We start from the raw sequence: 71875 nt of genomic DNA on the forward strand, positions 1-71875 counted from the left end.
TAAGCCAGCCAGGAAGGGCACGGGTCCAATAAGCATGTGGAGGAGCTCAACCTCCTCATAATCCTGTCCACTTCCTTTGGAGTCACAGGATCAAACTCCTCCCAGATGACGTCAAGACTGCCCGTGTCCTGTTCCTCAGACTCTGCCCAGTTGGAGTCCAGGCCGGTTCGAATCCGAGCGATTTTATCCAACAGATATTGACCAAATTCCTTGGCTCGACCCTGTAAGGGCTCCTCCCTCACCTCTTGGTTCAGAAGGGAGCGGGTCACTCTAAACAGGGCAGCCGGGCGATTATCTGCGGACGCGATGAGGGCGGAAAAGTAATTGGCTCTCGCCGCCCTTATCGCTGCGAGATAAGACCTGGTGTGGATTCTTAGTCGCAACCGGTCGGATTCGGATCGACTGGATCTCCAACGGCTCTCTAGGCCCTGTCTCCGACGCTTCATCTCCCGGAGCTCCGTGGTAAACCATGGGGCTCGATGGGATCTGTGCCGGGTCAAGGGCCGCAAGGGTACAACTCGGTCAAGTGCCTCCGTGGCTGCCCTTTCCCAGGCTTCCACTAAGGCATCCGCCGAGTTGTGAGCAGGGAGTGCAGGTGGGTTCCCAAGCGCTGCCTGGAACCTATCAGGGTCCATTAGGCGCCTGGAGCGGTACCATCTGGTTGGCTCCGCACACCCACGGCGGGGGGTGGCAAAGTGGAAGTCCAGTCGTAGGAGGTGATGATCGGTCCATGACAGGGGCATAACGGTTGCAATTTTCGTGGCAAGGTTTTTTGGATTGTTGGTGTTTTTTTAACCTTCTTCCTGGGATTGTGAGTAACTGGCCAAGGTCACTCAGCAGGCTTTGTGCCAAAAGCAGGACTAGAACTGAAGGTTTCCTGGTATCTAGTCTGATGCCTTAACAACTACCCCAAATAGCCTCCCTAGACTTGTGGCAGCTGAAATCTGGATTAACCCCAAACAGCTGGATTTTGCTTCAGTTGGATTATGACTGGCCTTGAATGTCCTAGACCTAGTGACTAGTCAAATGCTGAACTATGGAGGAAACACATTTTTTCTTTGTCAACATTCCTTGAGTGCCCAGAATAAAGAAAATGTGATTATATGTCTGGCTCATGTGAAGAAAATGGAGAAAGATTGACTCACAAAGCATACATGAAAGAAAAGAGAATGGGTTGGCGGGAAAGTAGAACTGGGAAATTTTGTTGATGGTGATTTTGATGAAATCCTCAAAAACAACACGGTGAGAAGTTTGAAGAAAAAGGCGCAGTGAGGGCTCATATGGTAGCAGAGAAGTATGGAGATGTATAGTAGATGGTATTGATAGAAACCTGATTCTTTTTTACCTAATTCCTCTTCCTTATTACTAACTCTTTCTGCAGTTTGCACGTTGCTTAACCTGGAAGGGACCAGCATGACAGATGTGTTTATATGTATTACATGGTCCTAGAAATTAATTTTCTTGTAACATTATGGTTCCTCCTCCCTTCTTAAATTGACCTCCCAATTCCTTGGCACTGACCTAGTCACCCTTCTGTCTTTAATAAGTTGAGGGAGGAGTTTTGCTTTTTGTTTTGCTTTCTGCTCTTTATTCCCTTTCAACTATACATCTGCAAAGAAGGTCAAAATAGTTGGTCACAATGATGTAATTAAAGCCTTGGTATGTGCATGTTAGAGGGACGCGGTGGCTCAGTGGGTTAGGACGCTGAGCTTGTCGATCAGAAGGGCGGCAGTTTGGCGGGTCGAATCCCGAGTGCCGCATAACAGAGTGAGCGCCTGTTACTCGTCCCAGCTTCTGCCAACCTAGCAGTTCGAAAGCACGTAAAAATGCAAGTAGAAAAATAAGGACCACTACGATGGGAAGGTAACAGCGTTCCGTGCGCCTTTGGCGTCTAGTCATGCCGGCCACATGACCACAGAGACATCCTCGGACAAGCGCTGGCTCTTCGGCTTTGAAACGGAGATGAGCACCGGCCCCTAGAGTCGGAAACGACTTGCATGCATGTGCGGGGGAACCTTTACCTTTATGTGCAAGTTAATGCATAATCAAAGAGAGCAGGACTTTGATTCTGTAGTCATGTTAGTCATCCTGCCTCTTAGACTCTCTTTCCTTGCAGAGACTCCTGCTACAGTAAGGAGACTGATAGTCCTCCAATACACAAAATAATTTGTGCCTCACTTCTGATGCAACTTTCACCGCTGTTTGGAAAAAAATCATCTGAAGTGTATGCATTTGATAGCTGAAATCACTTTAGCTTGGAATGATTGGCTAAATTAAAAGAGCATAATAATTAAGAATTATGTTAAGAATAATTAACAAATATATCAACAGCTTCCTTACTTTTCAGTTGCCTCTGCATGTGAACTATGCAAAATTACTTTAAAATTGAGAGTAAGGAGTGTTTGATAGATTTTGCCCCATTTTCAACAACTCTTCTTTTGAATGGTGAACATTAGGGCGATGCTTGGAAAAAACACTCAAATCAAGTATTTACAGTTCAATTTTATGCAAGGTAACCATGGAGCATCTGCCCTAACATTCACAAATTGCTTTGACATTTGAATGCAAAAGCAATTTGTCATCTCTACTAAAGACCTATCTGGATTTTAAAAAGCAAAAGAAAACACTAAGCCAGGTTTGTATATACATGTTGATTACTTCACTGCTCATCCACACTTACAAATGTTCATGAGATACCACAAGAGAGAAAATTCATACTACCATATATTAAGATAATATGGTTTTGCAATCATTTGCAAATCAAGACAGAGAAATCAAATGGGGATGTGTCTCAGGTGAACTAATGTCTAATTTAGGATAAATATCTTTCTGGCAAATAAATTGCATTGGTTTTTCAGTTACTAATTAAAAGTTTTTTTTTTCAAGAAGTAGAATAGGATTCAACAATAACAAAAATGGACAATAAAATTAATAAGCATCAAAGGTAAATCAAAGTACCTGGCTGGAGGATATGTGGGACTGTCATTGTGACATGCAGAACCACATAAATATTATTCCTTGTCTGAGTGGCCTTGTGAATGAAGCCTAGCAGAGGCTTGTAGTGAACTATGCTAACTTGTACAATTGTCTTCTTTGCAGAGGTTTGCCATACTGAGATGTTCCAATTGATTAGAGATGGTCATTATTACAGGATATAAAATGAATTTTGGTTTGGATTGTTTTAGAATTCATTAAGAAGTTTTTTTTTCCTGTTTCAGAGGTTTATTTATTGGGGCAAGAATTTCCTGTGAGCCAGTAAAGCATTTTGAGTTTGTAGTCCCAACAACTGAAAGGCTTGGTATGTTGAAAAAACTAAACACACACATAGCAACTCTTCTTTATGGGTTACTGATTCTGGAAACAAAGCAGAAACGATGAAAAATAATGTAATCCAAGCAAATGGTTATTGGGTAAGCCTTCATCCTTGTTATGTGGGAGGCAAATGCTGTGGGAATGCCAACTTAGTCTAGTGGTTAAGCCACCTGGCTAGAAAACAGGAGACTGTGAATTCTAGTTCTGCCTTAGCCATGAAAGCCGGTTGGGTGACTCTGAGCCAGTTGCTATCTCTCAACTGCTAAGCTTGTAAGTCACCCTGAGAAGGGCGGGATGTAAATGGAATTAAAATTTAAAAAAATACTCAACTCACCTTACAAGGTTGTTGTTGTTGTGTAGAAAATAGGAGGAGGAAGGTATATTGGATATACCTTGAGTTATTTCTAAAAATAATAAAGGTGCTGTATGAGTGCTAGGATGGTCTTAGCTACAACTTTCTGATAAGCTGCCAAGCAGGCATAGTATATCAGTTATGGCATGCTGCAGTTCTAAAATTTATTTTACTTATTTGCTTATAGCCTGCTTTATTGTTCTTACAAATAACTCAGAATGGCAAACATAACACACCTTCCTTCTATTTTTCCTTTAACAACCTTGTGAGGTGAGTTGAGCTGAGAGAGAGTGATTGGCCCAGCTGGCTTTTATGGCTAAAAGCTGATTCAGAGTTGTCCACAATTGCTACTAGTCATTGCCACATACCTATGCTACAAAAGGGTTGATGGTTGATCAGACTTCCTGTTCTGTGCTTTGCTGTTTGAGGCCCCTAACCATAATGTTAAAATTCACAGATGTATAAAAGGAATGCCTATGCCACCCTCCCCAAACAACAGATGCATATGTTCCCCTCAAGTGCAGTGCCGGAGAAGTCGGCTTGAGCCTTAAGGTAGGACTAGAACTCTCTGTTTCCTGCTTTCTAGCCTAGTGCCTTAAGCACTAGACCTAAATGAACAGATGAATTGTCAAAGAGCAGCATTTTTTGAATCGCCTGATTTTGAGAGGCAATTTTCTATTGATGCATAACTGCATTTTAAAGAGCAGTTGCTTAAATTCTTCGCAGATCTTCTGAAATAATGGATTCCCTGAGAATCTTCTTGTTCTGTGTGAAGGAATCAGGATTTGAATACAGTGGTCTTCCTGAGCATGTAGCTTCGTGCAGTATGGTATCAGACGGCGGAACCAGAGCAGATTGGTTGTTGGATGAATAGAGTACAAGAAAATGGCAATAGATTTAGGGAACCAACTCAGTTTAGAACTTTACTAGCAGCAGTGAAGCGTCTAATTGTGCTCTCATTTGACCATAGAGATACAGTAGGTCTGATGGAACTTTTGTGTGAACTCAGGATCCTATTACAGAAATTAAGCCACCTTTCAACAAATGTGATACAAAATCAATGTGTACACTAAGTGTAGGGAAGGTTACATAATGCCTATGGGGTGTTTTCCAATCCAACATGCATGAAGTATTGATACTTATGCTTTTTACTTTCTTACTGGGGGAGGGGGAAGTGCTTTAAAGATAGATATTGACTCCTAACAGTTTGTCATATTTTCTTGAATTTCAAACATTTGTTTGAATATTTTATCCAGTTTTCTAGATCTGAAAGTCCCTGAAGAAAAGTTCTTGGCAGTGGCTTCCTTATTGTCTCTGTTCAGAAATGCAACAACTTATACTGTACAGTATGCTATGATCTGTCAACCATTGCTGAAAATCTGTTCTACAGACAGACATGCTGAGAGGGACTCACTTTTGTTTAGAGTAGTGCAGCAAATACAATGGGAAAATGGCAGCAGCTGGGCAGAAGACTATGGTGGCCTTGCCTTTCTGATACTAGTATTTGGCTTAGAATGGCATGGAACAAGACATCTTCAGACATGTTCTTTGCCTTTAATGCGACTACCCAATTCACCACCGCTGCTCATACATCCTTGCCAGTTTCACTCAGGATATTAATGGCTACAGTGCTGGTCCTTATGATTGCCATTGGATTCTTAGGCAATACTATTGTCTGCTTGATTGTTTACCAGAAGCCAGCCATGCATTCAGCAATAAATCTGCTTTTAGCTACACTGGCTTTCTCTGACATTATGTTGTCTTTAGTCTGCATGCCATTTACTGCTGTCAGTATTATTACAGTAAACTGGAATTTTGGAGCTCACTTCTGTCGCATATCTGCTATGCTTTACTGTTTTTTTTGTCTTGGAAGGCATCACAAAACTTGTAATCATTAGTGTGGATCGATTCCTCATCATTGTCCAGCACCAAGACAAGCTGAACCCTCGTCATGCCAAAACCGTGATAGCTGTTTCATGGGTATTCTCGTTCTGTATCTCTTTCCCTTCCGTTGTCAGGTGGACATTTGTGGAAGTGCCAAGCAGGGCTCCCCAGTGTGACCTTGGATACAGTGAGTTCCCTGCAGACCAAGCTTATGCAGTGATGCTGCTTGGGGCCACTTTCTTTATCCCTTTTGGCATTATGTTGTATTCTAACCTTTGCATCCTAAACACTGTCCGTCAGAACACAGTCCGGATCCACAACCACACTGAGAACATCTGCCTCAGCCAGGTGAGCAGGCTAAGTCTAGTGGGACTGCAAAAGCCTCACCACATTAACGTAGATATGAGCTTCAAAACTAGGGCATTCACTACCATCTTTATTCTGTTTGTTGGCTTTTCCCTATGCTGGCTTCCTCACACAGTCTTTAGCCTGATTATCAGTCTTCAGACAACGCTTCTATTACAGCCCTTCTTTCTATATAACTAGCACTTACATACTGTGGCTGAGTTACCTCAAGTCTGTTTTCAACACCATCATCTACTGCTGGAGGATCAATTCCATGAGGCCTAGCTGGAGTTCATGCCAAAAACATTTAAAATCTTTCCTCAAGTGCCTGGAGGGACAAAACGGAGAATAAGGCCAAGTACAATATATACCTGCAGTTATGCTGTATCCAAAGCTGGAATGAATGAATTCAAGTTGTGGTTTAATGAACTCTAGGTAGTTCATCCTGATTAAAAAAAAATCCTGGGTGAGTGGTTAGTTCTGAAATTAGAAATATTTCTTAATACTGCCTTTAATACTGTTAATACTGTCCACAGTACTGTTGTATGTATTAGGTATGCATCATATTTGAGGTTTGTCCATGTTTCAAGTTGAATTATAGCATATTATTATGCTACATTATCCTAATCTTACCCTCAGAATAAGAGAAAGTGTGGTTTTATCAAATATACTGCCAATAATAACACTGTCTTTGTAATTGTATTTTCTTCCAGTTAAAAGAATAAACATTAACATGCCTGCTTTTTAAAATTTCAGTGTCTAACCTTTCTATCAAATTGGGTTGTCTTGCAAAAATAAGTATCAAACTGCAACCTGATCTTACAGAGAGAGCCGTTTTTGCACAAGTACATTTTGACATTTTACAACTGAAGTTAGTTTAGCTCTCTAGGTCTATCTTTTAAATAATGGAAGAGAATTAGGGTTCAGATTATAAAACATGGATGATTTAACCTTCCTCCCTGCTGGTGATGACCTATAAAGCCCTAAATGGCGAGGGCCCAGAATATTTGAGGGAACACCTGCTGCCAGCATCAAGTTCCCTTCGTCCAGTGCGCTCCCACAGGGAGGGTCTCCTCAGGGTGCCGCCGGTTAAAGACTGCCGGCGGGTAACACCCAGGGGGAGGGCCTTCTCAGTGGGTGCGCCTGCCCTGTGGAACCAGCTGCCTGCGGAGCTTAGGACTGCCCCCACCCTCCGTTCTTTCCGCCGGGACCTGAAGACCTGGCTCTTCGAGCTCTCTGGCCCAGGCTGAGAATATTTTTAATTTTAACTGGGTTTTAATTTTCTCAGGGTTCTATTTAATCTCTCTTAATTTGTTTTAACGTTTGTATTGACTGTTTTTTAAATGCCCTGTAAACCGCCCTGAGTCCTTCGGGAAAGGGCGGTATATAAATCTAAATAAAATAAATAAAATAAAAATAAAATACAGTCCTTACCAAAATTGCTTCTCCTTGAACACAAAACCCATAGAAAATTCCCTCAAATAAATATTGTGGTCATCAAGATTGTAACAGAAGGAAATCAAATAAATCCCTTTTACCTACACATATGCAGAACAGTTCTGATTGTAATTGTTTTGATTTCAAAGGAAAATATGCAACAACCATGACGCAGTTATTAAATTATTAAACAGTGTTTAATACATGTACTCCCTGAGACATGACAGGTCACTTAACGACCTTTTGAAGTTACAACAGACCCTGAAACTACATACTGTACTATCCTGTTTCAAAGTTACAAACAGCTGCAACACTCCTGCCGTCATTCACTCTTAGGACTGACCATGGGGATGCTGCAGCGCCTCTCCACCTCTTCCCTCATCCTACTCTGACAGGCCTGTTCCCCTGCCTCCTGGAGGGAGCCAATGTTTTCAGCGCACTCCGACAATATGTGTCAGAAATGGCAGCTGCTTTCAGAGCTTTCTGCCCTGATTGGCAGGCCATCGGGAGAATACAAACCTGGCTTTGCTAGGCTTTGGGAAACCAGATCAGGCACACTAAGGTAACATCTTCAGGACAAGCTTACCAAAACCTTTCCTTTGCTTAGCCCCCTCCCTCCCCCAGAAACCCACATTTCCTCAGGAAAGGTGGGGGGGAAAGCTGGCACTCCCTTTTAAAAACCTCGCTTGCTAAATTCACTGCATGCCTGGAAAAGGGTGGCAAAAATTTCTAAGTTACTGCCCTTGACTCCAAGCTAAAGAGTAAGCAAAGAAAATCTTTTTTGTAGCATGCCTGGAACAGCTGAAAACATCTGAAACAGGGCTTTTCAACCTTTTCACCCATTGTACCATTTTTAGGATATGGCAACATCCGAGTACCACCAGTCACCTAGCAAGGTGTCAAAAACTTGATGACCAAGAAAAGAAAAAGAAAAAAGTGATGAAGTACAGGTAGTCCTCGACCTACAACAGTTCACTTAGTGACTGTTTGAGTGCCCCCCCCCAAGCCACAGATGAGCAAGACGCCTGCCCGCCCGGTGGCGCTCTTCCTCCTGTCCGAGGTTTTCATTGTTGTGAGCATTTCTGTTGAGGATTGGCAGTGGGGGTGGGGTGGGGGATGTTTGGCTTTTATTTCCCCTGTCTGCTGGGTGGTTGCAGCAGGTTTTGGTCACTTCACATGACCCTGGGACACTGTGACTGCCATAAATATGAATGAGTTGCCAAGCATCTGAACGTAAATCACAAGACCCTGGAGATGCTGCAACATTCCAGCTGATCGGTGCTTCTCCTGGGCTCAGAAGCGCCAGGATCAGCGCCGAGCTCCAGCTGGAGCCTGGCACTGATCCTGGTGCTTCCGCTGAGTTCTGACAGCCCTGCAGCTCCAGCCATCTCTCGCTCAGGCTTGTGTGGTGCTGCCACCCATTCAGCTCATTCCTCTCCCCCGCTACCACTTTTCTAGGATGGTTGCGTACCACCTGTCAGGTGCCAATACACCACAGGTGGTACCCATACCACTGGTTGAAAAGCCCTGCTCTAAAACACAAATGCAACAAATGGCTACAGCAGAAGCTGGGTCTTAAAGGCAGTCAGGCAGCAAAAAGCTTGGAAACCTGAAATCTATTTCCAAATTTAGCAAATAAGGTATTTAAAAGGGATAGAGATTGGAGGACAGGGGCCTGAGTTTAGTTTCACCATCTAATGCGGGGTAGGGTAGGGAAAGATTAATAAGTTTGTCCCTCCCAGGTTGTTGTTTTTTCCTTGTGCTGCATCTTCACAAGGATAGATTTTTTTATACATATTCATGTTATTATCCAAATTAGGTAACATCCCAATCCAATTGGATTTAGTTTAATTGAAGTAGATGGCAACTGTTGTCTAGAAAACTACACAGACTTATGCATGTTGTTACAAGGAATCAAGAAGGACTTGAAGGGACAAGTATATACGTTAAATAATATCTTTCCTTAAACCAAAGTGATTAGTAACTTGAAGAGTCCTTGTTGCTCTCTGAGCTTGTTTTCTTGCAGACATTTCATTACCCTGATGATGTTACCTAATTTGGATAATAAAATGTCTGCAAGAAAACAAGCTGGGAGAGCACCAAGGACCCCTCATGTCAACCTTAAGCTATAAATATTATCCTTTAGTAGTTATTAGTAACTGTTAGCCCTAGAAGCTGTATGAGAGTATAGCTGGTGAGCTGCTTGCTAATATACATTAATAAGCATGCAGATAATACGAAGTTTATTCTTCCAACCTTTTAGTGGTAGGGTGCTCATTTTCTAGACTTAATAACCGTAATGTTCAATAGGTATGAAAATCAAAGTATCTGATTTCTATTTCTATCATCTATGGTTTCTGCTACAATGGCCTTTTAAGAAGTCAATCGTAAATGCAGATGGCCTAAAACATCTGGCATGTAGCTGAGGGGCCAGTTTCCTGTTCTGCTTTAAACACCTACCCAGTTTCATCAAACAACTTGCCAGTTTCTTTGTATATGTGCCTAAGACAGCTATGAACAGCAGAGATGCTATTGTGTGCGTTCATTTAAATAATTCTATTAAGCTGAAAAATTGAAGGAGCTGAACAGAAGAGATTCATTCTAAGACTTTCATGTGGTATAGAAAATATGAAGCTAGAGTGGAGAAACCTATACATTTAAGCAATAAAGCAAAAGTTATGTTCAGAGCTTGAAAAAAAATCTTATCTTTAACCACCTGAACACTCTTTTCCTTTCTTCCCTATTAAGAGAATGGACTTCCTTGCTACACTGTGAAGTGTGTGAGAAACTCTCCACCTTAAAAGAGATGTGGGTTTCTAAAAGAAAGCTTTCCATTTGCTGAGCTTTCTGTAAACTTTATCCTATTCTTGTCAGCAAAACTTGCTAAAAGACAACCTTGCTTTCAGTTGAAATGGGCTCCCAAGAATATGTAGAAAAGCCTGTTCCAAGTTTTAATAAAATAAAGCTGTAATTCATAAGCTAACCCAAGAACACAATGCCTCCCTCTTTAACTTGAGTAGTAACACTGAACTGGAGAAGCAGGTATGAGTTTGGGGTATGAGAGAGAAAGAGAAGGGGAAATATAAATGAAAAAGCAACTTCACATCATCATCATTTTTGATTTTGTACTTTTAAACTTACTTGCATATGTATTCAGAGTTGGTTCTGACTGGATGGGCATATAAACTCTGCAGATTAAAAATGCAGAAGGTATTATAGAAACCTGGCAAGTTTCAAAGAGTTTGGCACACTGTTTCAGAATCCATGAAGTAGTTTATTAACTGTTACCAAGCATGCTCAGCACCTTTAGAAGTCACCTGTTGATTTGATTTTTTCCCATTTTGTTATCCCTTAGAATGAAAGTTTTCACGTCATTCCTGCAAAGGAGAGGCACTGGTTTCTTTGCTTGCAGGAAAGCTTAACAATGGCTCTTTGTAATGATAGGTACAGACTCTTAAACAAAAGAAAAAACACTACCCAGGAATCGCTGATTAGTTATGTTGGTTCTAGAGAATGTTGAGATATAAAAACCTTTTCATTCAACAGTATTTACATAACAATTGCATGGTAAATAAATAAGTCATTACAATTACTACAGTCTGTTCCACCAGACCTTCCCCCAATCCCAAACGTTATATGCTTCCCACACATTTTGCCTTATTCCTAAGGTTGGAAATAGTGAGTCAGTGGTCTTTGCATTGTCTTGCCTTGCTCATAACTAATGCAGGAATTACTAAGAGTTCAGTGCTTCCATCAGTTTGTAATAGGTGAACATACAAGGCAGAAAAAGGAGGAGAACAAAGGCTCAAAAGTGCTTCAAATATTAACCGTATTGAGAGCACAGAATGTGATGCTGTCATTTCAAGACCAGTCGATAACAAAGTTCAGTGCAAATTTTAATTAAAAAAAAAAGTTCTTCCATGCTGAACCACTCACCGTTCCTGTGAGGAAAGGATCCATTCTACATAAAGCCCTGTAATTTCTTGTGCCGTTATTTTTTAAAAAGTCCAGTGGCTATGTTTCACATTGAGCTTGTTCCTTCCCATCAAAGGCCAAGCCAGCCTCTTCTTCTTGATTTGTTCTTTTTCCAGCAGATTCTCTTCTGTGACTCCCAGGTATCCAACACTAGCACAGCCGCTGACCCAATTCATTTCATGTCCGTCCACTGGAGCTGGATAAATGATGGTTTGTGTTGGAATTCATAAGCCTCTTTGTAGCACAGTGTGTGTGGACCACAGTGTCATTGGGATACCGGACAAAGGCAGGTTCACTGAAAGGTTTCTGGCACACCTGGCAGAGTTTTTTGTCAGAGAGAAGGATTGGGCCTTCTCTTAGTTTCACCTAAAAGCAGCAACAACAAGAGAAACATCTGTAAGGTTGTTCGAATTTTGTTTTTGCAAAAGCCACTATTGGTGAGATATGAAGTTGACTACAGGAGGTTGAATGACCATTTTCTTACACCAGCTTCCTGCATTCATCGAGATATAATTCTAACATTCCTTTAGGGTAATCATAAGACTTAATGGGAATGATCGCAATAGATCTTTGGCAGCATCCTGGGAGTGAGAGGAGGAGACTTTGTATCGTTCTGAAAAGGCTTCTTTCAAGGATTGGTTGGATTCTTGGAAAGCTTGGGAACCTAATTGCAGTGGAAGGGAGAAGCAAAGAAAAATCAAGAAAGGTAGACCCACCCACCCACTCCTGCTCACACTTCTTTAATACAGATGTAGCACAGGAAGAAGAGAGAGGAATCATAAATAAGTTATCCTGTACATATGAACCACAAAAATTACTGTGTGTTGGTCTATGATGAATTAAAAAGGAGAAATTTGCAAGCAAAAATCCCTGTTGATTAAACCCTATAAACTTACCTTTTCATGCTTGTAAATAAGATTCTCAGCTTTTGTTAAGCTCAGTGCAATCTCAGCCATTCTTTGTGAATGGAGACTTTCCCTCATTGCACCCATCAGAAACGAGGAGAGAAGCTGTATGGACCAGCTAGCAGGAATAAGCTGCAAAACCCATGCAGCATCAAATTCAGCTGCACGATTGTTCAGGAGGTCAACGGCTGCCATATTCAGCTCATGGTTGGGTGTGCTGGAATTGAAATATGTTGAGAGCAGCATATGAAAAAGCTTCTGTCTGTAGGGAAGGCCCTTGCTCTCGGAATTCCATAGGCAGTAGTCCTCAGCGGCTGAGAAGTCCTTCAGTTCATGGACCAGAATGTGCAGAGCTTTTTCATGCTCTTCTAACTTTCCATACAGTATTGCACACTCAGCATGAAGATCTGTACCAGCAATTTTATCTGCCAAATGCAAATTTAAATATAAGCTTTACGAAAAGAAATTTCTCTTGGGTTGGCCTAAAATACATTTCATATCCAGATATTTTATCTCCCTCTCATTCTGCCTCCATAGATGCACAACTCAAGATGCTTTTATATCTAGTGAAATTAATCACAGTCCATGAAATCTACAATCAATCTGTGAACTTTTAAGCTGATATAAGACTCTTGATTATTTTACACAGTAAGAAGTCAACTGAAAAATACATTCAGACCAAGATACCTACTAGAGTTTTGACCCATTGTGACCTCTTATAAAGCAAAAATGGAGGTGAATTCACATAGTTTTGTTCTAAAGATATGTGCAAAACATTACACATATAATATACATATAATTGTAGGGCATCTTGATTAGTCATCAGAAAAAACTCATAACACGAGTTAAAATAATATTTTTATCAGCCTTTTCAGTAGTACACAAACAAAATTATAGTCTACTTGCATTCTAAAGATTATTTCTTTAATCTGAATACAGGCTGATAATCTAAGAGATAATGGATCCTGACAGCAGTCATATTCACATGTCAGTGACTGCTCTTCTGTAGGATGATTCTTAGATGAGTTCAAAATATTACTAATATGCAACACCTTAAAATATTATAACAGCAGTTTAAATTAAGTAATCAGCATGAACAGTATCTCTCTTACAATCTTGGTGACATGGAAGTAAGCAAAAGGTTTATTATTACAATCTGCCTAACAATAAACTTCACCCAAACCTTTGCTACTTATAAATAAAAAATTTTAGGGTATGGAGAATTCTTCCAGGCATATTTTCCCAACTTGATCACAAATAATACTGGAAAAATGTAGGATTTCTTACAAATAAGGCCCAATGCTGAAGAACTATCTACTCTATTTAATTTGAATCAACTGTTAAATCTTTTCTGATATAATAGGCAAATGGAGAACAACCTGTTTCTCTTCTAATTACACAGCTGTGTCACTTCTTTGGAAACCAACCATACATTTTAGAAATGATTTTTTCAACCATATTAGTGCTTCTTACATGGTTATCCCCCAAAATGGCAAACAGAGACATTGACTGATAACTTTAACCTCAAAGTTTGTTCTACCTGGGAGAATAAAGCTGTCCAATTCCCAAATGTTATAAACTCCACAGATCCTTAAAACATGTAATAGCTCAAATGACACCCCCATTACACCTTCAGGGAAAGATTAGTTAAAATGGCAACACAGAATCTCGATTTCATTTCAATTAAGGTTTAATACAAGCTATTAACATTCATCTCGGAGCAGTATTCAAGTATTCTAGCTCTAATTAATGGAACCATGTTTAATGGAACAATGAATATACTCATCCTTTTCCCCTAAAAATTAAGTATTGTCCGTTTGCTAAATTTCTCAGTATCAAATATTGTGGCAATGTATTCTATGTTTTCTAATAATTAAATGAACTGCTTCATATTGCATTTTAGAAGGGTTCAGATTTCAGTTTGTTGGATCAATTCTGAGTTATCCTGAAGCCTAAACTGACCATAAAGCAATAAAAATTGGTCTCAATACAAGACCTTAAATATAATCCCACAATAACATAACTTCACATCACATTGTGCCTTTCTTGGCATCATACCTTTGAGCCTCTACAATACATTTCAAACTGTAGATTCAAAAGTCTTCTAAAAGCAATCAGTTCTTATTTCTGGCAAAAGCAAACTATTTCTTGGCAGTCCACCAGACAAGAGAAACAAAAGATTAAAAATGTGTGTGTGTGTGTGTTTGTGTGTGTGTGTGAGGGGGCGGGGAGGGAGACATGGAGAAATAGTCTCAAACTTTTTGGAGTCTGGCAATACACATCAGCTCTGCCCAACACTGGACTCAAATGCAATAAATTAAACCCTGAAAACAATACATTTCTTGATAGAAAAAAGCTTGTGATAAATATAGTTTGAAGTGTCTTACCTAAAATGAAATGAACTCGGTAAAGGTCAGATCTCTGCAGAAGACTGCGTAGTTTTGTCTGCATTTTGGTCAGCTTTTCCTGCCTCTCAGCACCCAGTGACTTCAGCTGGAGCACATCATTGAGGTAAAGCACTGCTAGATGGGTGTGGTATTTTTCCTTCTGTGAAAATCAAAGTAACCAAACCAACATCAGAGCAGTTTTCATACACCATTTTTATCAAGTATTTCAATAAAACTCATATAAAGTATTAAGACGATGTCAAAAGCTTCTATTTCTTAGGTGTGTTAAAAGTATAACATACAAACAACGAAGTCATAGTCAAAGTAATTCCGGGAGAGCAACATTTTAATTTCTAAAGCTGCCCAAATATATACTTCTGAGATTAGAGGGAAATTAAAGATTAAGTCAAAATATTTATTTCATATCTGTGCTGCAGTCGAGGACCCAAGTACAGTATTAGACACAGCTGAGAAGGATGTCTATTTTTCTGGCATTTCAGTTAGTTCTTTTTACACTTGAACTATAGCAACTAACAGAGGAAATAATGTAAAAATAATTCTTTGTTTTTAGTTTATCAAATGTACATAAGTACAAAAACTTGTATGTGTATAAAATGTGAATGTTATGCCATTCCCACCATTCACTTTTACAACATCTAATTTCATTGGCAGTTCTATGTAGAATTTGAATAAACAAGGGGTGATGACAGACGGTTCAACTCCCAAGTTACCCTACAGAAGAGAATTAGACAAGTATGCTGAATTCACTAAAACACAAAATGTAAATGCACAAGTACAGCTTGGAACACTCAGGCAAACACATTTATATAGTCCCTTTCAAAGCATTAATATTCTACAGAAGTCCTCACCCAAACTTACTTTTATTCTTTTTTCTAGAACTAAGTATTCCAAGTATTTTACTAGTGACACTGGATATTTTTTAAGGCATTTGATGACATCATCTGGGTTAAAGCTGTTTTTCTCTTGGTCTTCCACAGGCCTTTTAGTGAAAATGTATACACCAACCTAAAACAATATAACATTTAGAAATTCCAGAATTGTACACGAGACAGTTCATAGACCAGTTTCTGAAACGGTTTACTTTTTTCTTGCTTTATTCACACACATTTGGAAAAATAATAATAATAATAATTATTATTATTATAATAATAATAATTATTATTATTATTAAAGGGACCTTGGAGATCATCTAGTCCAACTCCCTGCTCAGGCAGGAAACCCTATACCATTTCAGACAAGTGGCTGTCCAGTCTCTTCTTAAAAACTTCCAGTGTTGGAGCATTCACCGCTTCTCGAGGTAGGTTGTTCCACTGGTTAATTGTTCTAACTGTCAGGAAATTTCTCCTTAGTTCTAGGTTGCTTCCCTCTTTAGTTGTTTCTATCCATTGCTTCTTGTCCTGCCTTCAGGTGCTTTGGAAAATAGCTTGATTCCCTCTTTTTTGTGGCAGCCTGAGATATTGGAACACTGCTATCATGTCACCCCTTGCCCTTCTCTTCATTAAACTAGACATACTCAATTCCAGCAACCGTTCCTTATATGTTTTAGCCTCCTATCCCCTAATCATCTTTGTTGCTCTCCTCTTTACTCTTTCTAGAGTCTCAACATCTTCTTTACATCGTTGTCACCAAACCTGGATGCAGTATTCCAAGTGTGGCCTTACCAAAGCATTGTAAAGTGATATTAAAACTTCACATGATCTTGATGCTATCCCTCTGTTAATGCAGCCTAGCACTGTGTTGGCTTTCTTGGCAGCTGCAGCACAATGCTGGCTCATATTTAAGTGATTGTCCACTAGGACTCCGAGATCCCTCTCACAGTTATTACTATTAAGCAAGGTACCACCTATACCTGTGCATTTGGATTTTCTTGCCTAAATGTAGAACCTTACTTTTTTACCATTGAATTTACATTTGCTATATATGTTTTTGACACTGTCAAAGTTAGACATTGTATTACAACTGAATGCAGTGTTTGAAAAATCAAAACAAAACCTAACATATTTTGCACTTCCCCAAAATACTGCATTTTCTAGGTATTAAATTCTATGCTCCAAATCAAGGAAAATAAACCCTGAGAAACAGTGCCTTAAAAACAAGAGGAACAACAAAAATGAAGGTTCATGTTAGACCTACAGCCTGGTACCTACAACTATAATTGCATCTGAATGATAGTTTGATACTTGCTTCATAAACACCGTGACTTTTGCTTGGGAGTTACGATACTGGAATAACAAAGGGACAGAATGAAAGATTTTATGAATAAAACTCAATGTATAGGTCTAAATAATCTAGACAAGATATCCAAGCAACAGCAATTTTTAAAACTTTTCCCCAAAGGATTTAGCTACATACCTCCTCGTTATGCTCCAAGATCCATTCTGCATACTTCCACACCAATTCATGGTCAGAACAGGAGGTTAGGAAGTCTACAATATAGTCATAAAGGTCTGTACGTGTAGAATCCTGAATTTCCCCATTGACTATCTGTATCCATAACTAAAGTAAAGAAACAGAAGTTTCACTTCAATCTTTAAAAAGGACAAATGCTTTTTTTCTTAGGTTCTAGGCCAGGGGTGTCAAACTTGCAACATCACGTGACGTGTCACGATGTATTGCGACTATTTTTTCCATTGCCAGTAATAGGGTGGGTGCGGTTTTGCCATGATGCATCTGGCCTACAGGCCAGCAGTTTGACACACCTGCTCTAGGCCATCCTCCTGAAAGAACAGACCTTGAGGAATAGAGGAGAGCTTATTAAAGCCATACATAAAAACTTAGGGCTATGCACTGTTTCACATTCAAAAGCAAGAAGAGCACGGGGGTTGCCAGCAAACTACCTAGTTTCTTTCACAAGTTGCAAACAGGTTTACAAGAACAATCCCTCACTCCATATTACAATATCTTCTTCTTAATCCACAGAACAACCTTATATTCTCTATGTATTTATATACACACACTATCACACAGAAACACATATACAAATTCCCTTTTATCTACCGGGAGGAAAAAAGCCCACATATTCCAACTACACAGATCTTTCTTCCTCTCTTTGAATGTCTAAATCTTTATTTTACTATGTGTAGGTCTTAATAAACACCCTCCCTTCCTAATATTTTTGCCTCTGTCTAAAAATATATTAGAATGGTAATTATTTGTTGCAGAAACTGATGCTGATTAGGGAGGGACTGGCTTAAAGTCACTCAGCAGGCTTCCATGCCTAAGGTAGGAGTAGAACCTTGATCTCCCATCTGCAGGCTCAGGACCTTAATCGCTACACCACAAGTTTTGAACAGACTTAAAGTGTAAAAAGAAAGAGCTAAGCCATTCTGCACACTAACCTGTAATGCTGCAGCATCTTGACCATTTGAGTGATACAGGAGCCCAAGTGCAAAAAACCTGTACAAGGAATATGAAATAGCAAGTGACTTAGGCAGTACAGCAGGAATAAGTATGTATTATTTTAGGGAGTTGGGACAAAGTTTGAGAGCCCTTGGTTTAGGTTTTGAATACATTCTTCCAGTTTCAGGCTAGCGTAACTTTATTCCAAAATTTTCCTTTATCATCTACTTCCACCACAGTAGGAGGCAAATGAGGGCTTAGCAATGAAAGTGTGCAAGGAAACAAACTCTATCCACAAGATGGCCTGCTACCTGGATTTCATTTATATAGCAGAGATTTACTAGGAAGAAGTAATTTTGCTAGCCCTCGACTCGGAACATGGGAGTCAGTCCTGGGCCACCAGTCATGCAGTGGTTTACAGTCCTTTGAAAAATTAACTTGGGTGTATCTTAAAAATCAGATTCTTTCTGATTTATATTGTCCCATCTTTATCTATTTTTATAAATAATTTAAGGCAGCAAACATACATATCAGTTCTTTTTCCTCCTGCTTTCTCCTCAACAACCATGTGAGGCAAGTTGGGCTGAGGGAGAGTGACCGGCGCAAAATCACCAGTGGACTTCCATGCTAAGAACTCACAGACTCCTGGTGTCCAGCTTGGCGCCTTAATCACTAGACCAGGGGTCGGCAACCTCGGCTCTTTTATGACTCGTGGACTTCAACTCCCAGAATTCCTGAGCCAGCTATGCTGGCTCAGGAATTCTGGGAGTTGAAGTCCACGAGTCATAAAAGAGCCGAGGTTGCCGACCCCTGCACTAGACCAAAGTGCCTCTTGTGGTATTTATTTCTGTAAGGCGCGCAGAATCACCGTGAGTTGGGCGGCTATATAATTTTTCTAATTCAAGAAATAACTAACGACAATTCTAGCAGAAAAATAGTTTGCATAAATTTTTGAATCCAAAGGATCTAGTTTGGAAACCTAAGATGATCTAACTTATGATTCAGACTCTTTGGAAACTGTAAAACATATAAATTTGAAGGAGGGGGAGGAAAAGGTGAAAATGTATGTCTAAGGAGATTCTCAGTCATCCAGGTCATGGTTGTCCCAAAGATGCTTTTTCAAAAGACAACTGGACTTTTGTTTTTCCTTGAAGATGTTTTGCTTCTCATCCAAGAAGCTTCTTCAATTCTGACTGAATGGTGGACAATGGAAGGATTTATATTCCTTGCAGTCATCTTGCCCAGGGCTTTTCAACTGGTGGTATGTGTACCACTGGTGGTACTTTAGCACCTGGCAGGTGATACGCGACCCCTAGCCAAGTGTAGTGGGGAAGGGAATGAGCTAAAGCGGTGCCGCGCAAGCCTGGAGATCAGCTGGAGCTGCAGGGCTTGGCAGAAGCCCCAAGATCTGTACGCATGGCTGCATGCTGACTGGAGCTTCCAGCGCACCCGGAAGAGAAAAGGAGGAGAAGTGTGGAGAGAGGAGAAGCTATAAAAGGAGCAGGTTTTGGCAGGAGAGGGAGAGGAAAAAAAAGGAAGAGAGAGAAGAGGCTTTTGTTAGCAAAACGGTGAGGAGAGAGCGAGCGAGGGGCCTTTGCGAGTGAAGGGTGAGTGAGTGAGCGAGAGGAGGGCCTTTGTGAGCAAAGTGTGAGTGAGTGGGGGGGGGCTTTTGCGAGCGAAGAGTGAGAGAAAAAGTGAAAAGTGAGGGGGAGGAAGCATTAACATTGAACCTCAACTTTTTACTTTTCCATAGTATTATAAACTAGCCATTTCTATAACAACAAATGAATCTAACCAGTAAAGCCCAAAATCCCACCCACCCCTTTTTTTGGGCCATCAAGTTTTTGATACCTTGCTAAGCACTGGTGGTACTAGAATACTGTCATGTCCTAAAAGTGGTACAATCTGTGAAAAGGTTGAAAAGCCCTGATCTGGTCGTTAGAGTCGGAAGAACTGAAGAAGTGTCTTTTATGAGAAGCAAAACGTCTTCAAGGAAAAACAAAGTACACTTGCCTCTTGAAAAAGTACCTTTAGGAATAGTAGTAGTAGTAGTAGCTACACAGAGGTAGTATTACAGTACCTGTGTGTAAAAGGATTTTTAAATCAGTCAGTCAAATTATAACGAAAAAGGTTCCCACTGTGACTGGCTTATGTCAAAGAGATACAGGCTTCTGGTTCAATATACCAAGAGGTGAGCAGCAAAGTTGACAGGGCTTTGGATTAGAGCTGTACAGAGCCTAGGATTATTTGGAGAATTTTGTGCTTACTTTTTGTGCTTCTCCAACCATGCAGCACTGTCTGCCAGAAGGCAAGAATTCTCAGAGACCAGGAGATCCAGAAGACTTTCATGATTGGACTCTGCATAGAGTTTCAACAGGGCTGTATCAATATCCTCCTTGTAGCCATTTGTGAGGTCAGTGCTGCGGACCTCACTCAGATAGGTCATGAGAAATTGCTTGCACTTGATCATCTTCTCCTGGTCCCCTTGTGTAAGTTGGTTTAAGTCAGCATATTCATGCAGAGGAGGGTGTGACCGCATGAATGAAGAGGAAGTAGGCAACAGTAAGGGGTAGAGACAAATCAGCTCACGGACATCAAACTGGCTGCTTCTGCAATTATAATATCAAATGAGATGTAATAAAAAGGAAGACAAGTATACAGAGGTGTGCACTCTTACACACAATAACAACACTCATTCTTGATCATCTCTTGGTAAGGATTACTACAACGCACTCTACATGGGGCTAGCCTTGAATAGTATTTGGAAGCTACAATTGGTACAGACTGCAGCAACACAGTCAATTCTGGAAGCCCCTCAGATGGCACATATGACACTGTTGTTGCATGAGCAACACTGGTTGCCAATTTGCTTCCAAGTCCAATTTAAAGCCCTTTGTAGATTGGTCCAGGGTATCTGAGAAACTCTCTCATCCCAATGGGACTAGCCCACTCCACTCACTACAGCGGAAAAAGCTTACTTTGGATCCCATCTGCCAAAGAATTTTGACTGGCATAGTCCAGGAGAAAAGCCTTTTCGGTTGTGGCCCCTGCCCTCAGGAATATGCTCCTATTGGAGGTGACATCTGCCACCACACTCCTGGCCTTCTGGGAGAGCCTGAAAACTTAGCTTTGCTACTTGGCCTGGGCCCTGAGAGAGGCCTGTTACAATGGGGTGGCTGATGAGGTAGAGAAGACACATGCCACCCATTGTCTTGGTTTTTAGCTTTTCAATTTAACTCTCCTAATTTTAATTACTTTGTACTACTTTTTACTTATTATACTGTAAGCTATGAGCTATGCCATGTAGGGCCACCCAAGATGGACAGGTCATAGCAGAGAGCAATGACAAAATGTGATCCACTGGAGAGGGAAATGGCAACCCACTCCAGTATCTTTGCCATGAAAACCCCATGGACAGTACCAAAAGGCAAAATGATATGACACTGGAAGATGAACCCCTCAGGTCGGAAGGCGTCCAATATGCTACTGGGGAAGAGCAGAGGGCTAGTACTAGTAGTGCCAGAAAGAATGAAGTGACTGGGCCAAATCCGAAAGGACGCTCAGCTGTGGATGTATCTGGTGGTAAAAGAAAAGTCCGATGCTGTAAAGAGTTTTTCTCCATGGGAACCTGGAATGTAAGATCCATGAAACAAGGCAAGCTGGACGTGGTCAAATGAGATGACAAGACTGAACATCAACATCTTAGGAACAGCAAACTAAAATGGACAGGAATGGGTGAATTTAAATTCAGAAGACCATCAGGTATGCTACTGTGGGCAAGAATCCCTCAGAAGAAATGGAGTAGCCTTCATAGTCAATAAAAGAGTAGGAAAAGCAATACTGGGATACAATCTCCAAAATGACAGAATGATCTCAGTTCGAATCCAAGGTAAACCATTCAATATCACAGTAGTCCAAGTCTATGCCCCAACCACTGGTGCTGAAGAGGATGAAATTGACCGGTTCTATAAAGCCCTACACCACCTTATAGAACTAACACCAAAAAATGATGTCTTTATGATGTCCACTCTTTTCCAACAACCCAAGAGACGGACCTACACATTGACATCACCAGACGGTCAACACAGAAATTAGATTGACTATGTGCTCTGCAGCCAAAGATGGAGAAGCTCTATACAGTCAGTAAAAACAAGACCAGGAGCTGACTGTGGCTCAAACCATGAGCTTTTCATTGCAAAATTTAGGCTTAAACTGAAGAAAGTAGGGAAAAGCACTAGGCCACTCAGGTAGGTGACAAATAGATTTAAGGAATTAGATCCGATAGAGTGCCTGAAGAACTATGGATGGAGGTTCGCAACATTGTACAAGAGGTAGCAACTAAAACCATCCCAAAGAAAAAGAAATGCAAGAAAGCAAAATGGCTGTCTGAGAAAGCTTTGCAAATAGCTGAGGAAAGGAGGGAAGCAAAATGCAAGAGAGAAAAAGAAAAATACACTCAATTGAATGCAGAATTCCAGAGAATAGCTAGAAGAGATAAGAATGCCTTCTTAAATGAACAGTGCAAAGAAATAGAAGAAAACAAAAGAATTGGGAGGACCAGAGATCTCTTCAAGAAAATTGGAGAGATGAACGTTTCATGCAAAAATGGGCATGATAAATGACTAAAATGGCAGAAACCTAACAAAGGCAGACGAGATTAAGAAGAGGTGGCAAAATTACACAGAAGAACTATACAAGAATGAGCTTAACATCTCTGATAACCATGATGAGGTGGTCACTGACCTCAAGCCAGACATCCTAGAATGTGAAGTGAAGTGGGCCTTAGGAAAGCTGAGCAACAACAAAGCTAGTGGAGGTGACAGTATTCCAGCTGAGCTATTCAAAATCTTAAAAGATGATGCAGTAAGTGTTACACTGAATTTGCCAGCAAATTGGAAAACTCAACAGTGGCCACAGGATTGGAAAAGATCAGTTTACATTCCAATTCCAAAGAAAGGCAGTGCCAAAGAATGTTCAAACTATCGCACCATTGCACTCATTTCACATGCTAGTAAAGTTATGCTTAAGATCCTACAAGCTAGACTCCAGCTGTATGTGGATCAAGAACTACCAGAGGTACAGGCAGGATTTTGAAGAGGCAGAGGAACTAGGGATCAAATTGCCAACATACGCTGGATCATGGAGAAAGCTAGGGAGTTCCAGAAAAACATCTACTTCTGCTTCATTGACTATGCTAAAGCCTTTGTTTGTGTGGATCACAACAAACTGTGGCAAGTTCTTAAAGCGATGGGAGTACCATCTTATTTGTCTCTTGAGAAATCTATATGTGGGTCAAGAAGCAACAGTGAGAACTGGACATGGAACCACTGATTGGTTCAAAATTGGGAAAGGAGTCAGGCAAGGCTGTATACTGTTGCCCGGCCTATTTAACTTATATGCAGAGCACATCATGAGGAAGGCAGGGCTAGATGAATCAAAAGTTGGAATCAAGATTGCCGGGAGAAATATCAACAACCTAAGATATGCAGATGATACCACTCAAATGGCAGAAAGTGAAGAGGAACTAAAGAGCCTCTTGATGCGGGTGAAGAAGGAGAGTGCAAAAGTTGGCTTGAAACTTAACATTAAGAAAACCAGGATCATGGCATCCGGCCCTTCCTGGCAAATAGATGGGGAAGAAATGGAGGTAGTGACAGATTTTATTTTCCTGGGCTCCAAGATCACCGCAGATGGGGACTGCAGCCAAGAAATTAAAAGATGCTTACTCCTGGGAGGAAAGCCATGGCAAATCTAGACAGCACACTAAAAAGCAGAGACATCACCCTGCCAACAAAAGTGCATATAGTCAAGGCTATGGTCTTCCCAGTTGCAATGTATGGCTGTGAAAGTTGGACCATAAGAAAGGCTGAGCGCCAAAGAATTGAGCCCTTTGAACTATGGTGCTGGAGAAGACTCCTGCGAGTCCCTTGGACTGCAAGGCAATCAAAGCAGTCAGTCCTAGAGGAGATCAACCCTGACTGCTCTTTAGAAGGCCAGATCCTGAAGTTGAAACTCAAATACTCTGGCCACCTCATGAGAAGGAAGGACTCACTGGAGAAGAGCATAATGCTGGGAAAGATTGAGGGCAAGAGAAGAAGGGGACGACAGAGAAAGAGGTGGCTGAATGGAATCACTGAAGCAGTAGGCGTGAGCCTAAATGGACTCCAGAAGATGGTAGAGGACAGGAAGGCCTGGAGGAATGTTGTCCATGGGGTCGCAATGGGTCGGACATGACTTCGCAACTAACAACAACATTGTAAGCCATCTAGTTATTGTACAAGAGAAACAAATAAATAAAAACAACAAAAAGGATAGTACTTTGTAATTCAGAATTTCCACACTTTTGGGTGGCCATTTTTAACAAAATAGAAATTTGTTTTTTCCTGTTATGAACAGAACATTAAAATATATATTTATAAATTAAAAGTGCTTTCAACAAAGCCAGGGCAACTCCCCACAATATCTAGAACTTGCAGAAGTAGTAATAGTCAATGTTTGGATGGCCGCTAGTCTCCAAAGTAGCAACGACCAGCCTCTCCTTCTCTTCTGTCATTGCTCACAGTATCAGGTCTCGTTGGTGTCAAACCCCTCCGCCCTGTCTTTTATTGTTAAAATCTGAATTTAGCAACCCCAGCAACTCTCCTCACTCTCTCTCTTGCCTCCGCTTGGGATATCCCCCCTGCAAAAGAAAGCAGTAAAATTCCACCTTCTCACTATCTCTTACTCTCTCCTTCCCCCCTCCTTCACAGAAATGGATCAGCTTAAAACCTCCAATCCTTCTGTGACTTCACCTGATCTCTCTCCAACTACAGCAACAACCCCCGCACCCCCTTTCTTTTCTCCTTTTTCTTTCCTTCTGTCCAATCCACGCCTGCAGACAGCAGCTGTCCGAGCTTCCCTCTCCCCGGCCAGGCTCCTGCAAAGCCTTTCAGCCAGCCCGCTACACACTCCCCCCTACCTAAGCAGTTTCTTTGGCTTCCCAAAGAATAGGGAACTTTCTGTTAAGCATCTATGTTATCTGGGAGCGAATCAACCTTCATTACATAGTAAACATCACTCTCTCTCTATGCTATGGCCTGGGGTATCATATGTTACCAGGCATATCACCCATCTTGGTCTCTGCGCTTTAGGCTCGTCAATATCACGGGTGCCATCCCCTCATAACTCCCAACCCCTGGAGGTACCCGGGACTGGCAACTCCTCCTTTAATGCTACTGATCGCGGACCATGTGAAGTGACCTGGGTCCGAAGCCAAAGCACCCCAGGGGAGTTGTTCTATCCTGGCCTGTTCCACTTCAGTTGGGTCTAATCCCCACTTTTTCACAACCTGATATAATAATCTATTCAGGTGCCTTATATATTCAGATAGCTTCTCACCCCTCTTCTGATACATGTGTTCCAAACGGAACAATTAGCTACAGACCGTCTTGGCAGATCCAAATTCATCATGCAACAAAGAGAGACAGTCATGCACAGTAAAATGTCCCTGGCTCAATTTTAGACTTCTAATAGCTTCTGCAGCAGGGCCCTTTAAACTCTCTCTAACTCGTTGCCTTTTCTGGGTGTCTGGTATATCCCATTCCTCAACCGCTTGAATTGCCTGCTCCATCCAAGCTTCATACCCTTCTTCCCCAGGTTGCATCCCTGAAAAAGTACGTAATTTCCTATATCCAACCCCTATGCAAACCCCGCCCCCCGTCAGGTTTTGCATGGAAGTCAAATTTTCCTCCACCTGTGTGAACCCTACTTCCACTATCCCTGCGGGTAGGGAAGCGCACTTCTCTTTCTTTTGGCCTAGTGGTTTGGTCAAAGGTGTGCTCCATGCAGTCGGAAAAATCACCCCTACTCTGACATCTTCTGTCAGTTGCAAACTTTCAACCTGAAAGCACTCCGGAATACTCTTTTTCCATTCCAGCAGTACATAAAAATGGGAGGGGATTCTGATCCACCCTTGTATCTATCACATATACCCTCTAATCCAGGGCAAAACCCCTCAATCGCTCCTCTGACCAAACATCACTAGGAACATCAATTACTATGTTTGTCCTTACTTCACTATTCTGCTCTTCACACCACTTGATAGCCACGTTAGAGTCCATTTTGCTCCCCTGGCTCATATCCATACACAAGACCAACCCTCCTTACTAAGGGGGGGCAGGCAGGGAATTCTGGATAAGCACCCCACATGTAGCGCTACCCCCTCAGAGGCCGCCAAAGCTCAGGCCCTCCCAGCCCCGCTCCCCTCCATCGTGCTCTGCAGCTGCGCTCTCAAGGTGTTAGTAAAGTGTCTCTTCTAGCAGAAGCTCATGCGAAGTGAGAAGGTGGCAGACTCTTGTCGTCAAAAGGGGGGCTTTCAGGAACAAAGATGACCAGCCCCTAGCCCTGATAGTCAATATGTGGTGATGTTTCAACAGCCCCAGGCAGTCATAGCAGCAATAGTCAATGATTTCCCAGCGACTGTTTGGAAACAAATGGGGTGGGGAAAACCCCAGCTCCAGGCAGCGATAGAAACATGAATAAAAGTAGTCAGTGTTCTGCAGTAACCGCTCGTCCCTCAGGGCAACTCCCCACAATGTCTAGAACTTGCAGAAGTAGCAATAGTCAATGTTTGGATGGCCGGTAGTCTCCAAAGCAGCAACAACCAGCCTCTCCTCTTCTGTCATTGCTCACAGTATCAGGTCTCGTTGGTGTCAAACCCCTCCGCCCTGTCCTTTATTGTTAAAATCTGAATTTAGCAACCCCAGCAACTTTTTCTCTCTCGCTCTCTCTCTTGCCTCCGCTTGGGATATCCCCCCTGCAAAAGAAAGCAGTAAAATTCCACCTTCTCACTGTCTGTCTTGCCTCCGCTTAGGATATCCCCCCTGCAAAAGAAAGCAGTAAAATTCTACCTTCTCACTCTCTCTTACTTTCTCCTTCCCCCCTCCTTCACAGAAATGGATCAGCTTAAAATCTCCAATCCCTCTTTGATTTCACCTGGTCTCTCTCCGACCACAGCAACAACCACCAGCACCCCCTTTCCTTTCTCCTTTTTCTTTCCTTCTGTCCAATCCACGCCTGCAGACAGCAGCTGTCCGAGCTTCCCTCTCCCCGGCCAGGCTCCTGCAAGCCTTTCAGCCAGCCCCGCTACATATGCAAAAAACGCGGACTGCAGAGCATGTAAACTTCCCAAAATTGTTATCAACCACATAATACTCAGTCCTACAGGATGTAATCTAGTTCAGTATCAGAATTTGCTTAGCCTAAATATTCTGCATTAAAAATCCAAATTTCTCTCCCAAATTCCTCTTGTACTGAGGAGTTTAAGACTCACATATAATTATTAAGTATACACAATCTTATTTCAGTATTAACTCTCTATCCACTGCATCCAACAAGAAAAACAAATGAATTAACTGGCAGATGAGAAAGGCAGAAACATACGGTCCTGTCCCAAGCCCAATGTATATGAATCAAGATTAGTCTGTCCTTGGACATCACTTAAAAGACCAGCTCCAATTTCACTTGGTCCATTGACTAGATCTTGTGCTTTTTATATGCTTCAGGCCAATGTCCTAAAATTTTTAAAGCCAAATATATGAACCTAATCAAGCAATGGCGAGCTAGACCAATATTTCTCAATCTTGATGACTTGAAGATAGGTGGATTGCAGTTACTAGAATTCCCCAGGCAGCATCCACTCATCTTCAAATCACCAAAGTGGGGAAACATTGAACTAGACTGCAAGAATGTTTCTTACCCCATAGCAGCATTACCTGAAGAGCTCTTTTGCTTCAAGGAATTGGAGCTGTGCAAACTGGATAAACCCTGCTTGCTGCAAAATTCGCTTGTACATTGTCTACAAAGGAAACAAAGAAAAAATAATTTAAGTCTAAAAGGCAACTGCTGCAAAGTGACTAATAACCTTCCTGGTTTCACTATAATAATAAGAAAAAACTGGCCTGATTCAGAGGTCATTTGCACACTGTGTGCCTGAGCTATAGATTGAAAGAGCTGGAAATGGATTGCCCTATCACCTTGGGACTGCACAGCACAACAGTCAGGCACCAGCTAGTTCAAAGGGAACCCGAGTACGCTCTAAAAAATGTAGTTGCAACAGAAAGTTCTACAGGGCATTCAAATGTACTATAATCAAAAGTATGCTTTAAATTAAGATTCTCCTGTAGAATCACTCACATGTATTAGGTGCACTTACATATCTTAGAGCAGTGTTTCTCAACATTGGCAACCTTAAGATGCATGGACTTCAGAACAATGGTGGGATTCAGCTGTTCGCACCAGTTCAGCAGAACCGGTAGTTAATTTTTTATTTTTTAAAAAAAAACACAAGTTTTATTAATTTTCTAATTTTACATCCAAAATATTTATGAAGCAATGTGGTTATTGGATAATCAAAAGTCCAAGAACAAAATCTTTTTGTACATAAGTCAGGATAGATCAACAAAAATTCCCTCTCCAATTCCCTTAATCATAATATCAAAATCAAATTAATACATTTCTGGTTGTGACAGAGTCAATTAGAACAATTATCAATACATTTTCACAGATACTTATCCACATCCTGTTTTTAAGTTTTATCTAATTTCAATACAGTGCTCCAAATTAGCCTATGGTATCTAAGAAACTTATTCTGGGTAACCCACATTTCCCCTATTTCATTATATAGTAATCATATCCAAAATACATACATTGTTTATTTAAGTGCATTCTTGTTATATTTCAAAAACATATTCTATCTATTATCTTTATAATTATCAATAATTAACAAGGTATCTTTTGTTGTGTCATTCCAAGTTCTATAATATAATTCAAAGTTATGCTCTAGTAGCTAATTTTCATTCCCTTAAAAATCTAGGTCCTAAATATAAAATCAGTTTATATCTTTTAACAGTTCCCCTTAGCCCATTAAAAACAATTTTAAGCTTTATTATTACAAATCCCAACATTTTTAAAAAAAACACTTTAAAAATCTAACTCTAGGTTTCTTTTTGTGCCAGGCAGGCTTCCATATCATTGCCTTTAACTTCTCAAATGTGTCTCCCTTTCTTCCTACACACGTTGTTTGAATCCAGGGAGACCATCCAGTTGTCAATTTTTCAAAGAGAGTAACCCCTTTATAGTACTTAAATTGTCGTTGTAATAAATCAGGTCTCCATGTTTGGCATAGTATAGTTGTTATTAATTCCATCTGGTCTTCTTCTTCTTTCAGTCCCATCTGGCTTACATAAGAGGCCATGTCGGGTGTTAATAGTATTTGTTTGGTTGGTTAGATTCTTAATGTACTGTATTTGAAGGCCTTTGGCATCCTCCATCTTAGTATTGCTTTCTTCAGCTTCTGTTGTGTGTTGAATTGTAGATTTTATAGTTGAAATCGAAGTTTGGGCATTAAGGCTCTCAGTAAATTGTACTTGTTCTTTAAAGTCCCCTATTTTATTGTTGATTTCCTCCTCTTCTGTTAGTTTTTGGATTGTCAGTCCATCGATTGAAGTCAGAGTCTCATTTATTGGGTTTATGCTGTCAGATTTGTCTTTAAGTCTGGCTTTCATTTGTTCAGTCATTGCCAAAATTATATCAAGTATAAATTTACAGTCAAGTGGTGGAATATAATCCTCCATTTCTTTGATGTTTACAAATAGGTCTTTAGTGGAGGCTATTTTAATAAGAGTCAGTGAATGTCCACCTCCACTATTCCTAAAGGTTGTTTTCTGTGCCAGGTGTTCCCAATTCTTATCTTTAAAGATAATGTCAAGGACACATCTGTTACAGCCAGATCTCACAATAAAAAGGTTTACTTGCTATACCAGGTTTCGCCACAAGATGTCCTCAATAGCATGCAGAATCTTTTTCCAGACTAATATGAGGCTTTTATCCAATTAGTCCATTTTTTAGCAATAAATAAGGTAGAAGGTCCCCACAGAGATAAGAACGTTTTAGTACCCCAAAAATTCCAGAGGTACAAATAGGGTTGTTTAATTATTTAGCTTAGTCATTTGGTTTCTTTTGAAGCTCTAAGGTTTTAGTTCCCCAAGTAAGCAGTCACCAATCTTTTAAGAGAGAGGGAAAAGATTTTCAGAAGAGTCCCACAGGGAAGTAATTAGGGAAGTAAGAAAGGTAAGTTCTCACCCAAATCCTCCAGATTGCTTCATTGTGCTTGATGGTGATTTTGGCTTTCAGCAGGGAGTGGCTTAGTGATCGACCATCAAAATGGCCGATCTCTTCTTCTTCAGGCCAGAGGAGCTGCTCCGGATCAAACGGAGGGCTGCTGCCCTTCCGCAATCACAAGGAGGGCCTCCTCATGGTGGTCGCCCCTCCAGGGCAACTTTTGACCCTTTTCAGGGTCCTCCAAGAAAGATAGATCGGATGTCGGGGAGAGGCTTCTTTCCGCGCGTCCGCTGACGCCGCGTGCACAAACTGGACGCCATCACTGTTGATAACCGGGTAGCTAATTTTTTGTTGCCCAGGCCCAGAATGGACTTCCAGAAAGGGCATCTACGCAGAGAACCAGTTGTTCACATATTTGAATCCCACCACAGCTTCATACCCCAGAATTCCCCAATCAGTCTGCCAGCTGGAGAATTCTGGGAGTAGAAATGCATGCATCTTTAGTATCATACTAAAGATACTAAAGTTATGATTGCTAATCAAGAAGTTTTGGTCTTAAAAGAAATTCCTCCAAAGATTCTAAGGAGAAGGAAGGATTTTACATTTCTTGTGCAAGAGCTCAAGCAGCGAGATAAAAGGTTCAGATGGGAGATCCCAGAGGGGTTGATGGTGACGCACGAAGGTAAAAAGTACCATTTGGTTACTGTGATGCAAGCGCGTGATTTCTACAATAATGTTTTAAATGCAACGCCATTAACACTTTTGGAAGCTGGAAAGGGATCTGGAGAAGGAGTGCATCAAAAGGCCGAAGATGGTCAGATAGAAGACAACGGTGTTGGAGGAGATCAAGATACAACCTCGTCGGATGAATCTATAAAACAGAGGGTGACGCGTGCTGCTGCAAAACGATCTAAGAAGAGAAAGTAGCAGGAATCGCAGAAGTTTTTGGAACTTTTACGATATAGTCAAGTAGTCAAGTAGGGGAGGGGGGAAAAGATTTGGGTGTAGACGCAATATATTTTTATATTTGGTGGTTTTGTGGAAAGGGTGAGCTTTTTTGGATTAAAGTTTGGGGGAATATACAGAAGATTCTCAAATGAAGGTTCAAGTTTTGTTTGCAATCTTTTTTTTTTTTCTTTTTTGTTGTGTTTGGAATAATTATAGATGTGGTACTGGAAGAGGAACGGTCGATTACAGAAGAGTTGACTTTAAAGTTTTTTGATTTGGGATCCTTGGTTAATTTGGAAAATTATTTGTAAGAATGTTATATCATGGAATGGATAAAATGGATGGAGTTTATTTAGGATAAGTATAGGGTTGAGAAGGGTTTTTTTTTCTTTTTCCTTTTTTTTGTCTTTAATATATGTTTAATACTATTAAGGTTTGTTCCATTCTATATAAGCTAGAGAGTGTCCTTTTCTTATTCTAGTTTTTTTTATATATATATTTAATATTGTTAAGGTTTGTTTTATCCTATATAAGCTAGAGAGTGATGGATTTTAGAATTTATAGTTGTTAGTATATGGTTGCTTAGGTTTGCTTTTTTTTATATATATATACCTTGTATTCAGCTCTGGGAAGTAGGGGGGGAGGGGGGGAGGTAGGGGGGGGAGGAGGGAGGGGGGAGGAGGGGAGGTAGGGGGGGAGGAGGGAGGGGGAAGGGGGGTTTTTTAAAGGAAAATTGTATTTTAAAACTTTTCAATAAAAAAAAAAAGAAATGCATGCATCTTAAACTTGCCAATGTTGAGAAACACTGTCTTGGAGAATGAACATGTGTTAGAAAAATTCATAGTTTTAAACATGCATACTGCAAAAAATGTGCATTTGCAATTTTAAGATCTGGGATGCATACTATTCCTTACATGAAATGCTTGCCAAAAGTTCTATGCACTCAGAAACACACTTTATTAATGTAATCAATTTATATCACCACCCATCTTTATTAATGGTAAATAGAACATTTTTACACATTCAAAATGCAGACTTCCCATTTCTGGAAGAAGATAAGTGTGTTTACCTGTAACACAGCAAAATTAAAGCCACAAAACTGCAGTGGATGTATCAAGACTCAAATTAAAATGACTAATGTCATTACAGGTAGTCCTCAACTTACAACAGTTCATTTAGTGACCAAAGTTATAATGGCACTGAAAAAAGTGACTTATTACCATTTTTCACACTTATGACCATTGCAGCATCTCCATGATCAGGTGATCAAAATTCAGAAGCTTGGCAATTGGTTCATACTTATGACGGTTGCAGTGTCCTGGGGTCATGTGATCATCTTTTGTGACTTGACAAACAAAGCCAATGAGGAAACCAGATTCACTCAACCGCAGTAACAACTGTGGCAAGAAAGGTTGTAAAATGAGGCAAAACTCACTTAACAAATGTCTCATCTAACAACAGAAATTTTGGGCTCCACTGTGGTCGCAAATCGAGGACTACCTGTATTTCTTTGCTAATCTAATGTATATTTTGCCTTGTTATTGTAATTATATTTGTCTAACCACATGGACTACAAAATTGCATGCTAATTAAAAATAATTTCTTAGTAATCATGTAGCAACTACATTATATTTAGTACTGCAGGCCTACAGAATGATTTTATTAGTTCTGCTGAGATATTAACTCGATTGGGCATTTCCTCCTCAATTCCTTTAATTCAGGCTGGTTATCAGAAGAATTTCAGGAATAACTGGTTCCCTAAGTTTGATTGCCTCCAATTTCCATCCATTTCTCTTTTTGCATCTTTGAATTTGCAAGCTATTAGGCAGAGATTCTGTTCTTTGATTATGTTCAGGACAAGGGAACATGATAAAATCACATACTGGAAGGCAAAGCAATTGGATGCCTTTAGCAATTCAGGAAAACCAGCTGGATATCAAAAATGTGATATCAAATATGTGAATTGTCTTTGATAAATACCTGTATCTTTGTAAGTTTACTAAATGAATACACTACAATGTTAAACAAGACTTGATGAAATCATTAAGTTGTCTTCAAGTAAATACATTTAAATCAAGGGTAAGGCAAGCCACAAGATTTGTTTTAAAATTTGTTGAAATGTTCATTACAGTTACAATTCCTTAGGGTAGTTCATCACTCCTGACACAGCTAATTTAACCACAAAGCTGTGGGATTCATTCGAGTGCACTACCAGGATTACCACTGTGCTAAACATTTCAAACTTGAACCATTTAAATGTTCACAACAGCACCTCCCCCCCCCCATAAAATAGTTTACTTCAAGGAGCAAAGAGACTGCTTCACGCATCAAATACGGTAGTTTTAAAATATTTTTAAAAACCCTTCTGAACTTGAAATAGAACTATTTGAACTTAAAGCAGGCTTGCAAGTACATACTGAGAGTATCCCATTTCATACTCAAATCAAAGTAATTTTCTTGCTTAAAACAAAAGATGCAAATTCAAAACATTTTGTAGGTCCATACCTAGATCTATCTCTTGAAAAAATAACAAATAGACAGAAGTATATTTTTAACTTCATAGTACAGTACAGAGTACAGAGACATTTTAAAATCAGAGGCAAACCTGAAATTTCTCCTTTGGAATATTCCTTTCGGCTCCCTTTGCTAACACTAGTGCTTCTTCAACTCTTTGGCTGCCCAAAAGGTCTTGAATTTGTCTTTCCAGAGGTAGTGGCACCAAGAAGTATAACCCTTTGGTAGTAGCTACAATTACTTTCCCTTAATTTAAAAACAAAACAAAATTTACAAAACAAAGCATAAGAGAGAGAATAGATATACTATTTAAAGCAGAGGTCCCCAACCTTTTGGGCACCAGGGACCGGTTCCGTGGAGAAAAGATTTTCTGTGGATTGGAGAGTGGGTGGGTTTGTGTGCTGCCTGCATCCCACGGATGGGGCTTTGCTTGTTTGTGCGGACCAGTTGCTGGCATGCCGCAGCCTGCTACCGGTCCATGGACCAGGGGTTGGGGACCCCTGATTTAGAGGGAAAATAAATATTTCCAATACTATACAGTATGAACATACAAAAACACAACCATTTTTCTCAAATAGTGATGCAAATTGTAAAAATATAATTTCTGCTAGGCCTGAATAACTCTCACCATTTTCAAGAGAGAAATAGCGATCCCAGATACAAGTGCCAGCAGTTATTCTGAAGGTCTTTACGGTCACAACTGTTTGCTGATCTTTCAAAAATAATTTTCCTTTCATCCGTTTGGATGAGGAAATGAAACTCCAGATTTGCTGAGGTTTTCCTGTTATTTATATATGATTGCCAACAGGAACAGAAGCTTCATGCAGCAGTTAGCAAAAAGTACTTGTGATGTTTAAGGTCCTCTCAATCAAACAGTTTTGACTCCTGGAGACAAGTCCCTGCATTTTTCTGCAACATTTTTGGAAGTGACTTGCCATTACTATATTCCTAGGTCTGAGAGAAAGGACTGGGCCACAGTCAACCAGCTGATTGGTAGGTTATTAAATTTATATGTCACCCATTTCACTAACAAGCAACTCTGAATAGTTATTGTGCCCAAGGCAGGATAAAACTCAGTCTCCCACCTTCTAATCCAACACTTCAATCACTAGACCAGACTGACTCTCTCCCTCTTATGTACCTTCAAAATCCTGTAGTATATGCCCATCCTTAAAGGGCAAGGTTTGCTTCTGCTGCTGGTCCAGCATACTGTGCACAGTAATGAATTCTTCATCTAGAGCAATTACATACGGAAAATAGAGAGCAGCACCAATCACCTTTTCTGACCAGCGAACAGGAGCCCGCTGGGAAATGCCATCCACTGTTGCAAACATACCTGCCAATGTATAAAGAGAAGAAATTAGAACTTTTTCAGGCAATTGACGACCACCCTGAATTCCAAGCTGTTGTTCATATGAATGTATACATGCTGCAAAAGGTTACAAAGAGCATCGTGATAATTTCCAAGCACAGCCCAAACATATTCTGCTATCTAAAAAAGTGCATCAGATGTTCCTATTCCATTCGGTAATTTTAGGCTACAGAATTGTAGCATGCTAATTATTTGAGGCAGAGGACAGGAAGGCCTGGAGGAACGTTGTCCATGGGGTCGCGATGGGTCAAACACGACTTTGCAACTAACAACAATTATCTGAACACTGACACACAACTTTCCAAAATTATCTTGTTTCCTTGAAGGCAGGGCTATTTGGTTTCCTTAAAGTATGGCTGCCTCTACAGATGTATATGTTCAATCCAAGATGACAATGCAGAGACTCTATTGCCACAGTTCAATCAATTCCTCTGTGCTTTGGCTGTCCTTAATTCTTATTGATAGAATTAAATTTCCCTTTGAAGCACAGAGTTGGAAGGATCTTAGTTATTACCTGCTCATTCCCTGCTCAATGAAAGAATCTGGCAATTATATTATCCCTGGCAACTGGCCACACAACTCAGCTTCTTAGCAATGAAGACCTGCCTACATCTTCCTGAAGCAGTTCATTTCACTGTCAAAAAGATTTCAATAGCAGTTCTTACTGTCAGCATTATTTTGTCACTTTAGTGCTAGTTTTTGTTCAGAAATAAGTGCCATGGAGTTCATTAGTACTTACTTTTCAGAGGAACTATTTAGCAATCAGTTAACACAGAACTTCCTGCATCATATAAAAGACAGCAAAGCCAATAGCTATTGATAAAATCTAGGCAGCCCCATTTACCAACAGAAAGAGGACAATTGCAGATTCTCCTTTTTATAACATTATAACTATTCATCTGGTTAATACACAAGTTAGATCACATATTTCATGTTCTAAAAATACACAAGTTTTTGCATACTTAAATAAGAAATTCATCCCAAGAGTTCTTATTCAAGAAGTTTCATAAAGATGGAACTTTTTTTTTAATTTTATTTTTCACAGTTCCTTTAATATACCACAAACTAACCAATGAAATATAAACATTTTTTCAGGTATTTAACATTTGTTATATCAGCAATGCTGTAGGTATTATATATCGCCATACATAAATACATACATGTAAGTTTGGGTGCTGCTCGTCCATTTCCCCTTTCACTGTATCCACCCTCCTTCTCTCTCTTCCCTCTTCTCTACTTTCTTTTTCCCTTTCTCCTTTCTTTCCTACTTCCCTCTTCTTCCTCTCCTCTCCTCTTTCCCTCACCACTCCCCTCCCGTTTCTCCCAGTTTCTCCTCCTCTTTCCCTCCAACCTTCCTACTTCCTTCCCCCTCCTCTACTCTCTTCCCTCTCTCCTCTCCTTTCTTCCCTCCCGTTCCTCTTCCGATACAATTCAGGGGTGATGTCCGAGCAGCTCCTCTCCTTGGATTTTCAATGTCTATATTAGGTATGATAATATCCTTATCTCCTCATTTTTCTTCCCATACAGATGGAACTGATTACCTTTCAGAAAATTCAATCAAATCAGAAAAGATTGTAAGCCAAAATTCTATTTTTAAATGCCCATAGTAGAAATGCTAATATTCTATGAAAAGAACATTAAAAACATTTAGTGTTAACTGTTAGAAGATACTTAATAAAGCTTATCTATTTGCTTTTATATTTTTACTCCATTTTACCATTGCTACCTTGATTCCTTTTTGCAGAATGTTAATGATTTTAGATTCAGAAAAAAACCAATTACAATTTAGAACTAACTACTTTATTTAACATTTGAATCCATTTCTTTTTTGGATGACTCTTATTGTTAGAAGTCAGTCGGAGAGGTGTACTTGTCACAGAAATGTGGAATGGGCACAAATAAAATCCTGCACAGGTTACTAATTCCATAGGGAGAGAGGTATTTTCTTAAATAGACAGACATTCATAACTAACTCTCTGGATATTTTTAATGATAAGACAGCAATCCAGTTTAACATTCACCAGAATTTTGTGAATTTTGATTTTGTAATTTTTTTTGCAGAAGTCTTGCAAAATTATTATGCAGGAGAAGGAAGGGTTACGCAAAGGTAAAGCAAAAATTCCCAAATAATGAGTTGAAGAAGCTTACCTAATCCCCCTGGTGCAGCCAACAGGAACTCTTCCCTGCCTATTCTTTTTACAATTGGTTGCCTCTGTTCGCCAGTGTAAGGAAAGAGCTCTTGGGAAGCTCCAGTATTGTAGTTCAGTATAATATATTGGTTAGTGAGAGCAAGGCATAGGTAATAGCCATCCACAGCTACAGCACAAGGTTGTTCTTGAGTGCAACATTCCTTCAAAATCTGAACTTTGTCCTCATAGACCAAATATATTTGGATGGTCCTCCGTTTTACTGAAACAATACACACTTCTACACAGAATGGATCCCCATTCACAGGGTTCTCATTCAATGTGAACATCAGGGCTCCTCTGATTCTGGCCCCACTGGGGATGGGTTCCAAGCTGATCATGTTCATTAAAGTGATGGTATTGTCACAGAGCACCAGAAGTCTGTTAAGTGCAGAAGCTGCTTTCAACTCTCCCACAGCCTTCCGGCAACTGAGGTACTTATGCAACTGCTTGGAAATAGAAAAAGGTGTTTTTTCAGAAGGTGAATTTTTCTCTTCCAAGAGAAAATGGCAAATAGACCCCTCATTTGTTCCAATGTAGAGATTCCGTCCACAGCATTCCACACATTTGATATGGATTCGAGGTCTGTCACCCATCAGCATCTCCCACTCAACTGCCGGAACAAGCTTGAAGGCTTTGACACTCATTGTGTTTTCCAGATGGTCTACTGAATTAATAAATAAAAAGAAAAAATCTGGATTTCTGTACTTCTGGATTGAAAGCTACTCTGTCTTTTCATCATTCAAAATGCCAGGCTTTCCCTCTCTTTAAAACTTTAATAGTATGAAATTGTCAATTTTCACAATACCTGTTCACCAAACTACTGAGGAATAAATTTCTGAAGATAACTGTTTTAACATAATTGAACTCTTGCATCTGCAGCTTGCACAGCCATAGAAACTGAACCTGTAAATGTAAATAAATACATACATAAATAAACTCTGCTCTAGAACACCAATCCCTCAAAATAATAATGCTGGAAAACAAGACAGATGTTAGTTTCATGAATGCTTAGCCCCCAAGACTTTGAAGCATGCTTCCATCTTCTAAAGTCCCCCAAAAGTTATCATCATGAGACTTACCGAAACTCATGTCCAATCACAACAAGTGATTGATGCCCTACTGATGTGCTATTATTTTCATTCCAAATTTTTGGAAGCATGCTATAAGCCACTGTGCAAGCCAGATTATCCTTCCCCATCTCAGTCCTATTCAGATACGTATGTTCTATTTTCATGGTTGATAAATTCTGTAGAATTTAAGTCGCCAGTTTTCAGATAGAATATTTCTTGGTAATATTGTATTAATTATTTATAAACAGTGCAATCTAAGTATTCTTATTTAAAACTAACTCATCATACTGGACAGGCTCTAGTCCCTCTTCACACTGGTGTCTGCAATTGTAGACACTGCAACAAAAAACCATTTAGCCATTTTTCTTTTAGAACAGATTTTACAAAAATTTACATTTTGCAGGTACAGAATCCAAGACACTGACCCACCTTTCCTTGTATTTGGATGAAACCAAATTTTAATTAAACAAAATCTGTATGAATGTAAGTTTATACTGTATTTAGATCTTAAAAATCCAACAGATTCTAAATCATATTTGATTAAGTTGATTAACTTTACAATTTTGAATGATTGTACCTATTTTTTGATTTTTTTAATAGTCAAATTTTATTTACTAACACAAATACATAAGTAATCAAAGTAAGGGAAATTATGATTAAGACTATGATTAAAGACATACATAATTTCACTCTATCTACAGATGAAGCTGTCTTTCAGTCTCGGCCTCATGTACATAGGAAGAATACTGGTCTATTATATGGGGATGTTATAAGAATAACTAAAAGTACATTTATAATCTGCATGCACTTAAATATTAATAAATCTGTAAGTAACCGATCTGCTATAATGCACAAAACAGAATTAAGAGTGGAACCATATGGAGTCCTAATAAACCTTTAAAGCAAGCATCATAATATAATTCAATTAGGAAAAATAAGGATATATATTCAGAAATCCTGATAATCACAATGAAAGTACAGCATCTTCCTTAGGGATTCTATCATGCCTTTAAAGTGACACTGCTCCACTAAGTGTTCAATATGGCCTGTCTTTAAAGCATCCCCCCCCAGTTGGTGTCTGCTGGGCTTGCATGCTCTGAACTTCCCCTGCTATAATCAACACATCTGGAAAATATCAGATGTGATGCAAGATTCTGGATACTTCTGTAAACAGCTTGAATGCAGGGATTAAGATGCTGGACTAGAAATGGGGTTCAGTACACCTTAAGCCAAAGCTCTGGATGACTTTAGATCAGTCATCATCTCCCAGACCTACCCACCTCCTAGGATCATTGGGGGGGGGGGAGGATTGGAGGTGGGACCTCTACAGATGTCCTTTTGAGCTTCTGCAGGAAAGGCAGAATATACATCATGCAAATAAATAAATCACCCCAAATTATTGTCATTTTTAAGAGCAACAGCCAGCCTTTGGTGGGTACAATACTTTCTCCCTCAAAAATGGAGCAATAATTCTTACATCAGCTGTCACTTGTTTTATTGTATCCATGGAGAGCTTGGGCACGCAAGAGATCACCTGCCAACTCTTATCTTTCACCTGAAGGAGATCTATCTATCTCGGCTCCCCTGGGTCTCCACTGAGTGTTCCATCCTTTTCCATCCTTACCACGAGCGAAGCCTCAGCTATTCTCCAAATCACCCTCCTTAACTCCTCCAGGCTCAAACCAGCCTTGGCAAAGTCCCGTCGTTTCCTGCTACGGTTGCTCGCCCACGGAAGATGGGTGGGGCGTGACGTTCTGCATCCACCCGTTTTCAGCGGCACCAAACCCTGGCCAGGCCGGGCTTCTGCGCCCAGGCAGCGCCTCACAGCCACGCGCCCCTCCCCAGGCTGGGTCAAGCGCCCAGGCGGGAGGGCTGCTCCACCGGCGAGGGCTAAGGGAAGAGGCCAGAGCCGAGAGCTAGGAGAAGGGGAAGGCAAGCAGCAGGTCGGGCGCAAGAGTGGAAGTGGAAATGCAACCTGCCACCGCTCCTCCGCCTCTCCTACGAAGCTGTCCGCCGAGGCCTCCCCTTTGCTCCGTGCAGGCCAGCCGGCGCCACCGCCTCCTCTCGCGCTCGATCCCCGGGAAATCCGCGGCTACCCTGCCTGTGCCGCGCGATCCTGCAGAGGGCTCTTCCTCCGGGGGCGGCTCCCCGGCCCTTCCGGTCACAAGGCAGGCCTGACGGGCGGATTCTTCCCGCTGGCTGGTGCGGGGCGGGTTAGAGGTGGTGCGCTGGGCGGGTTTGACCGACGCAAAGTTTCGTCAGAGTGTAATCCGGGATGGCTCTTCGAGGCGGTGTTCGGGGTTGGCTTAGGTTGGAGGCGGTTTTTTTTTGCCCGTGGGAGCTGACTTTGGTTCCTAATCCCTTTCTTGGGTGCAGCTTGGAACGAGTACCCAGCCCGTAAATATTGACCTAATGCTTCTCTAATGTTGGATATAAAACTACGCATAGAATTGTTTTAACAAAAGTGATCAGCGTGCAAAAAAGAAAAAGATCTGCCCTGGAAATCCAAGAAAAAATCTGGAGAACAATTCTCACAGATAGTTTTGGCCCACCTCTGCTCGTGCATTTAAAGGTCCAGGACAATGTCCATTATGACACCGATCAAGAGCTTGCTGTAGATGCACCACTCTATGAAGCAAACAGCAGCAGCAAAAATGAGTATATAAAAATAAGCAGTTGCCCACCTTCCATCACAATTTGCATGCCCTCTGTGAAGAAAAAGTAAATTATGTCAGGCTCTGTCTTTGAGACATGGCTCTGCTAATCTTTCTCTTTCATATACTTGTATATTGGCCCAAATGCTACCAGAAAATAAGAAATGATGTCTTTAGGCCTGTCACAGTGCAATCAAAAAAGTTAAGATCGTTCTGCTGTAATTTAGCGTGAGAAAGCAAAATGTGAATTTAAGGAATGTTTGGTTATGCCTGGCAATTTTAATCAAGGACAAAAAGAAAAGGTGATATAAGAAGAAACATAAGGAAAAAGGGGTAAATTTCACTTCCCATTGATCAGACATAAAAATTAAGAACAAAATTGGAATAAGAATCCTAAAGATGAAATTCCTAAACAATTAAATACATTGATAACTTTAAATAATCTTTATGTTCTTGAAGTAACAATGGCAATAATCTGTAAAGCTCTTTATAAAAAAATGAATATTTTTAATTTAAAAAATTTGTTATTTTAAGTGCCTGCAGCTCTTAAGGACAATAAAAAGTATGAATAAAAGATAAATATGAAAGCAGAATACCACACCTGGTAAAGGCCTAACTAAATGTTTGCCATCTTAATCTTACTCTATTGCAGGGGTAGGCAACCTTGGCTCTTTCATGACTCGTGGACTTCAACTCCCAGAATTCCTGAGTCAGCTGACTCACGAATTCTGGAAGTTGAAGTCCACAAGTCATAAAAGAGCCAAGGTTGGTAAATTTTAGCTCTTTCAAAGTCATTTCTGTAATTTTGACCCCATTCATTTATCTTACCTGAAATCTTCTTCCTCTAAACTGGCATAGTATAGCAATTTGTAGTCAAAGACTATCTGTATTATAATAAGTAAGCACTTAATTACTACTACTATATGCAATTTATGATCCTGTTTCTCTTGATATACATGCACAGCTCCAACCTCCATATAAGAACCAGAAAGTGGGCTGGAAACTGGGAAACCATGAGTTCTAATGCTGCTTATGCACAAGGTTAGCTGTGTGAGTTAGCTGGACGAGTCATTCTTGAGCAAACTACTCATGAAAAATGATGGCAAGATCCATTTTTCCTGTCTTAATACCTTGGAGATGGGAGCCATTTGGTCCCTTGGGGACCAGACTGTAATTTAGAACTCACCGATTAGAAGACTTCTTTTCCTACATACTGTGAGCTGAGCTGTGGCAATGGGGCATCTTTAGAACAGCATCTCCTCTGTGATACTACTATTTAGATTGAATGAACTCCAGGAATTCCATTTGAATGAGATAAGTAAGATCAGAAAGCACAGCCAATTAACAACCAGTACATCAAGTTTGCAAGTTAATGATTTCTTTATGTTATCTATTGCATATCAAATATTCTAGATTCTGACATTGCACTATGAACACTCCAAAGGCCAGCATGAATTAGACTGATAAGCAACTGATTTTAGAGCCAGTGCTCTAAATTTGAGGGTAAATTCTTAAAACAACATATTTCAATATTGCATCATTTTGAGCATTGTGTCTCTTACTGTTAAGAAAAAAACCCTGAAATATCTGTAGCTTTCAACAACTCTATATTTTGAAGCCAATCTAGAAATTATTTCTGCCAATCAGAAATATTCTAAAATTTAAAGTTGTTATTTTTTCACATATTTTCTGCTGTACAATAATCCATTTAAAGTTTTGTTATATTTAAAGAGAAAAATTGTGAAATGACTATGAGTATTTCACACTGAATAGACTGCCTTGTTCATGGATTTTTCCATGCAGAATATGGACGAAATAAGGAGCATGCATGCAGCCAATTTTCCTTTTGCTGATTTTTTAATGAATGCACAAAAACAGCTTAAGTAAGGTAAACCCATAATTATGACACAATCTGTAAGGTTGGGTTTTATTATTTCTTTCCATGTCCTATTGGTATTGAAGAATATCTGCAACTGAGATGATATTGGATTAATGGGATCAGAAGGTGGTCTAAGAGAAAACCAGGTCCAGATAAACTGAATGATCTTACCCTTAGAGAACGGGGCTCCCATTGTCATGAACTCACATTTTAAAAGTGTGATTTGTAGGATACAGGTCAAAGCACCTTTAAATTGACTTAGATTTCTGGGGACTTCAGAGACACATCCATGGAGATTTCCTGGCAACTGCATAAGTGGTTTGCCATTGCCTTTTTTGGGAAGTTTTTTAAAATGCTGGTTTTCATATAAAGCCCTAGACTTTCTTGATGGTTTCCCAAACAATAACAAACCAAGACTGATTCTGTTTACTTTTTCAGGCTCAATGAGCCTCCTCCCCAAGATGGCTGCTGAACAGTAGGGATTTTTTTCTCTTCTGCTGATGATCTGACGATTTTGCTACCAAAGCTGGTTCTTTGGCAGCCTTGCTCCCTGGATTTGAAATTGAATACTTAGGAGAGAGCCAGGATGTTTTTTGGACAACTGTGGACGCATCTTAAAGATTACTGTTCATAGTGCGACTGGCAGAAAATAAGGTCATCCACCTTTTCCTTTTCTGTTCTCTTAAACACACCTGGATTTCAACTACACTTTTTTAAGTTTCTGTTTTGTTTCATTTCTTACAGTTGCAAGAAAAAGTATGTGAACCCTTTGGGATTACGTGGAGTTTTGCATGAATTGGCCATAAAATGCGCTCTAAACGTCATGTAAGTCACAACAATAGAAAAACACAGTCTGCTTAAAATAATACTACACAAACATTAGCTGTTGTCATGTTTTAATTGAACATAAGATGGAAACATTCACAGTGCAGGCTGGAAAAAGTATGTGAACCTTTGGACTTAATAACTGGTTGACCCTCCTTTGGCAGCAATAACCTCAACCAAACGTTTCCTGTAGTTGCAGATCAGACCTGCACAACGATCTGGAGTAATTTTGGACCACTCCTCCTCACAAAACTGTTTCAGTGTAGCAATATTCTTGGGATGTCTGGTGTGAATCGCTCTCTTAAGGTCATGCCACAGCATTTCAATTGGGTTGAGGTCAGGACTCTGACTGGGCCACTCCACTTGTTTTGTTGAATTACTTGTATGCTTTGGGTCATTGTCCTGTTGCATCACCCATCCTCTGCGGAGCTTCAGTTGGCGGACAGATGATTGTATGTTTTCCTGCAAAATGTCCTGATAAACTCTGGAATTCATTTTCCCATCAATGACAACAATCCGTCCAGGTCCTGAGGCAGCAAAGCAGCCCCAAACCATGATGCTCCCTCTGCCATGTTTTACAGTGGGGATGAGGTTTTGATGTTGGTGTGCTGTGCCTTTTTTTCTTCACACATAGTGTTGTGTGTTTTCCCCAAACAACTCAATTTTGGTTTCATCTGTCCACAGTATATTTTGCCAGTAGTGCTGTGGAACATCCAGGTGCTCTTTTGCAAACTTCAAACGTGCTGCAATATTTTTTTTGGACAGCAATGGCTTCGTCCGTGGTGTCCTCCCATGTACTCCATTCTTGTTTAATGTTTTCCTTATTGTAGATGTGTCAACAAAAATGTTAGCATGTGCCAGAGATTTCTGTAGGTCTTTAGCTGACACTCTAGGATTCTTCTTTACCTCATTAAGTATTATGCACTGTGCTCTTTCAGTCATTTTTACAGGACGACCACGCCTAGGGAGAGTAGCAACAGTGCTAAACTTTCTCCATTTGTAGACAGTCTGTCTTACCGTGGACACATGAACATCAAGGCTTTTGGAGATACTTTTGTAACCCTTTCCAGCTTCATGCAAGTCAACAATTCTTGATCTTAGGTCTTCTGAGAGCTCTTTTCTGTGAGGCATGGTTCACATCAGGCAGTGCTTCTTGAGACCAGTAAACCCAAAACAGGTGTGTGTTTTTAAAGGGCAGGACGGTTGTCAGCAACACATCCAATATCATCACACTGGTTGGAGTCAAGGTTGGCTCACTCCTGGCTCCAATTAGCTCTTGGAGAAGTCATTAGGCTAGGGGTTCACATACTTTTTCCATCCTGCACTGTGAATGTTTCCATCTTATGTTCAATTAAAACATGACAACAGCTAATGTTTGTGTAGTATTATTTTAAGCAGACTGTGTTTTTCTATTGTTGTGACTTACATGACGTTAGAGTGCATTTTATGGCCAATTCATGCAAAACTCCACGTAATCCCAAAGGGTTCACATACTTTTTCTTGCAACTGTATGTCTAAAATAGCAATAGCATTAAACTTATGAACTCTCAAGCTTCCTCCTTCCATTATATATTCAAGATGGACAGTATTTGACTTCCGGTGGCGGCGCGGCGCCGAAGACAGCCTCCCCTGGCTGCCCGCGGCTCAGCTGTTTGTTTTTTCGCCCGAAACAGCGCCGATCAGCTGTTCGGGCGAAATTGAAGCCCCCTCCTCGGGAGAAGAGGAGGGGGTGAGGCCCCAGGTAGGGGTAGAGTTCTCCGAGGCCGCCTGAGCTTGGAGCTTGGGCGGCTGAAGGATTGAACTCCCCCGAAGCCTGGGTTGCTCCCAGCTGGCCGTCGTCTCTGCTCCGAACTTCTTGGAGCGGAGCCAGGCGTCTGCGAACCATCCCTGCCTGAAGAAAGGACTATGATTTAAAGGAGCAGGCAGAGCGGTACAAGAGGGAAAGGTGAAGAGGATTATTTTACTATACTCTCGAATTTGTTGGACTTTCTAAACTTTAAATGAAAGTGCGTCATAATTGAGGACTAAAAGATGGCGGCTAAACCTCCCCCTAAAACTCTTCGGAGTGGTGGATCCTCGCCGGTGCAACAATCATCACTACAGGCGTTGCACACTCCTGAAGTGCTGACATCGAAGGATTTGCGAGATGCTCTGGATAAACATGCCCAGGTACTTTTGGAATCAATTAATCAATCAATTGCTGATAAATTTGCACAGATGGAGGAGAAATTGGAGAAACTGGAGGAAAGAATGGAAGAAAGGATGGAACAGAAGTTCAGCGTGATGAAGGTAGACATTTTGTCTTCAGTGCATAAAGTGGCGGAATGTGTGGAAGATTTAGATGAAAAAATGGATGATTTGGTTCAAAGGAATGCTATATTAGAAGTAAAAGCACGGGAGAATGAAAATGCAAGAGATAAAATGGATAGGGAGTTAAGCCTTGCCCAATTTTACCAGATGCAGTTTGCTGTCAGAATCAGAGGTTTAAAAGAGAATATTAAAGAAGATTTAAAGCAGCTGATCTCTGAGGCTCTCGAAGGGGTATTGAACCAGCCAGCATCTGAAATAAGAGCAGCTATGGATAAAGTGTTTCGGGTGAATTCATGGATTGCTAGACAGAGAAAGTTGCCTAGAGATGTGGTGGTTTACTTTGCAAAAAGAGAAATTAGAGATCAGGTGATACAAGCTGCCTACGATGCTAAAGTCGTGATTGCTGAACAAGAAGTCTTGGTTTTAAAAGAAATTCCTCCAAGGATTTTAAGGGGAAGGAAGGACTATACATTTCTTGTGCATGAGCTTAAACAAAGAGATATAAGATTCAGATGGGAGATTCCAGAAGGGCTGATGGTGATGCATGAAGGTAAAAGGTACAGGCTGATCACTGTGAAACAAGCGCGTGATTTCTACAATAATGTCTTAAAAGCAACCCCATTAACGCTTCTGGAAGCTGGAAAGGGATCTGGAGAAGAAGAACAACAACAGGAGGAAACAGAGGAAAATGGTGCTGGAGGAGATCAAGCTACAACTTCTTTGGATGATCCTAGAGAGCAAAGAGTGACGCGTGCTGCTTTAAGACGAGCAAAGAAAATAAAAGAACAAGATCAGCAAAAGTCTTCAGATTCTTCACAACGCATTCATAGCCAAGCTGTGGGAGGAGCACGGCCTAAAGAAATTAGTCCTATCAAAGCTGTGGTCCAAGAGCTTTTTGAGGATATACATGGCAACTAAATTTTTAACTTGGAATGTTAATGGACTAAATTCACCGCAGAAGAGGAAGAAAGTTTTTCAATACTTAAAACAATTTAAGATAGATGTTATATGTTTGCAAGAAACGCATATTAGAGTTTTGGATCAAAAGTATTTAATGAACTCGAGATTGGGTGCGCAATTTGTTGCTTCTGCAGAGAATAAGAAAAATGGAGTGGTTGTTTATGTTAAAAGTGCCTTAACAGCGGATTTAATTGAAGCAGATAAGCATGGAAGATATGTTATGATTGAGCTGTTGTTAGAAGGCAAAAAGACGCTTTTAGTTGGACTATATGCACCAAATCAACAACAAGCTGACTTTTTTAGCTTACTTCACACAAAGCTTACCCAGTTGGATTATAAATCTTTTATTTTTATGGGGGACTGGAATGGAGTTATGGATGTACAGTTGGATAAGGCTGGAGCTTTTAAGCGCATTCCAAGTCATGCTAGACTGCCTAAATCTTTTTTTGAAATGAAGGATGACCTGGAATTGCGAGATATCTGGCGTGAGAGACACTTGCAGGAGAAGGATTATACTTTTTACTCTGATAGACACCAATCTTTTTCGAGGATTGATTTTATTTTGTCGACTAATGATTTTTTTTTGAGAACTAAAAAGGTGAAGATTTGTGCAAGAACTATCTCTGACCACAGTCCAGTTTGGTTGGAGATTGATAAGGAAAAAAGAGATAGGCGCTCATGGCGTGTGAATGAGAATTTGTTTAGAAGCCAGAGAAATGTGGAAGAATGCAAACAGCGGATGAAGGATTTTTTTGAGATTAATATGAACAAGGGTACCTCTATGGATATGGTTTGGGATGCTAGCAAGGCCTATATGAGAGGGGTGTTGATACATATGAATAATAGACATAGACGTGTAGTGGAGAATAGAAGGAAAGAACTGGAGAATGAAATAAAGGAAAAAGAAAAGGCTTTGATTTTGAACCCAGAGGATGTGAAGATCAAGGAGGCTATTAGATTGTTAAGAGGACAATTTGATAAATTAATGGCTGATCAAGTGGCGACCAATCTGCGGTTTGCTAGGCATAATACTTTTTGCAATGCCAATAAACCAGGCAGATGGTTAGCTTATAGACTGAGGAAAAAACAAAGGGCATCTAATATAGATAAGATTGAGTATAAAGGAAGGGTCGTTTCAACAGAATCTTATTAAGGATGCTTTTCTGGATTTTTATTCGAAATTATATACTAAAGAGGACATTAATGCAAAAGATATTGATATGTACTTGGAGAATGCTAGCATCCCGGTTCTTACGCAAGTACAAAAAGAGGGGATTAATCAGCTGATTACAGAAGAAGAAATTTTTACAGCTATTAAGGAACTGAAGGTGGATAAAGCACCAGGCACGGATGGCTTGACTGCGGCCTATTATAAAAACTTACAATTAGAGATGATAAAACCGTTAAAGGAACTGTTCCAGACAATCCAGAAGGGGGGAGAGGTGCCACCGTCTTGGAGAACAGCTTTTATATCTTTGATTGCGAAGGAAGACCAGGATGCTACTTTAGTTAAAAATTATAGACCGATATCGCTTTTAAATACAGATTATAAGATATTTGCTAAGGTTTTGGCTAATAGACTGATGAGGGTTCTACAACAGGTGGTTCATGGGGATCAAACGGGGTTTATTAGTGGTAGACAAATGAAAAATAACGTGAGACATATAGTTGATGTGTTAGAGTTTTTGGAAAGGCACAACCAGATCTCTGCAGCGCTAATCTTTTTAGATGCTGAAAAGGCTTTTGATCAATTGAATTGGCAATTTTTGTTGAAAGTTTTAGACAAAATGGATTTTGGGGAAAAATTTCTACAACCGATTAGGGCATTATACCAAAAACAAACTGCCCGAATTATAGTTAACAATAGTCTGACAACAGCATATAATATTGAGAAGGGCACAAGGCAAGGGTGTCCGCTATCGCCCTTGTTATTTGTGTTAACATTAGAGATATTATTGGTTAAGATTCGGAATTCGGATAAAATTAAGGGGATACAAGTCGGAGATCAGGACTATAGATTGAGAGCATTTGCAGATGATCTGGTTGTTACAGTGACCCAGCCAGAGAACTCTGTTGTGGACCTGATGGAGATAATAACACAATATGGGAAGGTTTCTGGATTTAAAGTAAACATACAAAAAACTAAAATTTTGGCTAGAAATATGACAGTTTTACAGAAGGCTCTCTTAGAAGGATTAACTGGATTTGAGATTGTTAAAAGGGTTAAATATCTGGGGGTGACTTTGTCGCCCTCTAATACAAAGCTATATAAAAATAATTATGAAAAACTATGGGGGGAAATTCAAAAAGAATTGGAGAGTTGGGAAAAATTGAAATTGTCTTTGTTGGGACGGATTGCAGCAGTGAAAATGAATGTCCTGCCCAAATTTTTATTCTTATTTCAAATGATACCGATTCTTAAGAAAGATTCTAATTTGGAGGAATGGCAGCGTGGTATCAATAAATTTGTGTGGGTAGGGAAAAAGCCACGAGTTAAACTTAAGATTATGCAGGATACTCGTGAGAGAGGTGGCCTTAAATTGCCTAATCTTAAATTATATTATGAAGCTGCTGCATTAGTAGGAATAAGCGATTGGATTAATTTGACGCAGCCGAGGTTATTAAATCTTGAGGGCCATGATTTGATGTTTGGCTGGCATGCATATTTGTTGTATGATAAGAAGGTAGATTCTGTGTTTAGGATGCATATTTTAAGACAGGCACTGCTGAGAGTTTGGAAGAAGTACAGATACAAGTTAAGCAGCAAGATACCATTGTGGGCAATTCCAAAACACGCAATAGAAAATATACATGCTGGTTTCAAACACGATGAGACTACTTACAAGGAAATTTTAAGTTTGGAAAGGAATGTTTGGTGCCTGAAATCATATAATTTCTTGCGAGAAGAGAAGGTTGTTCAAACTTGGTTTCAATATATTCAGTTACGGGCCAGGTGGAAAGAAGACCAGAAAAATGGATTTGTAATGACTGATGAAAATTTGATAAAGCAAGTTAGAAATCAGGGACCAGCACATATTAAACGGATATATCTTGCATTGATAGAGATCGATTCAGAAACAGAGCTGGTTAAGGATTGCATGATAAAATGGGCCCAAAATATTCAGGAAGTTATTACAATGGACACCTGGGAAAAGATTTGGGTGAGGAATGTAAAATTTACACAAGCTCAAAATTTAAGAGAGAATTTTTACAAAATGTTTTATAGATGGCATTTAGATCCTAAAAAGCTTGCAAGTATGTATCCGAATTATCAGCCTAAATGTTGGAGGTGCGGTGATGAAGATGCAACATATTTTCACATATGGTGGACTTGTAAAAAGGTTAAGGCTTTTTGGATAAAAGTCTGGTGGAATATGCAGAAGGTTTTTAAACGGAGGATAAAGTTTTGCCCACAATTTTTTTTGTTGGGAATAATTGTCGACGTTACAGTTGTGGACTCCAAGTTGATGTTGAACTTAGTTACGGCAGCAAGACTTTTGATAGGTCAATATTGGAAGAAAGAGGAACTGCCGACTATACAAGAGTGGATTTTAAAGGTTTCCGACCTGGCAGAGATGGCGAAGATTTCGGCCTATTTGAAAGATCATTCGCAAGAACATTATATTATGGAATGGAGAAAATGGATTGAGTTTATCCAGAACAAGTATAGGGTTAAGAAGTTTTACGTAGCATTCGAATAAGTCTTCCTTCGCTTTGTTTTTTCTTTTTTCTATTTTAGTTTCTTATATATATTTAATATTGCTAAGGCTTGTTTTATCCTATACAAGCTAGAGAGTAATGGATTTTAGAATTTGTAATTGCTAGTATATGGTTGCTTATGATTGCTTTTTTATATATATATACCTTGTATTTAGCTCTGGGAAGTCGGGGGGGAGGGGGGAGGGGGGGAGGTAGGGGGGGGAGGAGGGAGGGGGGGAGGGGGGGAGGTAGGGGGGAGGTAGGGGGGGAGGAGGGGGGGAAGGGGGGGTTCTTTAAAGGAAAACTGTATTGTAAAACTTTTCAATAAAAAAAAAAGATGGACAGTATTTAATATTTATTTGTTATGTATATGTAGTGGGGTGGGTCTATACATAGTTTGTATATAGTATGTTTAGCTGTGTATCATGTGTTTCACTTTGAGAGCAAGCAACAAAATTTCATTTTTGATGTGTGCCATTGTGCCCACAGTAAAAAATGACAATAAAGGTTCTTATCTTATCTATTCCACTTCAGTCATTTACATGCCTCTCTAAACGGTTTACAGTCAGTATATGGCCAACAATCTGGTACTCATTTTACCGACCTCGGAAGTATGGAAAGCTAAGTCAACATTGATCCAGTGAGGATTAAACTGCTGGCAGTCGGCAGAGTTAGCCTGCAATACTGCATTCTAACCAGTGCGCAATCATGGTTCCTAAAGGTTGACTGCACCACCGCACCACCACAGTTCCTACAATTTGACCAACTGGTTGAACACTGATTTATTTTAACTTCCTGCTGGATATAATCTGTTTGTTTCTTCTTGTTTTCCTTTGATCTTTTTGACTTTTTTGAATATCCTGTCTTTGGTGAGGGTCACGGTGGCTCAGTGGGTTAGGATGCTGAGCTTGTCGATCAGAAGGTCGGCAGTTTGGCGGGTCAAATCCCAAGTGCTGCGTAATAGAGTGAGAGACTGTTACTTGTCCCAGCTTCTGCCAACCTAGCAGTTTGAAAGCATGTAAAAATGCAAGTAGAAAAATAGGGACCACTATAGTGGGAAGGTAACAGCGTTCTGCGCGCCTTTGGCATCTAGTCATGCCGGCCACATGACCATGGAGACGTCCTCGGACAAGTGCTGGCTCTTTGGCTTTGAAACGGAGATGAGCACCGGCCCCTAGAGTTGGAAACGACTAGCACGCATGTGCAGGGGAACCTTTACCTTTACCTTATGTCTTTGGTAAGAAAAATATGGCATGCCTTGAAGTATTTGGACTTGATTTACATCTATTTTGGACTTTTACTACACTCTGAAGATTATTTTTCAAAAATCTTTTTTTAACTTGGACTGAAATATTCTTCCTACTTCTCTATTTTGAAGAATATCCTCCCTGTCTCCAAGGAGATTTATCTCTTTGCCAAGTTACACCAGAGTAACAGGACCTTTTGGTAATATGCAAATCCAAGTTGAAAACTTTTTTAAAGAGTTTTGACAAAATAAAAACACTTCCCAAAAAACATCCAAATAAAAGTAATTGGAGTTAAATTAGATTCACAAAAGGAATTGGATTTGAAAGTGGTAGATTCGGTGATTGTGATTAAAAGAGACAGATGTTATAAATTTAGAACTACTGAGGGGATTATGCATGCCTTCCTGAAGTTCAGGCTTGCACTCTCTTACAACAGTAGAAAACTGACTGAATGGTCAAATGAAGGAAATTGGAGAATGGATTTATCATACTCAACAATTTCAATTGGAGTTTTTGGGGAAGATAAATCAACTTTGGAGAATGGATCTAGTATATTTAACTGGACAACAATTAAAAAGAGATGGCATTAAGAATCATGGATATTTAATCCAGGAAAAATCAGAGTTAACTGTTGGGATGATTTGGTATAGATAAGGTGTAAAAAACTTCCTACAAGTTGAATACAATAATAGTTTGTTAACATAGGGTTCTGATATTTTACTATTGCCTTTTTTGTTTGTTCGCCAACTTGAGATATTTGTAAAAATAATAAAGTCAGGAGATAAAGTAAATTAGCATTATTTCTAACATTTTCAGAATTACAGAGTTTGCAGATATTATGCAAGCAGTAATGAAAAAATGAACCGTTCAGCAATTTAATCAACTTTCTCATATGGGTATTTTCCCAAGTATACTTAAATCACACATCCATAATTTCTAGCTAACATAGCACAATAAAATTTCATGAGTTGTAGTTTCACACATTTAGAATCAAGTTGGTGAAAATTTATTTAAGACACACAATGGAGCTCATTTTAGAATCTGCAGAATTATTTGATATTGCCTTGAAAGAGTAGGATGTGCCATCACATCACAGTGCACTTTGTCCCTTTTACATCATCAGCATAGTTTGTAGCAGATATCTACAGGGAAATTAAACAATTTTTAGTTCATTACTTTTAGAACTTTTTTCTTGATAATTTACACCTGTAAAATGCATTGCTAATAGTTACAGAATGATTGCTACAAAAATATCTATAATTAGCTAGCTAGCTAAACACATACATACACAAGCACACACAAACTTTCTATTAACATAAATAGCCTGCAAAATCCTTGTAGCCAACAAGATTATTTTTAATACTTCTCTATAGATGACTCTCCTTGTCCTCCATAGTCATTCATGCATACTGAAGCTAAATATATCAGTATTTCAAAATACGGGAATATAATTCATAAGTCTTAATTAAAAACAATTTGCGTTAAAACCAATCGAATTTTCTAAATTTGCACGCATGACCTTTCCAACTCGGATGTTTTGAAGGGGGGAGGGGGGAGAAGAGTTGCTTCTTTTAAAGTGTTTCCTAAGTCTTTCATCATTTAGTTGCGCATCTTCCAGTTCTCTGCCTTGCCAAAGATATAGAAAAATGAAGAATGACACATAATATACATCTCTGCACATTTCCCCTTTGTGTTGTAAAAATTAGGGGTGAAAAGACGGCTCTAGTTTGGCTTTTTGATCGCCTTCATACAACAAATTGGCCACAGGAATAGATAGGTTTTTGCCAGAAAAGTTGGATTACCTGCTCCCGCGATTTCCAAGCGCCTCCTCCAAGGGCTACGGAGGTCTCCCGATCAGCTTCACGAGATTTGCTGAATGCTGCAGTGACCAGGCGAGCGACTTGAACAAAATAACGTAGAAATCCAATGTTTAGTTGCTGGCAAATAGTAATATGCGGGGTTATTCCCACGCTGCAGAATAGGGAGGAAAAAAAAGCTGCTCGCGAGCCGATATTTGCAGACCGTCAAAAAGAATCCAATTCTTCACCTAAAAAAGAACCTTTACAATGAGAAGCTGAAAGCGGCTAACAGAAAGTCAACATTCACTTTTTGCAAGGCGTTTACAATTTAGCGTGCCTGCAATGATGGAGCACCCACAATTTCTGGAGGCAAGCCGTTCCACTGGTTAATTGTTCTCACTATAGGGAAATTTCTCCATAGTTCTAGGTGAAATCTCTCGATAACTTTCTGTCCATTTTTTTCTTGTCCTGCCCTTTGGAGAATAAGTCGACCCCTTCTTTTCTGTGATAGTTCTCAAATATTGGAAGACTGCTATGACACCCCAGTCCTCCTTGTTACACTAGACCAGGGGTAGGCAACCTCGGCTCTTTTATGACTCATGGACTTCAACTTCCAGAATTCCTGAGTCAGCTATGCTGACTCAGGAATTCTGGGAGTTGAAGTCCATGAGTCATAAAAGAGCCGAGGTTGCCTACCCCTGCACTAGACCAGCGGTAGGCAACCTCGGCTCTTTTATGGACTTCAACTCCCCAAATTCCTAAGTCAGCATAGCTGTCTGAGGAATTCTGGGAGTTGAAGTGCATGAGTCATAAAAGAGCCGAGGTTGCCTACCCCTGCACTAGACATACCCAGTTTCTGCAAGCGTTCGTCGTAAGTTTTAGCCTCCAGCCCCTAATCATTATAAAACTTAAAAGGGTGTTTACATAGGAAGTCCGAGTTTCATTTGTTGGATCAAACATGGAAAGAGGAAAGTGAAGAATTCTGGGATTTTACTCAACGGCGACCACGCTGACACGCCACTAAGAAAGCGTTAGCTCTTTCTTTTTCTGACACGGGAGCCCGGAAGCATTTAAATTGGAAACGGATACCTTCACTCTATTTTTTTCCTACCTCAGCGACTCTTCCTCCGAACGTCATGTCACCGGAAGGAACCTCCCGAAAGAATGGTCAGGTGGCCAATCAGGATCGCGTTAGGAAAGATGGCGGCTTTCGGGGACCGTGGGCTCTCCGCGAAGGATGGAATCGGCGACCTGGCGCGTGTGGACTCGGATCTCCTGCTGCATCCGGAGTTGCTCTCGCAGGAGTTCTTACTGCTAACGCTGGAGCAGGTAGCGAGAATAGGAACGGGGGGGGGGGCGAGCGAAGGAGGGAGGACGCCGCTTTCCAGGGTCTCCGCCGGACATATTTGGCTTTCCCGTAGCCCTGGTAAAAAGGGCTTATTAACACTGCAAGGCGATCAAATCGGTCAGTCCTAGAGGAGATCGACCCTGACTGCTCTTTAGAAGGCCAGATCCTGCAGCTAAAACTCAAATACTTTGGCCACCTAATGAGGAGGAAGGACTCACTGGAGAAGAGCCTAATGCTGGGAAAGATTGAGGGCAATAGAAGAAAGGGACGACAGAGAATGAGGTGGCTGGATGGAGTCACTGAAGCAGTAGGCGTGAGCTTAAATGGACTCCAGAAGATGGTAGAGGACAGGAAGGCCTGGAGGAACGTTGTCCATAGGGTCGCGATGAGTCGGACACGACTTCGCAACTAACAACAACAACAACAACACCACGTTCCTGCCTAGACTGCAGACTGGCATTCTCCCTTGCCGTTGGTAGGAACGCAGGCAGTAGAAGTTTGCTCCCTAAGTGCAGTGACCACACGTAGGGCAGTCCTTTATTTCAGAATTATTTTAATTACTGTATGAATTAAATAATTTACTTGCTTTTTCTTTCTAAAGCAACGTTATAATCAAACAATTTTTAAAAAACGTTTATGTTATCTGTTAATCTCTCTATCTTGCCCACTCCCCCCAGTTGATCTCCATCTTCTGCTTCCTTGCTGCTTGCAAGGTGTTCCTAGCATGGAGGTAAAGGTGAGAGCAGGGTCAGGAGAACCAGGACTACTGAAACTGCCATTGTTAAGTAGTGTGATCACGTGGTGTTTTGCCTAATAATTGCATTGCTTAGCAATGGACATAATGATTCCAATTAGGGTCGTTAAGCAAGAACTACCTGTATCTCCTCTGTTAGCAACATGATACCCAATCTTGCAGATACATAACGTAAATTTATCACAGCACATAAGAGATGTCCTTTGGGTTTGGGGTTTTCCCCCCTATATGTTAACCAGCAGCATGGTGTGATAAGAATAAGGAAACATGTAGCTTCTCTTGCTTCCTTTTCGTTCCATGTAGTAAAATTTGCCACCTTTCTCCTAGAAGTGTAATGTGTATGGGCAGAGTAACCAGAATTTTTATATTAAGGAGGTATTTCCTCATATTTGATAACCAGCTAGTGTTATTGAAGAAAGCTTCCTTCTGCTTTTGTAGGTTTGGAGTAAAATGTACATTCTGTGTGACAAAAGAAATCCTGAACTGTAAAATATGCCAGCAAACCTGTGGTGATTTTCTTTCTGTTGTATTATATAAAATATATTGCTACACATAGAATTGCTTTCAAGCATAATATGAACCATATTATTCATAACATGCGCCTTTGGCGTCTAGTCATGCCGGCCTCATGACCACGGAGACGTCCTCGGACAAGCGCTGGCTCTTCGGCTTTGAAACGGAGATGAGCACCAGTCCCTAGAGTTGGAAACGACTAGCACGCATGTGTGGGGGAACTTTTACCTTTACCTTTATTCATAACATGAGATAATTTCTATTGTTTTTTATCAGAAGAATATCCCAGTAGAAGATGAGGTGAAAATCAATAAAGATGGCCTTACTGACTTATATATTCAACATGTCATACCATTGCCTCAGCGTGATTTGCCTAAAACCAGATGGGGAAGAACAATAGAAAAGAAAAGAGGTCAGCAAGTGTTTAAACATGGTACCCAAAGGTAAGTTTGCTTTGTTTATAGTATTTGGATTCTCTTCAAAATCTTTCAAAGTTTGTAACATAACAGTAAACCACCTTTTCTTGAGTTAGCCAATATTATTCCCTACATTTTAATTTGTTATTATTAGATTTTTGTCCTATTTTCATTATATATAAACTTCCTAAGAGCGAGTGACTTGCCCAAAGTCACCAGCTGGCTTTTACACTTAAAGGAGGCCTAGAACTTTCCTGCTTTCTAGAACAGCACCTTAAATCACTATACCAAACTTATTAGTTGTAACCTCCCAAAATGTCTTTCAAGTAAAGAAACAATTGTAAATTAAAATACAGTAGTAATTGATAACTAAAGAGAGCCCATTCTGCACTCCTGAAAGGGCAGAAGAGGTAATTACCCTGTAAGTCAGAGGGAAGAAGGGAGTCCACTTGAGCAGGCCGGGGGGGGGGGTTCACTTGGCTCTTGAGGCCCTTTCCACAAGATGGTTGTATTGGACTTGTATAGTGCTCAGCTAAGCAGCACTCCTTGATGCTCTCTGTGATTTCAGACACTCAGCTTTATCTGAGAAAAAGTCTGCTAATTGATTATTTTGACCTATTCTTTGTCAGATAAATAAAACAACTATTTTGTTGTTTGCATTGGCAGTTTAATGTTATACATATTATTATGAAAAGAAATAGGAAGTGAACAGTTATAAATTAGCACTGGGATCAAAACAGGGACAGCATGGAACTGCTTTCACTTAACTGTACATAAGTATATTTCATGCATAACCCAAGTACCTAACTTTCTACAGGGAATTAAGTCAATAAGAGGTGTGCCATATACATTTATACTTCATTAAGCAGGCTGTTCCTCCAGTTGTAGCATCTTATCTGCAATTGGTGGCATAGATGCAAATCATAATTAAAAAGAATTAGCACCAACTGAAAGTGAATCAGTTCTGAAAAAAGGATCTTGACACATTTCTAAACAAATACATTAGTGTTCAAAAGTGGTTGATGCCGAAGCAAGGAATTTAATTGTGTGGGCTCTGGAATCTTAGCCAAAATTATTATCTTTGAATTAATCTTTGGAAAACATATGTACAGATTTGGGCTATTTCAATTTGCCTTGTCCAGTTCATTTTGTTTTGAAATGATTGGTGTCTTCTTTGTTCTTAGACTGGATTAATTGTGAAATAAATGCACATCTGAAGATACAAAAGCTATTGCCATTAGTGTGCGGTTTATTTCTCATCTGTTTGGATAGCTACAATTGTGATCTAAGTATGCATAGAAAGGGCAGTTATATTGGAATTGACTCAACTATCTTCCAAATAGCTATTAAAATGGGATATTATTTGGAATGCACTAATAATTTTTGTTTCATATCTATGATGATTTTTTTATGTTACTTTTTCTTGTTTAGCATTATGGCAATGGAAAGTCTAAGAAAAAGGCCTCTCATTGTCTTTGATGGTAGTTCAACAAGTACAAGTATTAAAGTGAGGAAGACTGAGAATGGAGCTGCTGATGGTCTAAAATTCCTTACATCTGGAAGTACCAATATCACATGTAAAAACCTGGCGGTTCCTTCAAATTCCACATTGTGCATATCTGCTCCCACTTTCTCATATAATGAGGCTAAACAGAACGATATTGTAATTAATATGTCACCTGGTCAGAAGTTATCAGCTTTAGAGGCTCTTACAGAAACTAATGTGACATTAAAGAGAGCTGCTCCAAAAGAAGAATTGGATTCCTCAGTAAGTATATCTCTACTATTTTATGAGGTCATTCTTGAATTATGTCCCAATTAACGTCTCAGTAGTTAGCAGCTGCCATTTTTAACAACAGAATTCAAAATTACAGCAGCCTTTTCCTGTCTTAATTTAGTTCAAGAAGCCAGTAGACTCTTGTACATTATTACCATATTGTGTTATCTTGATAGAGTTTTATTATTGTTAAAAATAACCCTCAGATGGCACAAGACAAATAATATGCATTGCTCTAAAAGTGTTTTACAAAAATCTGTGTGAGATGTAAAGATTATTATTTTAAAAATGACATATTTTGGGGGGGGGTTCTGAAATTCTTGTGCCATCTGTTTTCTAAAAAAAAATAAGTTTTTCTTTTGGACATGATATATACTGAGATATATACTGAATAATCCATACTCTCCCTCCCCATGTTCCAAATTCTCGTTTTCTGGGATCTTAAAATATGTTAGCTGTCAGGCGCAAGCAACTAGACCCACTCGTGGATTACAAGAATCTTGTCAGACTATCTCCCTTAAGAAATGGCAGATATAGACCTAAGACTTTAACCTCAGACATTTCCTCTCTGGAACAGATTCTAAGCTGGAATGTATCTTTACTCCCACTAGAGGGCCCCCCTTCCTTTCAGCTGGTGGCTCTACCACATTAGCTTAGGGAAGTTTACAGAGAGAGACTGCCTCTTCTACTTTGAAGCAGCTGTGCTGCCTCAAGTTGTGAGCTCTGTGGGATAGAGAAAAATGTGAAGCCTGCTGAGGAAAGGAGACATTAGTGTGCCAAGACACCCCGTTTCACATCTCACATAGTCTTAAGTGGGATCTCTGTTCTAGAAACACTGCAACCTATGCCCCAACACACTTTCCACACTTTTCATTGAATGAATGAATGAATGAACCTTTATTGTCAAAGTACAATCATGTATACATTGAGATTGGCTGAGCCTCCCTTCGTGTGTCCCCCCCCAACTCACAGTGGCAACAAATCCACCATCTTATTACACCATGTGAGCTAATTGCACACAACACACCGGCCTCGCAAGTCAATAATACACAAAGTTATTTCCCATTCAAGAGCCTGACAGCCCATGGATAGAAGCTGTTCTTCAGCCTGTTGGTACGGCTGGCTATACTCCTGTATCTCCTACCCAATGGTAGGAGAGTAAAGAGGTACCAACCAGGGTGTGAGTCGTCCCTGAGAATTTTCCTCACTCTTCCAAGGCAGCCAGCCCTGGCGATGTCATCCAGTGGTGTCAGGGGACAGCCCACGATGTTTTGTGCTGTGCTCACCACCCTCTGTAATACTTTCCTATCCGCGGCTGTCAGGCCAGCATACCAAACCACAATACAGTGCGAGAAGATGTGCTCTATAGTAGACCGGTAAAAGAAGGTCATTAGCTGTTGTTCTACCCTGTTCTCCTGCAAGACCCTGAAGAATTGGAGTCTCTGGTGGGCCTTTCTGGCCACCTGGGTTGTATTGACTTTCCAGGTAAGATCTTCACAGAGGTAGACTCCCAGGAATTTAAAGGAGGAAACTCTCCACACAGCTCCCCCCCGATGTAAAGTGGGGCAGGTTCCTCTCTTTTCCTCCGGAAGTCTAGCACCATCTCCTTCGTCTTGCCGATGTTCAGGTGCAAGTTGTTCTCTAAACACCATAGGGATAGTTTTTGTACCTCCCCCCTGTACGCTGTTTCATCTCCACCTGTAATTGTGTCGTCTGCTTTGCAGTCTGATGACTGCAAAAAGTGTGAGAGAATAAATAATAAAGTAACGATAAACTAATTGTAATTATAAGTACATTTGTAATGATAAATTAATTTGGGATACATACTAATATTTTCTTTATTATGCTCAGTCCAGACAAGAACCTAATATGTTATGGAAAACTGAAGTCCTTTTTAAAGATTTCAAAACACCTTCGTTTTAACTACTAGATGGAAACACAAATCAAGTTTTGGGTGCTTTAACATGTCTCCTTAAATAATTTAATTCTTTTCTCCGTCCAGAAGCCTCCTGAATCAAAAAAGAGGATACAGCATGTAACCTGGCCATGAACCTACAAGAGTTTGAAATGTAAATGATGCTTAATCTTCATTTCAGTGCAGAAGAATTGTACTAACCAGAGATGCAGATTGCAGTGGGTAGTTGCTTAGAACTTCACAGTATGAAGAAAGCACCATATGTTCACCATCAACCTGAGAAAAATTATGTTGCACTTTGAATTTACTCCCCATTTAAAAGTTCATTTTGGTAGAACAAAATTATTTTATCAGCCTTTCTTCTACATTCTTAACTATAGTCTATAGATCAAGTCTTTGCATGATTTGATAGAGAAAGTTTCTAACTGTTCAGTTGTACAATATATTTTTAAACATATATATTTAAATAGTATGGAAGACTGTGTTTCCCTATTCTGCTGATTTTACTAAGATATTTGCACAGAATGGTTCTGTTGAAAGGCCTAGAAAAAATAGTTCTCATTCTTAGGTGCCAATATTATTTTTTAGAAACTATTTGGGTCCTTTCCAGTTTTCTGAACTGTGTGCTGGTATTGCTTCAAATTGAAGTTTTTGTTAAAATGGAAGATCAAATCGATTTCTCTTGTCTTTAGAGATACTTAGGCAGAAGGTCCCCACCCTCAGGTTTGTGTGATGAAAAAAAACCTGTGTGAAGCAAAACTGCATTTTTTTACAGTATGTGACCAGAATTTTATACTATACTTGCATTTTTAAGGAAAACTTATTTAACTACCAAATGCCTGACAAAATTCAGAAGGAAAGTAATCCTTGCTCTATTTATTTATCCAACTAGAAAAAAGATGAACTTATCATACAGATAACATTCAGTGGAAGTTTGCAGAGATTAAAGTTCTGTCTGTGAATAGATTTTTTGAAACTTTTTTTTTCTTATTTAAAGTACAAAGCATCCCAGAAGATAAAAAATATTAGAATTACATTGCTATATATGAGTTTTACATCATTAATGAAATTGCATTAGTTAAAGGATCTGAAGATGCCAGCAGCATCTTGGTGATAGAGATAATTTAGTTTCCAAACTGTAAATTTTAGCAGTTTCTTCACAAAGCAGAAGTAAAGTGAAATATAATTGCTTGTTGTATTGGGTAAGAAAAAAAAAACAAATTACCAAACTGAGTACATTTAAGTTGTGTTACTATCACTAAGTAGATAAAATGCATACCACTTCTGAACATTTGTGAGATTTAGTCCACAGTCCTGTATTCTACTGCTTCACAGTAAATTTTATTTAACTTAACGTTTAACTATTCACTCTTACGATTATGTTAACTGACATAATTTCCATTGCCTCCATTGTGCCCCAAGACCTCACAGAGCACTTCAGAATATAAAGAATGGTGTATTGAAGTGTAGTTGAATTCACTTCTTAAACAATTGTGCAAGTTTTGTACTATAGTACTGTATACAATTTAATTTTCTGTTTTTGTATTTGAATTGCTGTCATTTTATTAGCTTATCTAAATTAAATTAATTTAAGTGTGATCTCTTGTATAGATCATCTTTGTGCTATAGTTTTATCTTCTTTGTTAGACTGATTCAACTGAGTTTTTTGTATAATAGAATTAAGCACCTATGTCAGTACTCTGGTTGATTAAGATACATCTAACAGCACTGTTGCAATACTGGAAACATTTAAATATTCTTTATAAGTAGCATACAGTAGCCTTAGACTGCGCTATAACTTTTTAAAAAAATTAGCACTTTTGATCTTATTTGAAATGCATCTTTGGTCAGTACATATATAAAGGTTTGTAATTCATTTTTTAAAATCTGGGTATGTTCTATATTTTTAGGAATTGCAGTATATATTCCAAACTAGTAGCTCCCAGTCTTTATTTTTAGATTCAAGTAAAAAACAATTATGCTTACAAAGACCATAAAAAAACAACTTCCTATATGGTCACCACATGTTCTTATTAAAAATAAAATAACACAATTGTGTTCCTGTCATGGAGGTGACAGAACGAGATAGAATTTCAGATTCCAAAGGTTTTGTTCACATGTAACTTTTAGTGAATGATTATCTGGTGAAGCAGGATTAAAGATATCTGCAGGAAGGGCAAGAGCTGAAAGATTTGAATTATTAATATTTCCACACGTTTTTAAACACAAATATTTTCAAAACAGCAGCTGGTCATTTTTGAAAAGGTACATCTTTTAGAATAGAATTGAGATAGTAAACAAAGTGGGATTGTTCAGTAAACAGTCCTTAAAAACAACATGAACTAATTTTGCCATCTTAATTGAAGCCCAAGGGTATTGCTAGTACCTCCTGCTATGAAATAAATGTGTAGGAGTCTCTGCCCTGAAGCCCAGGTATTAAGGGTCATGTTGGTTTTCTCAGAAATATAATTTCATGTAGTATTTTCTTTCTGATCCAGTGTTATGGAAAACCATGTTGGCATGCACCATGCTTCTGTTTTTCAATTTGCTCTAGATTGAGCATTGTTATATGTCAGGAAAGGGCAATGTAGCTAATGTGAAAATTGTACTTTGGGCAAAGAAAACATTCCCTTCCTGGGATGGGATGTTTTGCATTTCCATCCCACACGAGATCAGAGGATAAAAGCATAGAAACAACCCTTTTACTGGTCATTATCTGCTTGGTTTTAGGATGATACTGAGAATGTTGCTCTGCTGGGTTTTTTATAAAGATGTTTGGGAGTTTTTATGTATTGTTTTTATTGTGCTGTTTGTTCTTAGTCAACTGACCAGAGTCTTGGAGCAGTGTGGTTCAGACATACGCTATAATTCATCTATCTCCAATTGCCTTGAATTATGGCCATGTCCGCTGCTGCCACTCATGATTGCCTGGGCTCAATGCAGCTCTCCAGGGAAAGTAAATTCTCCCTCCCTGAGCTGGGAAAGAGATTTAACCTGTGCAATAACCTGATGTCCAGAGAGATGAAGCCTAATACTCCTGTTCAGCTGCATTTTAATGCACTTAATCAAAGAATCTCATTTATTTTTTGATGCGTATTTCTCAATAAAACATTAGCTGAGTAGATTTGTAAAGAGATTACACAGTGAATCACCTTTTAGATCAGGGGTGTCAAACTCAATTTCATTGAGGGCCGCATCAGCATTGCAGTTGCCCTTAGGGGGCCGGGTGGGTATGGCCAGGGTGGGCGTGGCCTACTGGGTGGGCGTGGCCAGCTCTACATCGTTTGCATCAAGGGGGCCTATGGGGGCCTGGGCAGGAGTGGGACAGATCTGAGGGTCTCTGGCAGAAGGAGGGTCTCTGGCCCAGGGCCAAGGCAGCGGGGGCCGTTCCCTCACTGTTTCCAGGATGGCTTCGCGGGCCACATGAAACCACTTCTCGGGCCGGATCCGGCCCCCGGGCCTTGTGTTTGACATGTCTGTTTTAGATGAACAGCTGTTATGATCAAGGTCTACACAAATGAAATGCAGCAAATAGACGTAATGCATTATCACAACTACAACAGCACAAGAAATAGAATGGAAGGCAAATTTGTATTGTGCTCTGTTATTTCAGGAAATTAGGGCAATTACATTTCCCCATATGAAGTAGTTAACTGTGTCACATATTATAGTTTGATATAGTTTGTAATGGTGAAACCAATATAAAATGCTTTGATTTTATATTGGTTTCTGAAAATTGGCTTCTTTTAGAAATCAACAGTTCCTCTTTTTATGTAGATTCATATTTTTAAAGAGAAGTATTCTACTCAAGCTTTACCTTAATGGTTAACATTTATTAAAATGTCCGAATTCACAAAAATACAACACTTTGCTAGAAATACATTACTTTTGCAATCTCTAAGCTGCAATGAAATTTTAAAAACCTGTTAGGAATAAAAATGTATTTTGTGCAATGATCTTGCAACATCCTAAAACAATGTGTTGTATATTTGCATTTATTTGGTAAGTTCATGTATTTGGAAAGAAGTCCCATTCAGTGAGAATAGCTCTGAATGCTGATGAAGAAAATCACGTTCTTTAATCATTCTTTTAAAGGTACAGCACAAATATTGTATTACTAATCTGTACCTAAATTAATCTACATTATTATCATCTATACATTTGTGAACTGGGAAGTTTAAATATCCTCCACCAACACTTTAATCAGTGGCAATTGTAATTCTTCAGAAATATGACAGAGAAGATTATAGTTATATCTAAATCACCCAAATTTTGTATTGGTTGTTTGGATTGAGGAATGAGAAGTATTGCTTGATAACTAATATAATAAGAATTACCTTTTTTCTGTTATATCTACTCCAATACATTTCTACAGTCTAAAAAGAGAAAAAAGTTAGGTGTAATGCCTACTACACGAGTTTAAGAATATGGTTCTCCCTGTTAGCCAGGCTCCATCATCCATACCAAATCTTTTTATTCCTGATCTCGCAGCTGAGCTCAGTAAGATGTCTGCACAATTTGAAACCCTGCTTTAATTGCTCTGTGACATCTTGAATATATTCAAGTGATGTTTTTACTTGCTTTCAAGTGAATATGAGTAAAAAAAGTCTCTTTCAAATGAGTTAAACTCCTTGATGACTTGCTGGAGATGGACTTTTCTTTTTATCAATGCCAAAGTGGCTTGACACTGCCTTCCTTCAAGAATTTTTGCTGATGAAACTTGAATAGATGCTCTCAACTGCTCTATGAAGGGCTGAGGTTTGAAGATGAGATCTAATGTACAATAGGTGTGACCAGGTATGATCAGAAATCATGGCTCTGTTTCCTTTGTATATATTAGTATATTGTGTTCAGGCCTAGCACCCAAAAAGAGCTAGTGTTAACTATTAATATGTGTTGCTGAGGGAAAAAACATTACTTTTGATCAAAACTCATGCACATCATTATATTAGAAAACATGTATTGTAAATACAACTCTTTCCAGAAATGTTTTTCATCTTTTAAATGTCTTTCCCACACTCGGGACAGAGGATGTCATCTCTTTCTGTGAGGAAACCACGGCCCACCAATGATAGGGAACATTTCTTGCAGTTGAAACAATCATTGTGCCATTGCCGTTCCTCAAAAGAAATATACTTAGTACCACCAAGCCCTGAAAAAAAAGTGAGGCACATCAGTGTGAAGTAATTGGAATTACATCATGGGTTATGAAGCAATCTTTTTATCTCCCACATATGTTTGACCATGACTTATAAGGAGGGAATAGACTGAAGATGGCTCCAAAGAGCAGAGCCAATGACCACATTGGAATGAATAGCCAATGAGTAGACTGGTTATTCAATAATTCCTCTCTAGATGAGAGAGGACTTGAGATTGTCCATAGTTGCTCTAGAGCAGGGGTCTTCAAACCTGGCCCTTGTATGATTTGTGGACTTCAACTCCCAGAGTTCGTCAGCATGCTGGCTGAGGAATTCTGGGGTTTGAAATCCACAAGTCATAAAAGGGCCAAGTTTGAAGACCCCTGCTCTAGACAGCTGCTTATTGTGAGAAGACTGCATGACAACAGGTTTAGAGCCCTCAGAGGCAAGGGAATAGTTAGCTTGCTCAAACTGTAGTCAACATCTTTAGTTTGCATACTTCCATGCTACATTTTTGGAAATTGCTTGTTAACTGCTTTCCAGCTATTAGGAACATTTGGATCAACACCAGATACATTTCCTTCAATCCTTTTGGAATTAATTATAAAAAATCCTTATGGGAAAATGCCTTAATGATTAAAATTTAAAAAAATGGACACTAGAGGAAACTAGAAGCATTTAAAGTTTACAATAAAAGCAAAAGGATACTTAAATTTGCAATTCTAGAATGAAGCAAAATATTTTAACATTGGACAAAGGATATTTTTGAACAATGGACCCAGAAATTAATTTTTATAGTGTGCCTTTATAGAAAGACTGTCTAAAAGATATAGAAGAGAAACAACCTATATTTGACAAGAATGAGATGAATTGAAAATGGATCAATAAATGACAGACTAAAGAATAATATGAAACTGACTGATGTCTTGATAATTCAAATCAAATCAGGAGCAAATCGAGAGAGAGAGACCTGGATAATTTTCCTATACTGCATTTATAAAAGATGCTTATTAAAATTTGGAAAAACTTTAGTGACAAGGGACACAGTAAAAATAAAAATAAATCATGGTCTGCAACATTCTAAATTACTAAAGATTAAGGTTATTAAAATTAATCCCCAGATACAATTTTCAGATTAAATGAAGTTGCTGGGGTTATAACCAGTGGAAGTGGAAGCTAAAATAAATTGACAGAGAAAGCTTTGGAATACAACAGAATAGTAATGGACTCAATGTGATTCCCTTTTTGTGACTAACCAAAATGAGGAGGTGACCAAGGAGATGTGAGGAATCCATGGACACTGCTGTGGTTGGACTGAAACATGGACACGGTAACCTTTAATTCCTCTCATTTGTTCCCACCACCCACCCACCCACCCCCCGCAAGCAATGGCAGTGTTTTGTGATTAGTTCTAGTTCTGCACGTGACTTTCTCATGCCTTATTCTTAGACTCTTCTGCTGATAGGAAACAGCTATTTAGGCACTAGTTTTGCATTTGTTGCGTATTTTTTTTATAATTCTTTTTGAGTTATAAAACCTGCTTCATCATCAATGTTCAGGTTACAATCTTTCTCTTAGGAATAGTCATCGGCAGATGCCGGTGCTTTCCTTTCAACAATTACTGCACTGTTTTTCAGCCTTGGCAGCTATAAGATGTGCAGAATTCTGGGAGTTGAAGTCCACACATCTTAAAGTTGGCAAGGGTAAAAACCCTGAACTGCACTTTTCTAGGATCTGGCACTCAGAAGCATATAGTGGATATCAAAGATGGACTGTGTAAATTATTGGAACAAGTACTTTCACTGTCACTTAGCTCTTTGGAGACCAATCTAAAACTTTATGTACTTTAGATTTTTAAATTAAACATTGCTACAATTTTTCATCACCATTATCTCCATTGTTACCAGATCTTTCTTATTCTTGGGGGTGGGGGACGAATATTATTTCAGCTTCACGGCTTCAAATTCTTGAATTCATAGTGATGTCTTTTCAAACTCAATTGGAGGTTTTGTTCAGAACTTTAAACTGCATGATGATGATAATTTACATGTATTGCTAATAGAAATTCTTCTTATTTTCAAACAAGGGAACATCAAAATACCTACCACTTATTGGATTAGTGCATCCTGCACACTTCTTGGCATAGAGGCTACAAAAGCAGTTTAGACAATAAGCAAACTCATCTCGGGAAGTGAAACGTTGTCCAGATAGCTGTTTTTTGCATCCAGTACACACAAAACACTCTTTATGCCATGGCTGCTCTCGGTAAGTGATTCCTCCAGTAGTGATTGGCTGTTTAGTTAAAATAGGAATCCCAGGGAGAAAAGAAAAAGAAGAGTTCATTTTTTGTTTACTATGTGCCCTCCATGTTCTTTAACTTAAATAATATGCAAATATTTTAGAAAGAAAAAGCAAGGTAATCTTGAGCAGTAGCTCCCAATATTTTAAGATATTTTCCAATATCCAACTAATCTATAGGTTTATATTCAAGGGAAGTTTTCGAGGTTACATGCACAAGAAGGCAACACCTTCTTTCTTCCCCAAAACATACATATATACATGTATTACACTTTCCATTTTCTCCCCAAGTTAATTTCTATTCCCAAACCAAGTTCCCAACCCAACAGGCTTCTCCAAAGGAGTCAGTATTGACCCTCAAAGCTTGTTGCGGCTATCCATTGTTGTTGTTATTCACGATTCTATTAAAGCAGTATTTATTAAATTATTTTCATATAATGTTGGGGGTCAATAAATAATCTGAAACTTCATAGAAGGTCAATGGGCTCAAGAATTTGCGGACTCATGCCTTAGGCAGACAGAACTATTCTATTAAATGTAATAGGGGTGAATGAGAAAGATCAGCACTGACTTTGTATCCTCCATCCTTATGTTGTATAACAACAGAATCAAATAATATTCTGGACTTTATACTGGAATAGTAGTAGATCTGTAGAATTTGGACAGCAACATGATCTTACTTTTCTCTGTGGATCGTATTGTAACAGTGTCCTAAGACCATAATGTACATATACAGTAGGTTAGGTAGCAAGCTGGAAAAGCTCATGGCTGTTGCACAGTTTGAAGTTCTGAGCTGCTTCTATAACTATGCATTTTGATAATCATCCTGAGACCAGACTTCCAAGTACCAGATATGGCTTCCTCTTTATCAACTGACTCAGAGAAAATGATGTCTTTTCCCTACAATAAAATTATATTATTCTGTACCAATTCATGAGTCATAAAACGTTTTCTGGCAAGAAATCTCCCATCCTTGTTATTTATCCCCCACCTCCCTCCATTAACCTTCATTCCTAGGCAGCTAAATTCCTCTCACTAAAAAAAAGCTATGGCAAAACTCAACAGATTTTATATACCCTAAAGCTGACTTCAGATGGCATAGTAATAAGAAGAAAATCCTACTTGAACAGCTTCAGATTTACAGGCTGAAGGCAGGATAAAGACAGTGTAATGGAGACATGATAGAAAAAGGATATTGTCAGAGCATGTGTGTATTATTGGTTAAATACAAGCAAGAACAGAGACGTAGCACAGGGTGAACAATGCACTAACAAACTCTTAATCTGATTCAAGCACTCACTACAGAATCCAGGCAACTGCAACAGAAATGTTTAAAGAACAGAGAGGAAGCCTCAACGTAGATTCTTTCTCACAGTTCTTGAGTCTCTGTGTGGACTTCCACTCTCAGAATTGGTGGACTTTAACTCCCAGAATTCCCCAGCCAAACCATCTACTGAGTAATTCTGGGAGTGTAAATTCACCCAAATTAAAGTTACCAAGGTTGAGAAATACTGCTTTGTACTATGGTTGTAATGACTAACTGAGAGAGCACAACGAAGGCAGGCTTTTCTCCCTGTTCCTTCCTCTGGTCTGATTCCTCTTCCACAATTATATCATGGATAAGAAAGCTTTTTATTTTAGACCAATCTATCTTTCAGTATGAGCTCAAATAAAAGAAAGGGCTAGTTATGGTAGGATAATAGCCTGAAACAATTGGCTTGGATAAAGAGGAGAAGCAGACAAAATACGTATTTCGGGGCATAACATTTCACAGCATAATAAACTTTACCTTCTTGCACTGTACACACTGCATAGCAAACTGCTTCTCATAGCAGGGCGCACAGAAATTCTGATTGTCCTTGGGAATAAAACTTTTTGTTCCAATGGGCTGTTGGCACCGATGGCAAATAAAACAGGTCTCATGCCAACTGCTTCCCTTATATTCCATCTTCCGTGTCCCTATGGGAAGAATAAATCCAGGACCAGCCTTTAAGTTGTTATAGCACAAAAGACATAGAGATTCCATGTTTCATTTCTACCTATTCCATTTTCCAGTTAGTATAAGGGAAGAATCTGGGCAGGTTATCAAAATTTAGGTTACTAGTCAGGAATAATGGCACCCTATAATCTTCCATTTTCTCAGATCTTGAGTACTAAAAATAAGTCTTCTGAAGAATAATCTTCCCCTAATTTGATGCCCTTCAGAAACCACAACAGATACTGCTAACACAAGTGGTGACTAGATGGCAGGAAAAGAGATGAGGTTTTTTTTTCCCTGCCACCTAGTGATTGTGTGTGTTACTTGCAGTCTAGATATGGCAAACCTGGGCATTGTAGAGTAGCATTTCTGACTGATGCCAAAGAGAGTCATTTATTGAATGAGTTCACACAATGGAGCTAGGGCATCATGGTTGGTCACCAGCTATGGTTGTTTGAAACATGGCTGTTAAAATGTTTGGATTTTTACTCCTTTTTGAAGGGAGTGGAACTGATTTTTATTGTAATTTAGATTATTTCGTATACAAAAGGATCTATGAAATACTCTTTTAAAATCGTTTTACCCTTTATAATTCATCCTTTGTAGTAATAGCAATATGGCAATATTGGTTTATAAGTAAGTTTAAGGAAGACTGAAAGGAGGAAAATATAGAATTAGTTAGAAACCATAACTCCCTAAAGAGAATCAGAAAAACTTTCCAATTGTACCTACAATGTATATGTTGCATCATCGGCCTACCACTGCGCTTCTTGGCTTTTCAAAAGGCATTCAGTGCAGCTCTCCCCATCCCAGCTTGACTGACCTGCCTGAAAAATGTTTTCTCCTGGCTGCAGAACACATTTCTGCCTGACCATTGGAAAAGCATCTTGCAAAAGAACCTTCCTCTGATTTTAGGAAGTATTTCACAAAAGCCCCTTTGTGTCTCCAGAGCAGACAAGGTCTAACCTGGCATGATGGTCTTTTTGCACTCACTACACTTGGAGGAGTATTCATTTGAGTAACATTCAGTACAAAGAAGGTGCTCTTCCTTCGCAGCAAAAGGTTTGTCCACCAAGGAGTTCTTGCACTGGAAGCAATGGAAACAGGTTTCATGCCAATGACGATCCTTGTAGGACAGGTCCTGTAGAAATCCCAAACCACATAAGCCCATGTGAGGAAACACTCCATAACCTTAAGACAAACTGACCACAACATTGTATGTGATGACTGATAACTAATGGAAAATATATGACCAGATATGATATTTGAATCCATCTAAATTTAAACTCTAGTTTACCAGTTAGCATTTATTTTAAACAATTGCTTTGAATAAGCTGTTGTTGCTATCCTTTTTAATAAACACAACCTATATGAATGGCGAGATCCTTTGCCCCCTTTTTCCAATAAAAATATTATGCACTGATTTGTATATGTTTTATCCTTGGGTGTCATGGGTTGTATGCAGTATCCTTGCATTCTGTTCAGAGTTGTGTCCTTGTACGAATGAAGGTAAATATACATGTCCCAGAATAATGTTGCAGGATCCGATCTGGGTCGGTCACTAGAGGTTTACTGTTTTAAGCTTTCAGACTCCATACTTTCAAATGTAATCTACCAAATGCCTCACGTGGATTGCCCCTGTGACAATGTAGGACAGATGGGGAGGAAGCTAAGCATCAGATTGCAAAAACACAAGCAAACAGTTCAGAAGAGGAGACCAAACTCATTGGTAGCTTCACACCACAGTGAACAAGGACATACATTCAATTTTGAAGCCACCAAGATTGTTGGACTAGCAGGCACAAAAGTAGCCAGGGAAGTGATTAAAGCCTGTCAGTCAAAAGCAGTGCTTATTTACCACCAGCTTATCAAGTATTGGCAGCACAAGGAAACAACAGCCAACAACTGAACAGCTGGCCATCGACACCCTAATCTGAAAGCTCAGAAGACTAAGCCTCTGGTTCTGATGATCAACCCAGATTGGATTGATATCATTGTATGCTGTCCAGAATCATTGTTGTGAGATAGATGTCTATATCCACACACAAACATAGATACAAACACATTTTGAATGCAATTCTATGCATCTCACTGGAGCAAAAAAGACTGGGACCAGGGTACTCATGTGTTTGCTGCTAGGTCTATTCACTCGATGTCAACTTGAAGATTTTCCTTGCTCTCCCTCTTAGGATTCTTTACCTAAAATCCATATTGAG

The 71875-nt window shown here is 39.6% G+C and overlaps 4 protein-coding genes across 12 annotated transcripts in view; 2 read left to right on the plus strand and 2 right to left on the minus strand.

The window, feature by feature from the left end:
* Positions 1 to 2636: 2636 nt before the first annotated feature.
* On the minus strand, positions 2637 to 40247 carry TGFBRAP1 (transforming growth factor beta receptor associated protein 1). Of its 7 annotated transcripts, none has more exons than XR_014492571.1 (17): positions 39774 to 40247; positions 37885 to 37982; positions 37039 to 37743; positions 34660 to 34854; positions 33610 to 33764; positions 27710 to 27792; positions 20225 to 20566; positions 17957 to 18014; positions 16971 to 17114; positions 15477 to 15623; positions 14598 to 14757; positions 12202 to 12635; positions 11267 to 11671; positions 10472 to 10518; positions 6120 to 6221; positions 4319 to 4429; positions 2637 to 3354 (listed from the first exon to the last, which is right to left on the minus strand). XR_014492571.1 is itself a non-coding variant. In XM_083362987.1 (13 exons), the coding sequence occupies exons 3-13, from the start codon at positions 37721 to 37723 to the stop codon at positions 11483 to 11485; spliced, it is 2592 nt and encodes an 863-aa protein (XP_083219113.1). In that variant the 5' UTR covers positions 37724 to 37743; positions 37885 to 37982; positions 39774 to 40247; the 3' UTR covers positions 10557 to 11482. The 7 variants fall into 7 exon arrangements, 4 of the variants coding, with proteins under 4 accessions (XP_083219113.1, XP_083219115.1, XP_083219114.1 ...); XR_014492572.1 differs by having other exon boundaries at positions 4319 to 4479; XR_014492570.1 differs by lacking the exon at positions 10472 to 10518.
* GPR45 (G protein-coupled receptor 45) lies at positions 3351 to 6633 on the plus strand. Its single transcript, XM_083363009.1, is given in 5 exon segments — positions 3351 to 4216; positions 4921 to 5520; positions 5522 to 6040; positions 6042 to 6174; positions 6177 to 6633. Coding segments are annotated over 4 exon segments (1218 nt in total). The 5' UTR covers positions 3351 to 4216; positions 4921 to 5106; the 3' UTR covers positions 6329 to 6633.
* Positions 40248 to 54686: 14439 nt separating the features above from the next.
* Positions 54687 to 67525, plus strand: LOC310639760 (ashwin; the record flags this gene model as incomplete). Of its 3 annotated transcripts, none has more annotated exons than XM_083361627.1 (5): positions 54687 to 54851; positions 56414 to 56580; positions 57985 to 58321; positions 60333 to 60399; positions 67470 to 67525. In XM_083361627.1, 4 exons carry the CDS (start codon positions 54687 to 54689, stop codon positions 60378 to 60380), a joined length of 717 nt encoding a protein of 238 aa, XP_083217753.1. In that variant the 3' UTR covers positions 60381 to 60399; positions 67470 to 67525. The 3 variants fall into 3 exon arrangements, with proteins under 3 accessions (XP_083217753.1, XP_083217752.1, XP_083217751.1); XM_083361626.1 differs by lacking the exon at positions 67470 to 67525 and adding an exon at positions 60938 to 60951; XM_083361625.1 differs by lacking the exon at positions 67470 to 67525 and having other exon boundaries at positions 60333 to 62584.
* Positions 65190 to 71875, minus strand: part of FHL2 (four and a half LIM domains 2) — a 9526-nt gene continuing 2840 nt past the window's right edge. Inside the window, exons 2-5 of the mRNA XM_083361624.1 lie at positions 70626 to 70800; positions 69471 to 69640; positions 67489 to 67675; positions 65190 to 65397 (exon numbers count right to left, since the gene is read on the minus strand). Of these exons, the coding sequence (XP_083217750.1) occupies positions 65246 to 65397; positions 67489 to 67675; positions 69471 to 69640; positions 70626 to 70800 (684 nt within the window). The 3' untranslated portion in view covers positions 65190 to 65245. The remainder of the gene's footprint in view (positions 65398 to 67488; positions 67676 to 69470; positions 69641 to 70625; positions 70801 to 71875) is intronic.

Source organism: Vipera ursinii, assembly GCF_947247035.1.
Source record: "Vipera ursinii genome assembly, chromosome: 4".
In the NCBI taxonomy this organism is placed as follows: Eukaryota; Metazoa; Chordata; class Lepidosauria; order Squamata; family Viperidae; genus Vipera; species Vipera ursinii.

What these genes read in the sequence shown, in the direction of transcription:
- TGFBRAP1 (XM_083362987.1), bottom strand. Translation starts at nt 37,723, where the DNA reads ATGAGTGTCAAAGCCTTCAAGCTTGTTCCGGCAGTTGAGTGGGAGATG. An exon ending in TTCTAGAAAAAAGAATAAAA is followed by an intron (nt 14,758 to 15,476) that starts GTAAGTTTGGGT and finishes TGATTTTCACAG; the next exon opens with AAGGAAAAATACCACACCCA. An exon ending in TTATTTACAAGCATGAAAAG is followed by an intron (nt 11,672 to 12,201) that starts GTAAGTTTATAG and finishes TGCTGCTTTTAG; the next exon opens with GTGAAACTAAGAGAAGGCCC.